Below are 71426 nucleotides of genomic sequence, written 5' to 3' on the forward strand. Positions count from 1 at the left end.
TACAACACACACACGTATTCCTCTTTTTGAAAGCCATAATAATAATTGTGTTGTGTGTGCTTTAAATTATAGATGACAGCAAAGATGCAACAGTCAACAAAATTGCGTAAGTAACTTTGAACAATAGAGGTTTCATTACCGCCGACATATTTGATATTTCTATGTGTCATATGGGAATGCAACTTCTTTTTGTAAAATCTCTTTCTCTCTCCCCCTCTTTCTCTCTGTCTTTCTCTAGGCTGTGGCTCTGTACTTTCTCCCCCTCTTTCTCTCTGTCTTTCTCTAGGCTGTGGCTCTGTACTTTCTCCCCCTCTTTCTCTCTGTCTTTCTCTAGGCTGTGGCTCTGTACCTGCACTCTTTCTGTCTCTGTCGGCGCTGTTCTACTCCCACATCTCTCCATCTTCTCCAACGAGGTCCTGCTCTCCTTCTCACACAGCTACTACATGCAGTGGCTTAACAGATCTCTTATACAAGGTAAACACACACAATACCCTACATGAACATACTCACACAGACAGTTACACTGACACACACGTTGTCAGACCCAGTTATCTCAATGAGAAAAAACCTGTATGAATAAAAGTATTTAAAAAAAAATTGCATGCTGACATTTTGTACGTGGTTTGAAGTCCTGTGCTGTTGAAAGATCTTCTCAGTGTGCATGCTTCACATATATTCTTTTTATTCCTATTGAATTTGTTCAGAGAAAAATGACAGTCCACCCCAGGTTACAAGTGATGATGATAAGACAGATATGATATGAGCTCCTCAGACACTCAACTTCTAAAACGGACTGTTAGTGAAGTTGAATCAGAAGACGATAGCATGTAGACAGAAGAGGAGGCTTCCACTAATTGCTGGAATGGAGTGAATGGAATGATAACAAATATATAAAAACAATGTGTTTGATTAATTAGGGCCGATTTTAAGTCTTCATAACAATCGGTATGCGGCCTTTTTGGACGCCGATTATGTCCGATTACATTGCAATCCACGAGGAAACTGCATGGCAGGCTGACCACCTGTTACGTGAGTGCAGCAAGGAGCAAAGATAAGTTGAAAGCTAGCATGAAACTTATCTTATAATAAACCATCAATCTTCACATAATCACTAGTTAACCTAATAATATCATCAACCATGTGTAGTTAACTAGCTTGTGCTGCATTGCATATAATCAATGCAGTGCCTGTTAATTTATCATGGAATCACAGCCTACTTCAACTTCACGAAACGGGTGATGATTTAACAAAAGCGCATTGCTGAAAAAAAGCACAATCTTTGCACAAATGTACATAACCATAAACATCAATGCCTTTCTTAAAATCAATACACAGAAGTATATATTTTTTTACCTGCATAATTTGTTCACATAAATTAATGTTAGCAGGCAATATTAACTAGGGAAATTGTGTCACTTCTCTTGCAAGCAGAGTCAGGGTGAACTGTGAAATAATTTGCCAGAATTTTAAATAATGACATGACATTGAAAGTTGTGCAATGTATCAGCAATCTTTAGACTTAGGGTTGCCACCCGTTCGATAAAATACAGAACGGTTCCGTATTTCACTGAAAGAATAAACGTTTTGTTTTTTAAATGATAGTTTCCGTATTTGTCCATATTAATGACCAAATGCTCATATTTCTGTGTTTATTATATTATAATTAAGTCTATGATTTGATAGAGCAGTCTGACTGAGCGGTGGTAGGCAGCAGCAGGCTCGTAAACATTCATTCAAACAGCACTTTACTGCGTTTGCCAGAAGCTCTTAGCAATGCTTGAATCACAGCGCTGTTTATGACTTCAAGCCTATCAACTCCCGAGATTAGGCTGGCAGTACTAAAGTGCCTATAAGAACATCCAATAGTCAAAGGTATATGAAATACAAATGGTAGAGAGAGAAATAGTCGACGTGTCATAGTTCCTATAATAACTACAACCTAAAACTTCTTAACTGGGAATATTGAAGAACTGGGAATATTGAACCCACCAGCTTTCATATATTCTCATGTTCTGAGCAAGGAACTTAAACGTTAGCTTTTTTACATGGCACATATTGCACTTTTACTTTATTCTCCAACACTGTGTATTTGGATTATTTAAACCAAATTGAACATGTTTCATTATTTATTTGAGACTAAATAGATTTTATTTATGTATTATATTAAGTTAAAATAAGTGTTCATTGTTGTCACGATCGTCATAATGATTGGACCAAGGTGCAGTGTGCAGAGTTCCACATATTTTAATAAATCAGAACTCACCAAACAAGCACAAACAAACCATAACGTTCTGGGTTGCTAACAGGCAGCTACACAAACACATAGTCCAGATCCCACAAATCACAATGGGGAAATGGCTACCTAAATATGATCCCCAATCAGAGACAATGATAAACAGCTGCCTCTGATTGGGAACCATATCAGGCCACCATAGCTTTACAATTCCCCTAGATGACCCACCCTAGTCACACCTAACCAACATAGAGAATAACAGGCTCTCTATGGTCAGGGCGTGACAATTGTTCATTCAGTATTGTTGTAATTGTCATTGTTACAAATATATACACTGCTCAAAAAAATAAAGGGAACACTAAAATAACACATCCTAGATCTGAATGAATTAAATATTCTTATTAAATACTTTCTTCTTTACATAGTTGAATGTGCTGACAACAAAATCACACAAAAATTATCAATGGAAATCAAATTTATCAACCCATGGAGGTCTGGATTTGGAGTCACACTCAAAGTTAAAGTGGAAAACCACACTACAGGCTGATCCAACTTTGATGTAATGTCCTTAAAACAAGTCAAAATTAGGCTCAGTAGTGTGTGTGGCATCCACGTGCCTGTGTGACCTCCCTACAATGCCTGGGCATGCTCCTGATGAGGTGGCGGATAGTCTCCTGAGGGATCTGCTCCCAGACCTGGACTAAAGCATCCGCCAACTCCTGGACAGTCTGTGGTGCAACGTGGCGTTGATGGATGGAGCGAGACATGATGTCCCAGATGTGCTCAATTGGATTCAGGTCTGGGGAATGGGCAGGCCAGTCCATAGCATCAATGCCTTCCTCTTGCAGCAACTGATGACACACTCCAGCCACATGAGGTCTAGCATTGTCTTGCATTAGGAGGAACCCAGGGCCAACCGCACCAGCATATGGTCTCACAAGGGGTCTGGCAGTCAGGCTACCTCTGGCGAGCACATGGAGGGCTGTGCGGCCCCCCAAAGAAATGCCACCCCACACCATGACTGACCCACTGCCAAACCGGTCATGCTGGAGGATGTTGCAGGCAGCAGAACGTTTTCCATGGTGTCTCCAGACTCTGTCACGTCTGTCACATGTGCTCAGTGTGAACCTGCTTTCATCTGTGAAGAACAGAGGGCGCCAGTGGCGAATTTGCCAATCTTGGTGTTCTCTGGCAAATGCCAAATGTCTTGCACGGTGTTGGGCTGTAAGCACAACCCCCACCTGTGGACGTCAGGCCCCCATACCACTCTCATGGAGTCTGTTTCTGACCGTTTTAGCAGACACATGCACATTTGTGGCCTGCTGGAGGTAATTTTTCAGGGCTCTGGCAGTGCTCCTCCTGCTCCTTCTTGCACAAAGGCGGAGGTAGCGGTCCTGCTGCTGGGTTGTTGCCGTCCTACGGCCTCCTCCACGTCTCCTGATGTACTGGCCTGTCTCCTGGTAGCGGCTCCATGCTCTGGACACTACGCTGACAGACACAGCAAACCTTCTTGCCACAGCTCGCATTGATGTGCCATCCTGGATGAGCTGCACTACCTGAGCCACTTGTGTGGGTTGTAGACTCTGTCTCACGCTACCACTAGAGTGAAAGCACTGCCAGCATTCAAAAGTGACCAAAACATCAGCCAGGAAGCATAGGAACTGAGAAGAGGTCTGTGGTCACCCCCTGCAGAACCACTCCTTTATTGGGGGTGTCTTGCTAATTGCCTATAATTTCCATCTGTTGTCTATTCCATTTGCACAACAGCATGTGAAATGTATTGTCAATGAGTGTTGCTTCCTAAGTGGACAGTTTGATTTCACAGAAGTGTGATTGACTTGGAGTTACATTGTGTTGTTTAAGTGTTCCCTTTATTTTTTGAGCAGTGTATATAAAAATCGGCATAATCGGTATCAGCATATTTTGGTCGTCCAATAATCTGCATCGGCGTTGAAAAATCATAATCGGTCGACCTCTACTCGATACCATTCAATTTATTCCGTTCCATCTATTACTATGGGGCCAGACGGTAGCCTAGCGGTTAGGAGCGTTTGGCCAGTAACCAAACGGTAACTGGTTTGTATCCAAGTGCCGGCAAGGTGGAAAAGAATCTGCTGTTCTGCACTTGAGCAAGGCAGTTAACAACTGCTCCCCGAGCGCAATGATGAGGTCGTCAAGGCAGCCACCCGCAGCCACCCAACCAGTTAAATGCGGAAGACATATTTCACTTGAATGCATTCAGTTGTGCAACTGACTAGGTATCCCCTTTCCCTTCGAGCCTGTGCTCCCCAATTAAGGTGCCACCGGCCTCCTGTGGTAGAGAGAGATAAAGCCTCTCACTGTCTATAACACTGTCTGTCCCCATCTCTCAATGCAGGACTGTGGAATCTAGTCTTCCTCTTCTCCAACCTCTCCTTATTCTTCCTGCTGCCCTTTGCCTAATTCTTCACTGAGTCTGAGGGCTTCACTGGATCCAAAAATGTACCTGCTTCAGTGACAGAGAAGACTGGTTAGAAGATGTGCTTGAGCCAAATCCCCTGAGTATTGTTGCCATGGTATGATGATTGGGATGAGTTGGCTAAAGCACATACATATCTGGGACAAGGTTAGTGATAAAGGCATCATGTACAGTAAATGTATATAAGATGTGGTATACTGTTTCTATACTCTCTGTACACAGGGTGTGATGGCTCGTCTGTATGAGACAGCACTAGTCCTCTTCCTCCTGACCCTGCTGATACTGGGAATGGTGTCGGTGGCATCAGCCATACATGATGATAATATGGCCAAGTCTTTATGGTAAAACAACCCCTCTTCTCCTACTCCCCTCTCATTCTCTCCCTCTGTTATGTGACTTTCATAACCTGTTTTATGTGATTTTTGTCTTTCATATTCCACCTCTTCACATATTTTGCCTGTTGGCGTTGTTAACTAAAAATCTGCAATGAAAGTTTAATTCCTAAATGACTCTAAAACGTGTTACATGTTCTGTCTGTCATATCTGTGGGAGTATTACCTGCCTTATCTGTACTCCTGCATTTCCTTGTTTGGAGTCCTGCTGCTGTTGTTAGTACAGTACATGTTTACCCATGAATATCCCAGGCCATTGGCATTGTGTATATGTGAGGTTTCTCTCTGGTTTCTCTCTGGAAGCGATTACATGTGGCAGGCATTGATAAGGGGAGACGGGTGGAGATCTTAGAAACTAACAATGTCACTGAGGGAGAGAGGGTAATGTATGTCAGCGTATGTTATTGTTAGCCATCAGAGATCCTCTGGGAGGAGAAGAGACAGTCTGGTATCAATAACCATGATAGCCTTGAGTTGGGGTGGAGTGAGCACTTTGGGGTAGACACCAGTCTCAATGTCAACAGTGAAGAAGTGACTCCGGGATGCTGGCCTCTAGGTTCCTCTGTCCAGTGTCTGTGTTCTTTTGTCCATCTGAATCTTTTATTTTTATTGGCCAGTCTGAGATTTGGCTTTTTCTTTGCAACTCTGCCTCGAAGGCCAGCATCCCGGAGTCGCCTCTTCACTGTTGACATTGAGACTGGAGCTTTTGCGGGTACTATTTAATGAAGCTGCCAGTTGATGACTTGTGAGGCATCTGTTTCTCAAACTAGAAACTCTAATGTAATTGTCCTCTTGCCCAGTTATGCACCGGGGCCTCCCACTCCTCTTTCTATTCTGGTTAGAGCCAGTTCTGTGAAGGGAGTGGTACACAGCGTTGTATGAGATCTTCAGTTTCTTGGCAATGTCTCGCATGGAATAGCCTTTATTTCTCAGAACAAGAATAGACTGACGAGTTTCAGAAGAAAGGTCTTTGTTTCTATCCATTTTGAGCCTGTAATCGAACCCACAAGTGCTGATGCACCAGATACTCAACTAGTCTAAAGAAGGCCAGTTTTATTGCTTCTTTAATCAGAGCAAGTTTTCAGCTTACACACGTTGTGATCGGCTGATTCACTAATATGGTCCTCTCTCTCTCTTCCAAGGGCTGCATATATTGCTATTGACTGTGTCCCGCTCCACCATCTCACTCAGGCTCCCATTGGCTAATGGACTCACAAAGATTCAGTGACACTTGAACAAGCTAATGACATGGGCTTACCAAAGTGAGCTTGCCAAAGAGCAGTGTCTCCAAATATTTATCTGTAGTAAATTGTCTTTGAAAGAGAGAAGGGGATTGACCGGTTTGCTGATGGATGACTGGTGATCCTGTTACTACTAAATCCCGAGGGGATTCTTCCTTATGGGCGTGTTGTCGGGTTAACAGTCTGGGGAATTGAAAGACAGGTTAAGCAAGCACTCACGCACCTGCGTCGCCCCTTGTCCTAGTAACCTCCTTTTCGTTCCTGTTTCCACTCGTCTGGCTGTTCTTCAGTGGGCTCACTCTGCCAAGTTAGCTGGTCATGAGAAGAGGAGGAACCTCTGGACTTGGACGTCAGGGTCACCAATACTTAGTGGATTGGGAGGGTTACGGTCCTGAGGAGAGAGTTGGGTTCCGTCAGACATGATTATACTTCAGAGTATAGGTACAGGACAGGTATTGCACCAAGGGGACCAATGCCAGTCTCCTCTTCTGTCAGGTCTATAATGGAGTATGTGAGAAATAAATTGAAAAAAAGAAAAGAAGGGGAGGAAGACAATGGTGAAGGAAACAAGATGTGATCTGTGTGTTTGAGAAAGACTGTTTGTATGCGTGTGTGGATCTGTCTGCCAGTGTACATCCATTTTCTTGCGCAGCGTGTTGTGTACATGCATGGAGATTTCTCTCCAATATTTTTTTCCACGTTCCTTTTATTTTGTAAATTACATTTTTCAATTATGAGTTTGTGTCCATAGATTTATGTTGACCTCAAGTGAATGTTCATATGTTATTGTCTCACAGGGGTAAAAACACTCGTCAACCTCTCCTGAATCATACAAATGGCCAAATGTGTTGTCATATCAATGCCAGAACAGTCAGCATGTTCAATTATCTGTATGTCCTGTTAAACTGTATTCTTTACGATGATGTATGATTGTTAGCTAGCTATAAAAGTGAACTCTGGTTAAAAGTATATGAAGATTGTTTAAAACTGTGAATATCTAAACTGAAGAGAGTTTTGTAAGGACTCCTCTACTGGAACAATACATGTTCTTTTCAGTCTGTTTCTTACACCGTTGCTGCTTGTTTTGATTTGAGCATAGCATACCCACTGATAAAATATATTGATTTGGCAACCCTGTTTCACTCCAATCTGTAAGTTTGCCTGAAGTTTTTAGAGCCTCAAAAGTAGGCTAGTCTTTATATACAAATCCCTTCTCCCACACCATCTGTTGTGTCTAGTACCAAATGGTATGGTAAAGATAAGTCTGTCATCATTTTAAATCGTTTCTATCTTCTTCAATTGTGTAATTAAGGGGCTTCTGGGGCTACACAAAGATGGCATAAGTGTACTCAACCTAACTTGCTCAACTTTTTAAGCAGCTATTTAACAGATTTGGATTTTGTTGTGGAGTGATCACTTTCCACATAACAAGGATCACTGTACACATTCATGGTTGACAGGGCCTGGGCCATAAAATAAGCATAGGCCTATTTAAAACTGATAAAAATGTTCTCTGTGTGGTCCTCTGTAGCTGAGGCTCTGAGCTGTCCGATCAGGTCCATTGTCTACGTGCTTGCTCTGTAGCTCAATTTGTACTACTGGCGCTTACAACGCCAGGATACTGGGTTAGATTCCAGTGCTTGACTTGAGCGGAAGCTCACCGGAGCTGAGTAGCGGCACCTCAAATGTTCTCCTGCTTAAGCTCCTGTTCCTGTTATAGAATATTAGCTCAAACGTATTGTGGAGCTCCTGCACCTAAATATATACAGTACCAACACCCAAAATGAGTACCGGCGCCTATTTCAGTCCAAGTCAAGTATTGGGGACCATCCATACTTAGAATGTATTGTAGCGACCCGCACAGACAGCTGTGTGTTATGTGTTAGGCTAGGAGGTGGTTGTGTTGTACTGACCAGTACCCGGTGTTCGCGGGGTCCGACATGTCAATCAACCTGCTATCTGCCAATCACGGGAATGCCTGGAATGTTCTGATGCCGGGCATCCTGGTGGTTGGCGGAGTGGCGTGGAGGGGGGTTGGGCAGGGGGGTGGAGCATTGGAAGTTAAGACCAGGTTCAGCCTTTGTTCTCTCTCTCTTACGTCTGGGCTTCACAAGAGAAGGTCACGATTGGCTTGTGGGTTATCTGTCATCTATTTGGCGTGTGCTACGGCCCAAACAGTAGCCTGTGTAAAGTTGGTTTAATAAACCGTCAATTCGCAAACTCAAGCCTCTGTCTGGACAATTGTTCATTTATGATCTAGTCAGGTCATTACAGTATGCACGCGTGAATGTAAATCGTTTTTGGTAAAAGCGTCTGCAAAATGGCACATATTATTATTTATAAAAAAATATATGTTTCTGTAAAAGGATGTATATGTTAATATTGTACGGTCATTGAGCATTTAATAATAAAAACTGCTGAACGTGTTTTGCTATTTGAATGTGTATTTCTCTCACACGCGTTTGCATAAACCTAAATCAGGGTGAGAGTGACCTCTGCTGTACAAAATAGGGCACCCTTATGTCAAGCTCTGACGTGAGGGTATCAAGCGCTTGAAGCGAGATGGTGGATGGTGGTTGGAAGAGCGCGCTTGTTTGAAATGGAAAAGCGTTGCGGTAGCTTTTTATAAAGAACATCAAGAAGAAGCAGCTGCTTTATAAATGGGGATGCACTGTTGAGCGCAACATCCCGAGGGGTTCGTGCTGATTGTACGGAGATTGTGACAGCCGGTTAAATGGCTTCCCTTGCGAAGGCAAGAACAAGATGTATGTCAGGAGAAGTGCAGTATTATCATAAGTAAACTTGGAATATGGAGGAAAAAAAGAGAGGCAGATTATTTCGAAAAGAGAGGGAGGAAGAGGGTGAGTTTGAGTCGTTAAAAATGGCAGAACAAGGGAGATGGTTTGTTAAAACAAGGGAGATGGTTTGTTGCCTTGGTAGAAAGTGTAAGCAGAGTGAGCTGAAATAGGGGGAGAAGTGGAAGTTAATGAGGGCGAAGTATCCGAGGTGGCAGATGTGGTGTAGTTCTCGAAGCCTGAGGCTTGCACCGAGGGTCAGGATAAAGACCTATATAATAGGCGGTGTCAGAGGAAAGCCCATAAATTGTCAGAGACTCCAGCCACCCAAGTCATAGACTGTTTTCTCTGCTACCGCACGGCAAGCTGTACCGGAGCTGTACTTATAACAGCTTCTACCCCCAAGCTATAAGACTGCTGAACAATTAATAAAATGACCACCAGACTATTTACATTGACCCCCCCCCCCCCATTTGTTATGTACACTGCTGCTACTCGCTGTTTATTGTCTATGCATAGTCACTTCACCCCTACCTACATGTACAAATTACCACTGACTCAGTACCGGTTCCCACTGTATATAGCCTCTTTATTGTTTTTTATTGTTACATTTACATTTAAGTCATTTAGCAGACGCTCTTATCCAGAGCGACTTACAAATTGGTGCATTCACCTTATGACATCCAGTGGAACAGTCACTTTACAATAGTGCATCTAAATCTTAAAGGGGGGTGAGAGGGATTACTTATCCTATCCTAGGTATTCCTTAAAGAGGTGGGGTTTCAGGTGTCTCCGGAAGGTGGTGATTGACTCCGCTGTCCTGGCGTCGTGAGGGAGTTTGTTCCACCATTGGGGGGCCAGAGCAGCGAACAGTTTTGACTGGGCTGAGCGGGAGCTGTGCTTCCTCAGTGGTAGGGAGGCGAGCAGGCCAGAGGTGGATGAACGCAGTGCCCTTGTTTGGGTGTAGGGCCTGATCAGAGCCTGGAGGTACTGAGGTGCCGTTCCCCTCACAGCTCCGTAGGCAAGCACCATGCTCTTGTAGCGGATGCGAGCTTCAACTGGAAGCCAGTGGAGAGAGCGGAGGAGCGGGGTGACGTGAGAGAACTTGGGAAGGTTGAACACCAGACGGGCTGCGGCGTTCTGGATGAGTTGTAGGGGTTTAATAGCACAGGCAGGGAGCCCAGCCAACAGCGAGTTGCAGTAATCCAGACGGGAGATGACAAGTGCCTGGATTAGGACCTGCGCCGCTTCCTGTGTGAGGCAGGGTCGTACTCTGCGGATGTTGAAGAGCATGAACCTACAGGAACGGGCCACCGCCTTGATGTTAGTTGAGAACGACAGGGTGTTGTCCAGGATCACGCCAAGGTTCTTAGCGCTCTGGGAGGAGGACACAATGGAGTTGTCAACCGTGATGGCGAGATCATGGAACGGGCAGTCCTTCCCCGGGAGGAAGAGCAGCTCCGTCTTGCCGAGGTTCAGCTTGAGGTGGTGATCCGTCATCCACACTGATATGTCTGCCAGACATGCAGAGATGCGATTCGCCACCTGGTCATCAGAAGGGGGAAAGGAGAAGATTAGTTGTGTGTCGTCTGCATAGCAATGATAGGAGAGACCATGTGAGGTTATGACAGAGCCAAGTGACTTGGTGTATAGCGAGAATAGGAGAGGGCCTAGAACAGAGCCCTGGGGGACACCAGTGGTGAGAGCGCGTGGTGAGGAGACAGATTCTCGCCACGCCACCTGGTAGGAGCGACCTGTCAGGTAGGACGCAATCCAAGCGTGGGCCGCGCCGGAGATGCCCAACTCGGAGAGGGTGGAGAGGAGGATCTGATGGTTCACAGTATCGAAGGCAGCCGATAGATCTAGAAGGATGAGAGCAGAGGAGAGAGAGTTTGCTTTAGCAGTGCGGTGCGCCTCCGTGATACAGAGGAGAGCAGTCTCAGTTGAATGACTAGTCTTGAAACCTGACTGATTTGGATCAAGAAGGTCATTCAGAGAGAGATAGCGGGAGAGCTGGCCAAGGACGGCACGTTCAAGAGTTTTGGAGAGAAAAGAAAGAAGGGATACTGGTCTGTAGTTGTTGACATCGGAGGGATCGAGTGTAGGTTTTTTCAGAAGGGGTGCAACTCTCGCTCTCTTGAAGACGGAAGGGACGTAGCCAGCGGTCAGGGATGAGTTGATGAGCGAGGTGAGGTAAGGGAGAAGGTCTCCGGAAATGGTCTGGAGAAGAGAGGAGGGGATAGGGTCAAGCGGGCAGGTTGTTGGGCGGCCGGCCGTCACAAGATGCAAGATTTCATCTGGAGAGAGGGGAGAAAGAGGTCAGAGCACAGGGTAGGGCAGTGTGAGCAGAACCAGCGGTGTCGTTTGACTTAGCAAACGAGGATCGGATGTCGTCGACCTTCTTTTCAAAATGGTTGACGAAGTCATCTGCAGAGAGGGAGGAGGGGGGATTCAGGAGGGAGGAGAAGGTGGCAAAGAGCTTCCTAGGGTTAGAGGCAGATGCTTGGAATTTAGAGTGGTAGAAAGTGGCTTTAGCAGCAGAGACAGAGGAGGAAAATGTAGAGAGGAGGGAGTGAAAGGATGCCAGGTCCGCAGGGAGGCGAGTTTTCCTCCATTTCCACTCGGCTGCCCGGAGCCCTGTTCTGTGAGCTCGCAATGAGTCATCGAGCCACGGAGCGGGAGGGAGGACCGAGCCGGCCTGGAGGATAGGGGACATAGAGAGTCAAAGGATGCAGAGAGGGAGGAGAGGAGGGTTGAGGAGGCAGAATCAGGAGATAGGTTGGAGAAGGTTTGAGCAGAGGGAAGAGATGATAGGATGGAAGAGGAGAGAGTAGCGGGGGAGAGAGAGCGAAGGTTGGGACGGCGCGATACCATCCGAGTAGGGGCAGTGTGGGAGGTGTTGGATGAGAGCGAGAGGGAAAAGGATACAAGGTAGTGGTCGGAGACTTGGAGGGGAGTTGCAATGAGGTTAGTGGAAGAACAGCATCTAGTAAAGATGAGGTCGCGCGTATTGCCTGCCTTGTGAGTAGGGGGAAGGTGAGAGGGTGAGGTCAAAAGAGGAGAGGAGTGGAAAGAAGGAGGCAGAGAGGAATGAGTCAAAGGTAGACGTGGGGAGGTTAAAGTCGCCCAGAACTGTGAGAGGTGAGCCGTCCTCAGGAAAGGAGCTTATCAAGGCATCAAGCTCATTGATGAACTCTCCGAGGGAACCCGGAGGGCGATAAATGATAAGGATGTTAAGCTTGAAAGGGCTGGTAACTGTGACAGCATGGAATTCAAAGGAGGCGATAGACAGATGGGTAAGGGGAGAAAGAGAGAATGACCACTTGGGAGAGATGAGGATCCCGGTGCCACCACCCCGCTGACCAGAAGCTCTCGGGGTGTGCGAGAACACGTGGGCGGACGAAGAGAGAGCAGTAGGAGTAGCAGTGTTGTCTGTGGTGATCCATGTTTCCGTCAGTGCCAAGAAGTCGAGGGACTGGAGGGAGGCATAGGCTGAGATGAACTCTGCCTTGTTGGCCGCAGATCGGCAGTTCCAGAGGCTACCGGAGACCTGGAACTCCGCGTGGGTCGTGCGCACTGGAACCACCAGATTAGGGTGGCCGCGGCCACACGGTGTGGAGCGTTTGTATGGTCTGTGCAGAGAGGAGAGAACAGGGATAGAGAGACACATAGTTGACAGGCTACAGATGAGGCTACGCTAATGCAAAGGAGATTGGAATGACAAGTGGACTACACGTCTCAAATGTTCAGAAAGTTAAGCTTACGTAGCAAGAATCTTATTGACTAAAATGATTAAAATGATACAGTCCTGCTGAAATAGGCTAGCTGGCAGTGGGTGCGTTGTTGACACAACACTAATTAAGTCGTTCCTTGTGTTACTTTTTATTATTTTTTTACTTTAGATGATTTGGTAAATATTTGGTAAATATTTTTGGTAAATATTTTCTTAACTCTTCTTGAACTGCACTGTTGTAAGCACTTCACGGTAAGGTCTACACTTGTTGTATTCATCGTATGTGATAAATAAAGTTTGATTTGATTTTCAGATGAGTCAAGGGAGAGGGATCCTGGGAGGAGTGGTGTGAGTAGTATATCTGTACCAGTAAAGAGGGAAATGCCAACAAGTGATATGTTTCAGTAAGATTGGATTTTTTACATTTATAGCAATGGTTATCAACTGTACTGCAGGGATGGAATGTATGTTGCAGAAAATTGAGGTTGTGCGAATTTGGGTGTACGAGACTTTACATCAGAAGAGTTACAGGGTGTCTTAAGTGGTGGGCTCCCTTCCTTTCAACTTGTTGGCCTGAGGTAGGAAATAGATGTAAATAGTGGAGTAGGGTAGTGTTATTTATATATTTTTGTGTTCGTGTTTTGTTAGATGGTAACGTATTTGTTTATTTATTCTAAGTATTAGGGAGTTGTACTCCAGTCTAGTAGGTGGCGATAATGCAACATTTACTGGATGCCAACCGCCGTTAAACCTCATCGAAGAACAAGCTCTGGCGTATGTAGTTTTACGACGGTGTGCTTTACCACTTTCCGACAGTGTTACTCGGGAAGCGCAAGTCTTGTGAATAATCCGTTTTGGTTTCCTGTTTTAAGTTCTGAAAACGAATATTTAGATATTTCAAACTAATTATCGCTATACATAACTATATCGATAACCGATATAGTGCAAGTACCAGTCGAAATACGTGTTCTATTAGCTTCAGTTCAGTTCTGAAGTTACAACTCGAAGCCCAGCGGCTTTGAAAAGTTTGTTGTTGTCACGTGACGTGATACGAATGCGGTGATAAAGTTTTTGTTTGTTATTAAAACGACCATAGATACAAAAACAACATTCTATATTACGTTACTATTTCAAAACAATGCCTCAACCAAAATACAGGAAGATTGCTGTGATTGGGTACAGATCTGTTGGTGAGTGAAATAAGAAGCTAAGTTACTTAGCCATCCTTTGTTTTTGTTTTCATAGTTAACGTTGCTGCTAGATGGTTAGCTAGCAATAGCGTAGTTATGATAAAAACAAACAAAGGCTAGCTAGCTTCTAGTACCAAAACAGAATCAAGCACATAAGATAATGTCATAGCTCTGTAATTGTGTAGTGTGTTAATGTATAAACCTTGTAGTTGATAACCTTCTGCTTACTCTAGTCACCATGCCAAAGTTGTGCGCTAACAATTTAAGCCAAGTTCCACGATGTGTTAACGCGGCCAACAAACGTTACTAACGTTAGCTCATAGACCTAGCTAGCTAGATGCTTTCATTGTGAAACCGCTGCAGTCATAACTAACACAGCCAATCACAATGTATAACTGTTGGTCAGAGTCGGGTAACAAATGGTATTATTATTATATTATTATTATATTACTATTATATATAAATGGTCATTTTGTTTTCCTATGATTTTGGAAATTGCTGCTCATCGGCCTCAACAATGCCATTTTTCTCTACCTCTACAGGAAAGTCTTCTCTCACAATACAGTTCGTGGAAGGACAGTTTGTAGATTCATATGACCCTACCATTGAAAACAGTAAGTATTTTTATTTCGTTTTTTCGTTGGATCAGTTTTGTTATTCTAAGTTATTGCAGCCACTATCATTGAGGGTCAAATAATATGCATGGGTGAAAAGCAGAACATATGCTCCTTTTTATGATCATGCTATATCCAGCAATTACCTTATGTGGCATAGCCTGGACTTGACAACTTCCTCTTCAACTCTTTCCAGCCTTCAACAAAATGGTGTCTGTCAACGGTCAAGATTTCAATCTTCAGTTGGTCGATACTGCCGGTCAGGTATGTATGCTTTACATTACTCATCTTCTTTCTTTACCTCTGTTTCTCTGCTCTCTGAAATAACACAAAATACATGTTCTGGTGATTAGTGACCATTTGTGCCGATGCAACATGTAAAATGGTTGGGATATGAAGGAAAACAACAGACAATATTATTTTCAGAAGCACTTGTCCGTCCTTGTGTTTTCTCTCTCTAACCGATTTCTCGCCTTATATCTACAGGACGAGTACTCTATTTTCCCTCAGTCTCATTCAATGGACATCCATGGTTATGTCTTGGTCTACGCAGTAACCTCCATGAAAAGGTGAGAAGTCACGGGTACATTTAATTTTCAGTTCATTTTTTGTCCTGGCCCTCTGATCTTGTGACTCTACTGTGTGTATAGATAGTTGTCTGTCCATCAATACACACTGGTAACCTGTCTCTTTTTGTCTTTCACTTTTTGCAGTTTTGAAGTTGTTCAGGTTCTTCATGACAAGCTGCTAGATATGGTTGGGAAAATACAGTAAGTTAACCAAAGTTATAAAAGGTTAGTGATGCTGCTTTTGATGATCTGTTTGGATTGTAAAAAATTGGTTTTCCAAGTACACTTTAAAATGTAGGTGTGTTCTTTTAGGGTGCCAACTGTTCTTGTTGGAAACAAAAAAGATCTCCACATGGAAAGGTAAACCTACTTGAGCTGAATGAAGGAGGAGCGCATTGGTGCTCCCACTCACATGCATGGCTGGTACATTATGTATAGAACCAAGCCACTAGCATCCCATTTTAAAAACTGGCATATGGTTTCACCTTGGTTTTCCATCTAAGGTCTTGGACCTTGTGGTCATATAGGTACATTAATGCTATCTGACCTATAAAAAGGTGTGATTTCATTACATCATGCTCAATGTGTCCCTCCTCCCCTCAGGGTGATCAAACCAGAGGAAGGGAAGAAGCTGGCCCACTCATGGGGAGCAGCATTCATGGAGTCTTCTGCTAAGGAAAACGAGGTAGACAAAGATATCTTCTCTGTAGACAGAGTTACTCATAAAAATGTGTCTCTTCAAAAGCATGAACTTATTTATTGATTTGTTTTTCTACTTTCAACTCTATGCATTGCAGACCGCTGTAGAGGTATTCAAGCGGATCATTCTGGAGATGGAGAGGGCGGATGGGAACGTTCCCTCCGAGGATAAAAAGTGTGCCGTGATGTAAGAGGGTCTCACCAGGACAGCAGTAAGCTCATTGGATGAAGCCAGGAGACACAACGTCACCAGCCTGCCAATCATGACTTCCCTAGCACCAAGGAGCCGCAGTCGCGATGTGGCCACTTTATAATTCAACAGTGTTTTACCCAACGGCACCCAATCACACTCGAGGCTAACTAAAAATAACTCTGACAGGTGTCACACAAGGGTGTCACTGTCAGTTTTACTGAAGTCTATCAAGTTTGGTTGGCATAAACCAAACCTCATGAAAATACCAAATGTAATGTAAGCCTAAACTTCACAACAAAAAACAGCTCCCTGATAATTGCAATCAAATAGCTAGCCATGTATCAACAGATGGAGTGGTGACTGGCTAGTGTCCCCAACTCTCACTGGCTAGCTTCACCTTGTACATAATAAGGGCTGACCTTGATGCCTAAAAAACATGCCTGACTTTTTTTTCTCGGGTCATTTTTTGGAAAGTCACTATCATTCACAACTGATTAATGTATTGGTTACAGTATCTTGGAATGAGTTCTCTTTCACATAAGATGTGTATTGCAGAAATACATTTCCTCTAGCATTGGTCTTGGCTAACATTTTTTCACTGTAAAACTTTCAGCAAGTCAACTTCAGGTTACACTTCACTCTTGAACTGTAAATATTTATTTTAGGAAACATGCCAATTTGTATTTTCTAGAATACAGTTTTATGTTCTTCTGGTTGGCAGATTGGTCCTCGCTCCTTTCCGCTATGATCTACCATCTGACTTTAATAATTAAGCTGTAATTATCCAGTGGATGAGGCACCCTTGAATGATGTTTAGAAAAGAATGGAATGGATCTGTTGTATAAAAATAAGTTGTGGCCTTTTGATCCCAGAGAACTAGGATCGTATACACAGGTTTGATAGTGTTGTTAGTTTTATTCTGAGATAATACAAGTGTGTTCATTCAGCAGCCTATTGAATGAAATGTCTGCATATAATTATACTATAATTAAGAAGATGGAGTTGCAGTTAAGGGCATTCACTGATAATTCCTTACCACTGTGGACTGTTAACCAGTTCATGGGGATCACAGGACCTGCTGGTTTAGTTTTCATTTTGGGGTTTTGATTCCAGAAGTGATGTAGGGCTCCATCAAGCCAAGCAAGGACGCCTTATGACACATGATCACGTATGAATTTATGTTGAGTCGGGGACTCCCAGTGGACAAAGTGCTCACCATAACCTGATTTTCGTGTCCACAAAAGATCAATTCGATGCCCAATGGTTTTTACTGACATTACTTACATTTATCCAGAAGGTCCAACCCCTAGTGTTGAATAATTGTTGTTTAGAATTTTTTCATAGAGTGCTTTTCTCTGAATTAGTAGATTGATTGATGATGCAGTCTAAGGCTGAGTTTACACAGGCAGCCCAATTCTACGCTTTTTTTTTCACTACTTGGTCCTCCGACCAATCAGATTTGTGCTGAAAAAGATCTGATGTGATTGGTCAAAATATCAGAATTGGGCTGCCTGTGTAAACTCAGCCTAAGAGAAGCTGGAGATGTTGTGTCTTGTGCCTTTACCCTTCAATCCCCCCCTTTACTACATCCCCCCCCCTTACTACCCCCCCCACACACACACACCTGTTTCCCTACTTGACTCAAGATCCTGTTTTTTTTCTCTCCCTTCTCTGTTGACTTGACCCAATGGGGAAAACAAGGTGCACAACACACACCTGAACACCAATACCCCCACATTGGTTAGTGTTAACTCAGAACTATTGCTGTAAACTGTTTTGTATATATAAATATTTTACTCCTTTAAAAGTCTATTTTTTTTTTTAATTGATTAGTTGTGTCATGGCTGCTCAATAACTGTCTGCAGCTAAGAATTTGAATTCCATCTCTGACACAGAGACATACAGCCACTATAATACCACACCACTTGGAGACAAATCTGTTAGTAAATTAGTAATTATTTATTTGACAAAACCAAATTATGATGCTTACAATTATGCAGATGTATTTTTAAATTGCCCCTGTACTAAGCCTAAGCCGTCATTGATGGTCTTTACTGACTTTTCACAAAAAAATATGAATTGATCATGAGGGGCCGCAGTGGCTTGTGGGTCTGCGTACCCACATCCATACCCACACATGCAGTCAACTGATTTATGGAATCAATCCATTTGTGCAGTTAAGGTAACTCTTAATTGCATTACCAGTAGCCAGGGCTGGCCCTAACCTTTTGGGGGTCCCCCCACCTCGGGGGGGGGGGAGCATTTTACTGGCCCTGTCTTGACAGCGGAGAGAAAAATGTAGGTTTTAAAGTACATTTCCTGCTATTCTAAACATTTTGGTATAGGGCAGAGAAAAAAAATGTGCAGTTTAACAGCACATTTCCTGCAATTCTATCAATTTTGCCATGGGGTGGAGAGACACTTTTGCAGTTTTAACACTAGCGGTGTGTGGGTCAAATCAGTGGGGAAGCCAAGCCAGGCAAATAATGCCATGTTACATCAGTCCGGTGAAGTCCATTCTGTGTTGTGATAGTTGCGTTTTTTGCTCTAACCTGTTAGTTGGTGGGCTCCCGAGTGGCGCAGCGGCCTAAGGCGTCACTACAGAACCTAGTTCGATTCCAGGCTATATCACAACCGGCCGTGATTGGGAGTTCCATAGGGCAGCGCACAATTGGCCCGGGGTAGGCCGTCATTGTAAAGGTTAAATAAAAAATAAAATAAGTTCTAATGAGAGAAGAAAAAGATGCAATTTAACAGCTAATTTCCTGCAATTCTATCTATAGGGTTTGGCCAGGGTAGGCCGTCATTGTAAATAATAATTTGTTCTTAACTGACTTGCCTAATTAAATAAAGGTTAAAAATATATCATTAACAGCCATAACAGCCTCCACTCTTCTGGGAAGGCTTTCCACTAGATGTTGGAACATTGCCGTGGGGACTTTCTTCCATTCATCCACATGAGCATTAGTGAGCTCGGCACTGATGTTGGGCGAGTAGGACTGGATCACAGTCGGCGTTCCAATTCTTCCCAAAGGTGTTTGATGGGGTTGAGGTCAGGGCTCTGTGCAGGCCTTCCACACCGATCTCGACAGACCATTTCTGTATGGACCTCACTTTGTGCACCGGGGCATTGTCATGCTGAAACATGAAAGGGCCTTCCCCAAACTGTTGCCACAAAGTTGGACACAGAATTGTCTAGAATGTCATTGTATGCTGTAGCGTTAAGATTTTCCTTCACTGGAACGAAGGGGTCTAGCCCAAACCATGAAAAACAGCCCCAGAACATTACTTCTCCTCCACCAATCTTTACAGTTGGTACTACGCATTCTGGCAGGTAGCATTCTTCTGGCATCCGCCATACTCAGATTCGTCCTGTCGGACCGTCAGACATGAAGCGTGATTCCATTCTTGATTATTATTATTATTTTTTTAACCCTTTTTCTCCCCAATTTCGTGATATCCAGTCTTGTCTCCCCTATGGACTCGGGAGAGGTGAAGGTCGAGAGCCATGCATCCTCCGAAACACGACCCTGTCAAGCAGCACTGCTTCTTGACACATTGCTCGCTGAACCCGGAAGCCAACGCCACCAATGTGTCAGAGGAAACACCGCCCAGCTGGCGACCGAAGTCAGCTTGCACCACTCGGGAGGCCAGCAAAGCCGTTCTACTGTCAATGTTTGCTGACATGGCTAATTGAGTGAGTAGCTAGGCTTCCATCCAATTGCCGACAGATTTTCATGTGAATATTCTCAAATCTGCATTAAGAAAATATGCACATTTCCCCACCAGTGGTGTTTCCAACAAACGATTTGTTGCAGATAAAAATCAGTGTGTGATGCCGTAGCGCACACAAAATGTACTTTTTCAATAAAATTTCCATGTACCAAATAAAAATGTTTTTCCATCGCATTTTCATCTCTACTGATTGTTTTGTCACATAAACTGTTGCATTAAATAGTAAATGTAACTACACTGGACTTGGCACAAGCTTTAGCCAACAGCTCCCAGAGATGATATTGTTATGGATAAGAATTTTTATAGAGAATATTTTTATTTGTCAAATGGCAGTCAAGCATCGATCATCATGTCACCAAAATAAGACCCTCAATTATTTATTGGAAAGGAGCATCAAGATCACTGGGCACTTACACCACCCTGTGAAGTTCATCATTACTGGATAAGAGTGTCTGCCAAATGACTTAAATGTAATGTAAATGTACTTATTTGAACTGTAGCCTAATAGAGTACAACAGTATGAGTCATAATACCCCTAAAACCTAGTGTTCAAACAAAGAAATGGTTCCACTCATTTTCAGACCCATTCATTTTTCATAGGGGATTTTAGAAATACTTAAAATAAAGGCTGTGTTTTGTGTAGGCTTATCCGAGCCTGTTGTTTTGATAATTGTGCAAATCTCTCTAGGAGGTGATTTTTAAAATCAATATATTCCCCAAAAATTAAATGCTAATTAGGCTATCATAAAGAACTACAAATGCCATGATGATTTGGATGAGACTGCTGAATAAAGGTAAAACTCTCTGGATTAACTATCTAATGTTAGCTAAATGAATAAATTGGCTACCTTTCTTTAAATGGACAATTCTGTGAACTGTGTTGTGCAAGTTTTAAATTGACACAATACCTGTTAGCAAAGGTGTCAGCTAGAGATGATGTGCAGGAGTTTGCAAGGATTAGTAGTCTTGAATTATGTCTACTTTGATACTAATTAGCGTTTTCGAATCTGAGATTAAATAGAGTTGAATTATTGATAAAAGTCACCTTGTCTGAGAGACATTTACATGGTTATCAAAAAGTCACGCCAGGGTAAGCCTACACAAAACACAGCCGTTATTTTAAGTGCTTCTAAAACTCCCTATGGGAAAAATGAATTATGAAAAAATGATTGGAACCATTTCCATTTTTGACCGCTAGTTTCTATGGCTATTATGACACCACTGTGGGGCTCTATTAACTGCATGATTTCTCTAGTCAAAGTGGGAGGACTACATACCACTCCACATTTACACAAAAAGATCCCACCATGTCCAACGAACAAATGATCTCTTGGCATTTAAAAAATTGTACCGAAAGTACTGTTTCCATGGATAGAAATGTGGTTATTATCAGTGACAGACGTAAAAGAGAAAAACTTCTGATGCACAAACAAATTAAGAAATTGCACCTATTGTGTATTTCTACTAACTCTCAACACATTGCCTACCCCAAATTAGACCATAGATATTACAATGTTTTTAGATCAGAGGTTTGATTCCACAGCACCCGGTCGTCACACCTACAAATTCATAAACCTCGCCCATTTCTACAATGTATCTTCTTAAAGTCAGATTTTAAACCTAACCTTAACCTCACTGCTAACCTTATACGAAGACCCAAAAACTCGTTTGTGTTTTCATGATTTTTTACGATATTAGCCAATGTTGACTTTGAGGCTGGGATCTCTCAAGCACCCCGACTCAAACTTTCTTCGCGGTCTTGTGTATTTGAAAGTCAAGTTGAGAGGGCAATCTTTTATTTTTTTAATTTAACTCGGCAAGTCAGTTAAGAACATATTCTTATTTTCAATGACGGCCTAGGAACAGTGCGTTAACTGCCTGTTCAGGGGCAGAACGACAGATTTGTGCCTTGTCAGCTCGGTTACGAGTCCAACGCTCTAACCACTAGGCTACTGTGCCGCCCCAAATCTCTCGCGCTTCCGGGGAGTGCTTGTCTCTCGTCGTTTAGCTCCAGTTTAACAAATAACGTAGATACCTCGGAAAGAAGTTCGTCGTGAGAAAGAGTGGTTACGTCGCTACCTTACAGGATCAAGCAAGGGCGAGCCAGTGCATGGAATATGGAGTGTGTAAGTAGCTCAGCTACACCGCCAGCAAGGCTAAACTAGCTATCTAGTAACGTTAGCCTACCCTAGCTAGCCAATCACAGTACTTGATGTTTGCTAGTTACATTCAAGATGATACATGAGTAGCTAGCTAGCAAGATCAACTTGGTTCTCTGTGGTTGTGTGTCATAACTACTGGTAGCCTGCGTAACTAGTTAGCTAACATCGTTAGTTTGCTGCATCTGTTGTGTTCACATTCCAGCCAGTAACCTTAGCTAGTTAACGTTGCAGTACTGACCTCTTACAATACCAAATTGGAGGCCATCATTAGCTGTTGACATTGTCAAGCCCTAGTTATCATTTCAGAGATGTTAAGATGCTTTGTCTTCTACATGGCGAACTAGGTGAGAACATTACCTCTCGTGAAAATCCACTCGAACTATATAGTTTTAATGAGTCCACTGTTGATACAGTCCCACAATGTTTTGCATGCCAGCAGTCATGTTTTCAAGATATTAGACTTTCAGGAAGCAAAGTGACACTTGATCGAAAATGCATCTTATGATGATTTGGCACATTGCTTATTGAATGTCCAATATCTTGAAAACTTGACTGCTGTCACACAACTGGGACTGTATCAACAGTGGACTAATTGAAAAATGACCTAAATACTAGTTGTTTTTTTTTGTGCAGATTTTTCCTTTAACGTTACATTGACTGCATGAACTGTCTAATATCTGAGCTATGATCCAGCTAAGCTTGTTGGCTACCTTTTCTGTCCAAAGGTTCTTATATCTAAATGTGACAAGGACAGTCAGACGATGACTCCCATTCCTCCGTAGTGGCTAAATAATGCCATTTGTGTTGGTGCAGTGCACCTGTGCCCTGCAAAGTGTTTGTTGCTGCTTAGGAGGAGTGATCAAACACTGAACCACTTTCAAACAGCATCTATGTTGGCTACTTTATATTCCTGATATAACTATGCGATGATTAGCCATGACTAACACATTGGTGGTAATGAATATAAAAGGCCTTGGATTCTTGAAGAGAACATCAACTATTTAATTTCCTTGGAATTCTGCCTTGCCTGGGGGAAATGAGTCAATGAACCTATACTCTCTTTCAGATTCCACTTGCTGATGATGATGTGGATTGTAAAAAGGAGCCACTTCTAGGAGGTAAATGGCCTCCTTTTACTGTTAATGCATAGTGTAATAAACAGCAATGAAAGGATAAATAGCTATGCATGATGAGGTAATCTTAATCCTATGCATGATGAGGTAATCTTAATCCTATGTATGGTGAGAAATTGTTCATGTGCTTTTTTTGTGTGCTTATTTTGCATTATTTTGCTTGTGTTAGAAGGAATCCTGAAAGTGTGACATTGTGATAAATTCTGGAGTCTGTTGAGGCAGCTCTTTTTAAATACAAAAATATTACAATTGTAAATGCATATAAGGAATGGACAGTAAATTGAACCCTGTCCCTTTCCTCCTCATTCTCCTCAGACCCAGATTATAATGTCTACACCCGGTTTATGAAGTCTCATCGGTGCTATGACTTGGTCCCTACCAGCTCCAAGTTGGTGGTGTTCGATACTTCACTGCAGGCAAGACCACGTCTTTCTTTTAACTCCTTCCTGTCAATTAAATCTGGACCAAAGATGCTGCGTTGTGTTTGTGTGTGTATAACTGTGTTCAGATCTCCATAGGTAAAGAAGGCGTTTTTCGCTCTGGTGTCCAATGGGGTGAGAGCAGCGCCACTCTGGGACAGTAAGAAGCAGTGTTTTGTAGGTAAGAATAGAGTAAAAAACACATTTTGCTGGCTGGGCTTTTGGCAGATTTCGAAATGCACAATAAGTAGAGTCCCGTTGGATTCTGGTGACCCTGTTCTCCTGCTGATCTCTCACTGCAGGTATGCTGACCATCACAGACTTTATCAACATCCTCCATCGCTACTACAAGTCTCCTTTGGTAAGGCCTGCCCTCGACGTCCACTGTTTCTGCTTGTTTATAGCATACCCTATCTCAATTTCACATTTTGAATCATAGTGGTGGTAGAGGGTGAAAAGGCACGACACCTGATTTGCAGCACACATCCTTCTGTCTATTGAACAGTTGACCTTCATGCCTCTCACCTCCCTCGTTATGTTAGTCAGCACTTTCTCCTGTTCTAATGTTTCAGGTGCAGATATATGAGCTGGAGGAGCACAAGATAGAGACATGGAGAGGTAAAGAGCATTCATTAACTGTAATAATAAGTGACTGATAGTCTTCTGGAGCGCCAGTGAATTAACTAGTGCCTATTCTGTTCTCCTTCACCATAGAAGTCTACCTTCAAGACTCCTTCAAGCCCCTCGTCAGCATATCCCCTAACGCAAGGTAGGTCTACTGCCATGGCGAGATGTTGAGGGTTGTCACTGGACAGTTGGTTCAAGCATCTTGAGATCAATTCGGTGATTTACTGGCACTGTTTGATACTGACACAAATGTGTATCAATTTCTGCTTCCTCTTTCAGTCTGTATGATGCTGTATCGTCTCTGCTGAAGAATAAGATCCACAGACTGCCTGTGGTCGACCCTCTGACAGGGAACACCCTATACATCCTCACGCACAAGAGGATCCTGAAGTTCCTCAAGCTCTTTGTGAGTCTTTCTTGTGATCCTCTCTTTCTTACACTCTTCCCCGTTCATCTCTTTTACCACATTTTATCATCTGCTGTTCCTTGACATCTCAATGTCTCATTCTCGGCAGTAGATAAGGTAGGACAAGAGCACTGTTACAACTGTAGGCCTGTTAATGAAGTCTACACCAAACTGTTTATTCATGCTTTTGAGGTAATATACCGTGTTTAATTTCTATGTATTTTTCAAGCCACTTGCATTAGTGGAACATTGTGTGTTATTTTCTTCCCAGATATCGGAGATGGCAAAACCTGCCTTCTTAGGCCAGACTCTAGAGGAGCTTGGCATCGGAACATTCCATAAGATTGCTGTGGTGCGTTCTGACACACCCCTCTACACAGCACTGGGAATCTTTGTGGACCAGAGAGTGTCTGCCTTGCCTGTCGTCGATGACAACGGTAAGTGAGGGAGGCGAGGGGACAGTTGGTTAAATATGTCTGACCCAGAAAATCTCTCCTGTTGTAAATGGTAGGTAGTTCTCATGTACCCATGTTTCTCTCTCACACACAGGACGAGTGGTGGACATTTACTCCAAATTTGATGTCATTGTAAGTACTGGACAGCTGTGCTACCAATGGGTGGTATTTAAACAGAATAGTCACTGGTTATCAGAACATATTGTTTGTGAGAGACCGACAATGAGACGAAACAGAAAGACCGTAACCAAAATTGTCTGTATCCTTGTGCTGTAAGAGTATTTTATAAAGGCAAAGTATTCAGTGCAGACCAAGGTACATCTCTCCTGTTCTAGATCAATGGGTCTCTTACCCAGTGGGCAGGCAGTATATAGAGCCTGTGGGCTGTTATTGACCAGCGGACTGGCTGGGGATTATTAGCCTTTAGCCCGGGGAAACAAGAGAAAGTGGGCTCACTCTGCACTAGACTCCACTAACCCCTAGATGACAGTATGTGTCTGTCTGTGTGTTTTCATCTCTGCTATCCAAATACAGTACTGAACATAAGCAGCATTGAGAAGTAATAATGTCCCCCACACAGAACCTAGCAGCAGAGAAGATGTACAACAACCTGGATGTGACTGTGACCAAAGCTTTACAGCACCGCTCTCAGTATTTTGAGGGAGTGCTCACCTGCAACACACACGACACACTGGAGTCCATCATCAACAGACTGGTGGAGGCAGAGGTGAGAGAGCTGGAGACACCTGTGTATACACTATTATTGTTTGGGTCGACAATTTAAACCATTTCCTGGGCGTTTATCAAGGTCAATAGAAGTAGTACATACAATCATAATGTAATACACACAGGTGCTGAGATCTAGCCTTGGCTTTTAGTTTGTAACTTATGGTTTTGTTTTTCTGTCTCCATCTTCTCTCTCAGGTGCACAGGCTGGTGGTGGTTGATGAGCAGGAGGTGGTGAAGGGCATCGTCTCGCTCTCAGACATCCTCCAGGCACTGGTTCTCACTAATGAAGAAGCAGACTAAGGTAAACACAAACCTTCTCTATTCACTGACCTTGATAAATCAAATGAAAACAATGTGAATGTAATTTAGCTTCATCTCAGTTCCTGAGAGGCAATGTCTTACCTGTAAATTGTTTTGTGATTTTTAAAGGATTTAAATAATTGTCAAGTTGAACTAAAGATTCATCTGATGTTTTGTATTTCAGGAACTGCTTGAGGGAGTGATAAAGGAAATATTCCTCCAGAAGATGAGGAAGGACAGAGAAAATGAGGATCCTGGAAGAGGAGAAAGAGGAGTGACGCGAGAGAGAGGGAAAGATGGGTCTTCTACATCCCCTCATGTACAAATGTACGGCTACAGCACAGGAGGACATCTCTTTCTCTCTGCATACAGATGTGAAGTCCCATTGACTTTTTCAATCCAGCAATATAGACACGTGCAGTAACAAGGGACATACAGGAACACTGTAAATCAAGCCAAAACCCAAGCAACCAAAAAGACCCAAACAAGAAGCAGGACCAGAAGTAGCCAATGGAGTGGAGCTGTATGTCCGTTCTGGGCAGCCCAACACAACCTAGTGTCTCTCTGTAAATGCAGGTGGTGGACCTATACAGTACAGGAATGATGTGTAGTTATATGAAGGGGATCAATTTGCCACTTCTCAGACAAATCCATTCCCCGCCTATTCTCTCCCATTTGGTCTGTAGATCCACTGGAGAGAAGAGTCAGTAACTTCCCACCCTGGCCCTAAACTGAGCAGCATTCCTTTACCCATCATCCTTATAGGTCTGGTATCTCTAAAGCACAACTAGCCAGCCAATCATGGATCGCAGGTTACAGAATGTCACAGTGGAACTTGAAGATATACAAATCTACAACGGCAACTCCGCTGCCTTGGTTACAGTAGGTGTGGATTGTCGGAGATGGAACTGCTGTAGAAGATGTCATTTTTTAGTTTTACTCATTTATATACTGATGCACAACCAATTAATATTTATGTAAATATAACAATGTTTTATTTAGGTTATTTCCGTTTCTAAAGTGCTCTTAATTTCTTTTTTGGGGGGGGGGGGGGGTTTAGTCAGTGTGTCCTTGTTTGTCTTGACATGCATTCAGTTTGACTCTGAAGACTGGAGAACCATAACATAAGGCTGCTGTTAGGGCTTGCCTAGCCTTGTTCTTCAAAGTCATTCTAGAGCTACATGAGAAATGATTCAACATGTAGTGTGAGTGTGTGGATTAATCATGATGGATTCGTTCACTTTTGCTTGTGAGCCTTTTCTAGTCCTCCTTATTGGATGTTAAGTGCTGCTGAGCTATCCATCATGATTTTATTGGGGGTATATCAGTGAAGCATTAGATGTTATCTTTTTGCTGTCTATTCCATTTTATTGAATCCTTGTTATAGGATTCAATTTGAGCCTTTCATTACTGCCACCATTTTCTTTCTCCTTTTTCCATTCCGAGGGCAAACCAATCTCGACCTATGAAAAGGACTTCCTTGGGCCATTGAGTCAGTACATTTAACATTTTACGTCTCGAAATTGACTTCTGTTATGAATAAGATGCGTACAAGTATGTAAATGCCGTCTTTTTTCTACTACTCATGTGAAGTTCTAATTTAATGCATGAACAATAAATACGATTTCTCTTGGTTTTGACATGTATGCACTTTTGACTGTTTTGTCTTGGTGAAGCAGTAGGGTTGATGTGTAACTGAGTGGGTGTAGGTCAGTCGGAGGTTGTGGGAAGAGCAGGATGTGAGGTAACACTATGGCCTAGATTTAATCAGATCAAGAATTAACCGGCGATAGATGTGTTGGCGGTGTAACACCGTTGGTGAGTTCAAATGTTCAAGTCGCTGAGCAGCTGCTTGTGTGATCATTGTCAAAAAGTCACACCCTTTTCACTCATGCTAATTACCAAACAAGAAAGTGTAGGCTATATAGAAATGTCTGCTTTAGGTATAATGCCGGGAGTCTCTTGTGGATTTGACGGCTCTAAAGCAGTTGCACCGCCAACCTCAAACTACTGCTATGCGGGTGTAGGCTAGTGCAGATCTGATACAATCTAGCCCTAAGTCTGGGTAATGAGACTGCTGACCACACGAATCAGGAACTGTGGACGAAGCATTATTACAGGGAATAGAGACATTAAACTAGAACTTTCCTTTTGATTTGAATGAGGGGTCGGAAGACATTAAGTTTGTATCTGAAAAACATTGGAAGATGCATACACAAATGCAGTATTATAAACTGTTTTTGTATTGATGTACATACTGGTGTGAGCAAAATAAAGACAAACCATGTAGGAAAACAGTTGTATTTATTACTATAGGCTATATAATATTACCGATATACATGATTGGATACTAGTCCTGAAAAGGTCTTCACTTGGTTTTAAAAGCTTATTTTGATTTCTTTGTCCAGATGTCTGGACAGAGACCTGGGCTTTCTCATCATTCGTCACTTCATTAACTGGGTGGCTCGAGCACTGAATGCAGATTGGCCGACAGCCGTGGTATATCAGACCGTATGACAAAATATTTATTTTTACTGCTCTGTTGGTAACCAGTTTATAATTGCAATAAGGCACCTCGGAGGTTTGTGATATGTGGCCAATATATCAGGGCTAAAGGCTGTATCCAGGAACTCTGCGTTGCGTCGTGCATAAGAACAGCACTTAGCCGTGGTATATTGGCCATATACCACACCTCCTCGTCTACCACTCACAGCCAAAAACATAAGCAACCACATTTTCAGGAATAATATGCACATGTACGCACGCCAAGTCCTCTTGGTCATCACCCAAGAACTATAAACAAATAATATACAGTACAGGCGAGCGTAACATGGTCATAAACTAACACATTAAATCAAATAAATGCATCCAGGCCATATATATTTCCTGTGGAACAGCATTGATAAGTATCAGTAGTATTAATTTTACCACAAAAAAGTTTAACAACAATCTTATTGTGCTACAGCCACGCTGACAAAGCACTCTTTACAGAGGGTCTGGGGACTCTTCACTGTTACTTAGCTTTATGAAAATGTGAAGAAATCTGTGAGAGGTATTTACCAATCACCAAATCTGAATAACTGATTAAAATGCTTAATATATTATAAACACCCTCTGTTGTCACTGGTGTGATCTGCAGTAAAACAGTGATGGGTGTTGAGAACAGTTTGTTTGAGGTGCTGTGGAGTGAGTAGAGCACACATTGGCCCTGCAGAGCCTTTTCTAGGAACTAGCAATAAACTGGCAGGATTAGGAACACAAGGAAGGAGACTTCACGTCAGCAGTACCTTTTGAGTTTGTGCTCAACGAAAAATAAAATAAAGCGACAAATTTAACAGTACATATTATTTTCCTGAAAACAGAATACATGGTGAAACAAGATTTGACAGATAAATCATCATCCATCATACAAACTATTTACAATTTGCATATCAAAGAGGTAATGTAGGTGGGGTATAATTTATGAATATGGAGTGTAATAGACAAAACAATCAAATACTGTTCTATAGTAATGGGAGACATCAAATTGGAGGGACTCAGTATGTGCTTTCAATGACTCAGTATACAGTAGTGTTGCTTTGTAGATATTCCATTGGTTTATCAGTGGTTGATTGACAGCACATATAAGCCTTTCAAATTGTCTCCCATCCCAGACCAGTAACCAGTGTAACTGTTGGTAAACATTCCAAAACATTATTAAAATATCAATGGAAACTCAAATAAAAAAAAGGGTCATATATAGTCACACCTAAAAAAGTTATTGTATGTACAGTGATAATACTCGGTCAGGGAGAATATAACATGAGGGGAAACATACATGGAGGTATTGTGAGAAAAAAATTAAATAAATCATAACAGCAATTGATGTGAGTGTTTACAAAATGGCTACAATACAGTCCATCGTCATGAAATACCATAGAGCCAGGTGTTTGTATGGACCATTCCTGCCTCTAAGTGGGTAATAGGAGTTCCATTACAACAATGGTTGGAGTAATGGGAAACTTAGATTTAAAGAAACTATGGAAGCTGATCTCTGTGACTCACAGTCCACTGCTACCATAAATGATAGATAACATGACTCGATAAATGAGTAAGACTTGGTCCTCATTGATTTAAAAAACTATTTCTTAGTTTATATGTACAACAGAGAGATCCGTCTACAACTTGATCATTTCCACAAATGAGTGCCTTTTGCTTCCCTTTGATATTGTAAATAGAAATTGTGCACAAATATTGCATTTTAAAAGACTGTTATATTCAATGAAGTACCCTTTAATATAGACCACAGGGAGAATTCAATCAATCAGATTTTCTGTTAAAGTGCCAGCATTTTGAATTGTCCCTCCATGCACCCTCTGACTTCCAGGAAGAGTTTTACCCACTTAAAACCTCTTAAGGATCGTACCCTTTTTTTCCTTCCAATTTCCACCTAAAATGACCCAAATCGAACTGCCTGTAGCTCAGGACCTGAAGCAATGATGTGCATATACTTGATACCATTTGAAAGGAAACACTTTGAAGTTTGTGGAAATGTGAAACTATTGTAGGAGAATAACACATTAGATATGGTAAAAGATAATATGAACAGAAAAACAAGCCATTTCTATTTTTTCCTCACACCATCTTTGAAATGCAAGAGAAAGGCCATAATATAATATTGCAGTTGAGGTGCAATTTAGTAGTGTATGTGCAAAGTTTGAGATTGACCCATTGAAGCATAGCAATACTGGACAATATTTTGTATCAAGTTTGCCCAAATGGGCCAAACTGGTCAATTGATACATTTTAAAGTAGATAACTATAGAGAACATACAAAAATATGGTAATACAACATTTAAGTTGACACACTCCCAGGAATGTCATACATGATGGAGCATTAGGTTATACACAAACTTTCACACATCTAGATGGTAGGGCGGGTGTGGAGCAGAGACGGTAAGGGTTCAAACTGTAGAACCCAGTTCCTACATTTTATCTCTGGGACGCTCAGGGTGACAAATCAGAGCAAGATTACTGAATGTAAGTACATTAATTACCTTCAGAGGTGAATGTATCAAAACAGTTGCTGTGATAAAAGTTTGTTGTGCACTCTCCTCAAACAATAGCATAGTATTATTTTACTCTAATAGCTACTGTAAATTGGACAGTGCAGTTAGATTAAAAATAATTTAAACTTTCTGCCTATATAAGACATGTCTATGTCTTGGAAAGTTCACTGTTACTTACAATGTCATGCTAATCACATTAGCGCATATTATCTCAACCATCCCGGTATAGGGACACAGATCCTGTAGAGGTTTTTAACATCAACATTGCTCCAAGTTTTCCCCATAATTGCAAAGCCCTATTTAATGTTCTGCTCTGATAGTAATTTCTGAAGATATATTTTAAAATGTGATTATTAATTTTAAGGAAGAATACCCTGTTATGTGAACTGAACTCTAGTTTTAATATGGTGGAACTCTGAACATCTAATAGTCAAATCATAGTGTAAAAGTGAGCAGGTTCTACTCTTTCTGGCCATTTTCTGGTGTTTTGTGGTGGAAAACTGAGTGGGTCAAGTATATCACATCAACCATGTTACTCATAGACAGGCTAGAATCTTTTAAAATATTTGTTGTTGTAAAGCTTGCATTCAATTTCCCCTCCCTGTTGCACACAATAAGCTTCTATTTCCTGTCACAAGAGGATTCATGGCTGATTAAAGAAGAAATCGTCAACACTGTTAATCAACCTATATACACACTTTACTTAATTAGGCACATACTATAGTCTTTTTAAATTTGATTTAACCTCGAGATGGGAAAACATGTTTTTTTATTAAGTTGAACATGTGCTCTTTATGACAGAATGTAAAAATGAGGTGAAATCAAATGTTTTTTCCCCACCAAGTTAGATATCTCAAAAGGCACTGAATTGGTGGAATGACCCCTACACAGAATTCATAGAAAGACTGTACCTTCACCTTATATACTCCCTGACAAAGAAAACACTGGAAGCAGTCAGACCTCTCCCAACATCGAGTCAACATGGCATGAATACAGTATAACGATAAACAGAACAAAAATAAATTAATGTATAGGGTAACACCATGAGTATCCTTTGATAAGTCTTGGGGAAAGTTACTAAGAAAAAAAAGGGTTTAAAATTAAATTACACATTCTGTTAATAAATACACAGTTGTATGCAGTATATATCCTGCCATTGAGATTAACATGGGCATCGTCAGGGGCAGTAGTAGTCGTAGCAGTAATTGTTGGCAGCCATTTTAGTAGGAACAGAACGGGGAACAGAAAGGTGGGGTAGGTTGGGGACAGGGAAGGACAGGAGTTGTCAGTAGTTTTGGCTGAATAGGTGAGGTAGGGCTGGTCACAACTCAAACAGTGGTGGCTTTAAAAAGACTGGCAGGAAAGTTTTTATATCATGTTCTTTTTACATTTTGCTTTTGTCATTTCATTATTTTCTTTTGTTGACTTGTGCGTTCATTGGAAAAGACACTGTCCCCCGCTCTTTCTCTCTCAGTATACTTTAGTGCGGGACAGAGTCCCTAGCGCTCTCCTCAGGTCTTTGGGACAGAACCCTCTCAGACTTTGATGTCCTCCTGGACACTCAGCTGGGACAGGGTCTTCTTGATGCGCAGGGCGGTGAGGCGGGCGGCTCCGTTGGCGTACCAACACTCCCTCATGATCTTCCCCATTACACGCAGGGCCTGGGGGGAAGGGGAGGGAGGCAAAGGAGAGAAAGTAGACCGTTATCTAAAGCTCTGTGATAATGTAGTATGTTATCTAGAGCTCTGGGATAATGTAGAGTGTCATCTTAAAGCTCTGGGATAATGTAGTGTCATCTTAAAGCTCTGGGATAATGTAGTGTTATCTAAAGCTCTGGGATAATGTAGTATGTTATCTAGAGCTCTGGGATAATGTAGTATGTTATCTAGAGCTCTGGGATAATGTAGAGTTGAGCGAACATGAAGAAAATTAGATAAAGTAATACATGCAAATATGGTGCAGATATGCACAGGGCTAAACAAGCTTATCAAAACCACCAATGCATCCCCAGAGAACAAACCCGGCAAAAGAACATACTTAATTTACGTTATGTGTGTATACAATGTAATACTTATAAGAAACCAGTGACACTTTCATATTAGTGAGCAACTGCTGTGCTATCATAATAGGACTGTTTGATTGACCTTAAGAGCATGCATATCTATCTACATGTGTCTGTCACTACCTCGTAGCTCTGCCACCAGTTGGGCACGTTGGGCCGTAGTTTCTGGTCACAAACCACCTTCCTCATCTCCTCTATGGAGGGGTCAGAGGGCACCAGATCATAGTAGGGCAGCTGGTACTCCTCATGGATACCTAAGGGCAGAGGTCAAAGGTCAGGTAAGGCCCAGTTTCTAATTGATGATGAAATCAACTTTCAAACTACATTAAGATAGAGATACTGTATGCGTCGCAAATGACACCCTTTTCCCTATATCATGCACTACTATAGGGGGTCATATGGGCAATAAATAGGGCAGGGTTCCCAACTGGCGTGCTGAATTCGGCGCACAGGCGATTTGATTTGGTCCCAGGTTTTTGTATTTTTTATTGTTGGACATAAAAGACTGAAAACACCAGAAAATCAGCTTCAAGTTATTTTAATATTGGAAATCGGTTCCAAAGCATTCCTATGCATAATAGAGAGATATACACCGAGTGGACAAAACATTAAGAACAGCCGCCCATGTTGACCCCACACTTGTGTCAAGTTGTCTGGATGTCCTTCGGGTGGTGGACCATTCTTGATACACACAGGAAACTGATGAGCATGAAAAACTCAGTGTTGCAGCTCTTGACACAAACCGGTACGCCTGTCAACTACTACCATATCCCGTTCAAAGGCACTCAAATCTTTTGTCTTGCACATTCACCCTCTGAATGGCACACATACACAATCCATGCCTCAATTGTCTTAAGTTTAAAAAAATATCATTATTTTACAGTCTCCTCCCCTTCATCTACACGGATTGATGTGGATTTAACAAGTTAAATCAATAAGGGATCATAGCTTTCACGTGGATTCACCTGGTCAGTCTATATCATGTTTTGTACATTCAGTGTATGTGATTATATACAAATATAAGGAAGGTTTGCAAAGATTGTTTTAATCAAATATTATATATCTCTTTGGGCTTCTTGGGTCAATTTGTAGTCTACAAATGATTCGTAATTATGTTCTGGCCCCCTGGTCATCCCCTCAAGAAGAAAAAACATCCAGAGGCTGAATCTAGTTGATGATCCCTGATATAGCCAATAGGGTGCCAGTTGGAACCCAGCCAGAGTGTGCTGAGGGGGAGCCTGTCTGACCTCCAGCGTTGCAGCGGCGTGTGATCTCCCAGTACACCAGGCCCAGAGCGTAGATGTCTGCACACTTAAACGAATCAAAATGCCTCATGTTGATGCTCTCATCCAGAACCTCAGGGGCCATGTACCTGACACAGAGAAAAATAGGTCTTTGTAAGCTGGTCTACATCCCTGATAGGTGGTGGTATGTGTTGTGGTATGTGGGAGAGAGAGAGAGAGAGGGGGGGGGGTCAGTAGGTGAAGTTGGGAAACAAGTACTTCTTAAGGTTGATGGCATGTGTATGTTTGTACCTCTTGGTGCCCACTCTCTGGTTGGGAGCGATGTCTATGGTGTCGGTGGTGGACTCGTGGCGCACTGCCAGCCCAAGGTCAGCGATGGCACATGTACTGTTCTTCTTCACCAGGATGTTCTTAGACTTGAGGTCCCGGTGGGCAATACCAGGCTTACCTAGAGGAAGGCAGAGAGAGTTAGACTACCTGACAATCACTGCATTCCTGGCAATCAATGGAACTTATGTAACATGTTCGTGTGAAACAGGTGTTTTATGATATCCAATTCATTTAAATCAAACATTGATCATGGTTATCTGCAGTATACCACTGGCTTCCAATGACAGTCAACAACATTTAAAAAAAGTGTTGAATGATGTTAATAACTGAACTATCAATAGATGCTTTACTTTAGAGGGGCTGCTATGCAAATCAAACAAGGCAGATCAATAACCCTGGAGTTTCCTATCAGCTAGTAAGCATGGCCTACATTCACTGTTTGCACAGGCCAGGAAAAGGTAGAGTAGGGAACATATCGAAGAGCCCAGAAGAATTGACACATACAGCAACATGCAATCCAGTTTGCACATGGGCACAAGTACAACACACTCACCCTGCGTGCCCAGGATCTCCATGTGCAGGTGTGCCAGGCCGCTGGCAGCCGACAGTGACAGTTTGATCATGCCCTCGATGGTCACAGAGTAGCGGTTCAGGTAGTCAAACAGAGAGCCGTACTCGTGGTAGTCTGACACCAGCCACAGCTGGGTCCATGTGCCATTATCTATGAGAGACAGAGAGACTAAGTTTAGAGACCAATTGGTAGACCCGACACCACCCAATACGAAAAACTGACCTGAACACCAGATAGCTACAAGAAGTGCTCTTCGAAGGGGAATATTTTTTATGTGATGTCACACGATGACGGCCAATGTTTACCTTTGTTGTCCGCGGCGATGAATCCCAGGATGTTCTCATGGCGCAGCATGACGGTCTGGTAGATCTCAGCCTCCCGGAACCAGGAGCGCTCCTCTCTGGATGAGAAGATCTTCACCGCCACGTCTCCTCCTCTCCAGCGGCCCCGCCATACCTCTCCGAAACGCCCCTTCCCTATGATCTCCTGCAGCACGATCGTCCTGGCTACCGTCCGCTGGACAAACAGAGGGAGGCCTGCACAGAGACAGAGGACGGAGAGGACAGAGACATACGGGACACAGAGACAAGGCAAAAAAAAGAGGAATATTCAGTCAAACAATGAATCACATTGCCTAATATCAACCACATTTCCCCCTATGGATCTTCTTTATCTATGGAAGACATCATTAAAGGTACAGTCACATTTATTGAGATAGATCAGACCCCTAGAGAGCCCCAGCGGAGCTGTACTGACCAGATCCTGATCCAGAGGTGGACATGTCATAGATGAGGTCCTGCAGGGTCTTGTCCTTGGCCATGTAGAGGTGGTCACAGGAGGGGTCCTCCACCTCCAGCCTCTGCCTGTGGCTGTAGGCCCTCTGGTGGTACTGGAACAGGAACACAGCCATGATTAGCAGCACACACAGCAGGCAGACGGGCCCTGCGACCACTGCCACCAGCTCCACTGGACCCCATGTACCATCAGGGCCAAAGCCGCCCCCCAGGCCCGGCCGCAAAGTCACTGAGAAAGAGGGAAGAGAGACAATGAGAATAAATACATAATTCACATGTAATCTACACTGAACAAAAATATTAAAAACGCAACACATTACAATTTCAAAGATTTTACTGAGTTACAGTTAATTTAAGGAAATAATTTTAAATATATTAATTAGGCCCTAATCTATTAATTTCACATGACTGGGAATACAGATAAGCATCTGTGACCAACAGATGCATAAAAAAAAAAGCTAGCAGTGTGGATCAGAAAACCAATCAGTATTTGTTGTGACCACCATTTACCTCACACAGCGCGATACATCTCCTTCGTATAGAGTTTATCAGGCTGTTGATTGTGGCCTGTGAAATGTTGTCACACTCCGCTTCAATGGCAGTGCGAAGTTGCTGGAACACGATGTCGTACACATCGATCCAGAGCATCCCAAACAATGGATGACATGTCTGGTGATTATGCAGGCCATGGAAGAACTGGGACATGTTCAGCTTCCAGGAATTGTGTGCAGATCCTTGTGACATGGGTGATGGCTGTGCATTATCATGCTGAAACATGAGGTGATGATGGCAGATGAATGGCAGGACAATGGCCCTCATGATCTCGTCACGGCATCTCTGTGCATTCAAATTGTCATCAATAAAATGCAATTGTGTTAGTTGTCCGCATCTTGTGCCTGCCCATACCATAACCCCTCCTCCACCATGGGGCACTCTGTTCACAACGTTGACGTCGGCAAAGTGCTCGCCCACACGACGCCATACAAGACCATGTTGACAACGCAGATGAGCTTCCCGGAGACGGTTTCTGACAGTCTGTGTAGAAATTCTTTGGTTGTGCAAACTCACAGTTTTACAAACTGTCCAGGTGGCTGATCTCAGACCATTCCACAGGTGAAGAAGCCGGATGTGGAGGTCCTGTGCTGGTGTGGTTACACGTGGTCTGCGGTTGTGAGGCCGGTTGGATATACTGCCAAATTCTCTAAAACTACATTGTAGGCAGCTTATTCTCTGGCAACAGCTCTGGTGAACATTCCTGTAGTCAGCATGCCAATTGCCCACTCACTCAAAACTTGGGACATCTGTGGCATTGTGTTGTGTAACAAAACTGCACATTGTACTGGGGAAATGTTATTGTCCCCAGCACAAGTTGCACCTGTGTAATGATCATGCTGTTTAGTCAGCTTATTGATATGCCACACCTGTCAGGTGGATGAATTAGATTGGCAAAGGAGAAATGCTCACCAACGGGGATGTAAACAAATTTGTGCACAACATTTTAGAGAAATAAGCCGTTTGTGCATATGGAACATTTTTGGGATCTTTTATTTCATTTCAGCTCATGAAACATGGGACCAACACTTTACATGTTGCATTTATATTTTTGTTCAGTATATATTTAATGAGTAAACATAACAACCCAAATGCAACTCTGAACTGTTTGAGACCCATGTCTTCTATGGCAGCAGATAGCCTGTGGAATGTGTGGAGCTCACCAGAGGGAACTTTGAGGTTGAGGCTGTTGCAGTAGTTAGTGTAGCAGCAGTGTGTGTTGAGGAGGCCCTCAGCACTCAGGCAGTAGAAGGGCTGGCCCGGGGGTACCAGCTTGTCCCGGGTGATGCAGATACGAATGTGCTGCTCTTGGCCGTCGATGAAGGACGTGGAGGCCATGCAGGCCCCATCAGTCTCACACTGGGAGCCAGTCTTCTGACACTGGGCCGTGGTGCAGTTACACCACAAAGCTGCAAACAGAGAGACAGGGAGTATTTCAAAATGTTGTAATTGCTTATGAAGTTGTGTCTGGCGTTGACACGTAAGTGACATTTTTTCACTTCTCCACTGTATGAGAATGAAGTTCATATCCAGCAGAGGGCTCTCAAAGACAGCAGCAGTGCCACCAAGCATAGGACTATAGACAAACAGATTAACGGTGTGTTTATTACATTTTTCCTCCAAATGAAAAAACACCACGACAGCGTAACATCCCTACCCTACAGAGATGGTTCATCCAAAAAAACAGTATATGAACTTATCAACTGTAAATCAAACTGTATGACATCTTCAAAAGACGCGTTCGGAGGCGGGCCACGAAACAATTGTGGCCATTTTAAATGTCTCATCCATTTATATTATTGGATGGAGGGTCCTCCCGAGTGACGTAGCGGTCTAAGGCACTGCATTTCAGTGCTTGAGGCGTCACTACAGACCCGTGTTCGATCCCAGTCTCGGTCACAACTGGCCGTGACCGGGTGTCCCATAGGGCAGTGCACAGTTGGCCCAGCGTCGTTTGGGTTAGGGGACGGTTTGGCCGGCAGGGGACTTTACCTGGCTCATCGCGCTCTTGCGGCAGACTGGGTTCCTGCAGGCGGACTTCGGTCATCAGTTGAACAGTGCTTCCTCCGACACATTGGTGCAGCTGGCGGGCGGGTGTTAAGGAGCGTGGCTTGGCGCCTCTCCCAAGCCCATTTGGGCAGGCCGCGTAAGAGTTCTATTTTTTTTCTCCTTTTTTTTTTCCGGGTCCTCTAATAGCGTAAAAAAAAGAAAGTATACACACACACACACCTAATATTGAGCTGCACCCACTTTTGCCCTCAGAACAGCCTCAATTCGTCAAGCCATGGTGTCTCCAATGCTTCCCCTTCGCCCTTTAACCCTCAATGACACACATACACAATCCATGTCTCAATTGTTTCAAGGCTTTAAAAATCATTATTTAACCTGTCTCCTCCCCTTCATCTATACTGATTTAAAGTGGATTTAACAAGTGACATCAATAAGGGGTCATACCTTTCACTTGGTCAGTTTAGGTTATGGATAAGGCAGGTGTTCATAATGTTTTGTACACTCAGTGTATCTTGATTAGAGAAGTATTCAACCCAGTGCATACCTGGATAGTACATGATTTGCACATTATTATTTTTGTTAATTCTTCCAAGATCTGTCAAGTTGGTTGTTGATCATTGCTAGACAGCAATTTTCAAGTCTTGGCAAAGATTTTCATGCCGATTTTAGTGAAATCTGTAACTAGGACCCTTAGGAACATTAAATGTAGTCTTGGTAAGCAACTCCAGTGTATATTTGGCCTTGTTATTTAGGCTTTTGTTCTGCTGAAAGGTGAATTTGTCTCCTGTTGGAAAGCAGACAGAACCAGGTTTTCCTCTAGGACTTTGCCTGTGCTTTGCTCTATCAGGCTACATTTCTTTTAATCCTAAATAACTCCCCAGTCAATGTCGATGACGAGCATACCCATAACATGATGCAGCCACCATGCTTGAAAATACTGTATGAAGAGTGGTACTTGGTGACGTGTTGTGTATTCCCCAAACATAATCCTTTGTATTCAGGGCAAAAAGTGAATTCCTTTGCCACATTTTTTTTGCAGTATTACTTTAGTGCCTAATTGTAAACAGGATGCATGTTTTGGAATAATTTCACCATGCACAATGGGATATTCAGGACCTGAGAATCACCTGCAGCATGAGCGACATCATTGATATATACAGAGAAGAGAGTCGGCCCGAGAATAGAAGCCTGTGGCACTCCCATAGACTGCCAGAGGTCCGGACAACATGCCCTCCGATTTGACACACTGAACTCTGAGAAGTAGTTCGTGAACCAGGCGAGGCAGTCATTTGAGAAGCCAAGGCTATTGAGTCTGCCAATAAGAATATGGTGATTGACAGAGTCGAAAGCCTTGGCCAGGTCGATGAAGACGGCTGCTCTTTTATCAATGGCGGTTATGATTTCGTTTAGGACCTTGAGTGTGGTTGAGGTGTACCCATGACCTGCTCGGAAACCAGATTGCATAGTGCAGAAGGTACGGTGGGATTCGAAATGGTCGGTGATCTGTTTATTAACTTGGCTTTCGAAGATTTTAGAAAGGCAGGGCAGGATGGATATAGGTTTATAACAGTTCGAGTCTAGAGTGTCTCCCCCTTTGAAGAGGAGGATGACCACGGCAGCTTTCCAATTTTTGGGAATTTCAGACGATACAAGAGAGGTTGAATAGGCTAGTAATACAGGTTGCAACAATTGCGGCAGATAATTTTAGGAAGAGAGGGTCCACATAGTCTAGCCCAGCCGATTTGTAGGGATCCAGATTTTGCAGTTTTTTCAGAACATCAGCAGTCTTGATTTGGGTGAAGGAGAATGTTTTTGTGCTGGTCAAGGGCAGTCAAGTCTGGGGTGAAACAAGGGCTATATCTGTTCTTAGTTGTACATTTTTTGAACGGGGCATGCTTATTTAAAGATGGAGGAAAGCGCTATTGAAGAGAAACCCGGCATCCTCTACTGACGGGATGAGGTCAATATCCTTCCAGGATACCCGGACCAGGTCAATTAGAAAGGCCTGCTCGCTGTGGTCCTTCTGTAGCTCAGTTGGTAGAGCATGGCGCTTGTAACGCCAGGGTAGTGGGTTCGATCCCCGGGACCACCCATACGTAGAATGTATGCACACATGACTGTAAGTCGCTTTGGATAAAAGTGTCTGCTAAATGGCATATATTATTATTATTATATTATTATTATTACAAGTGTTTTAGGGAGCGTTTGACAGTGATGAGGGGTGGTTGTTTGACTGCGGACCCAGGAAGGCAATGATCACTGAGATCCTGATTGAAGACAGCAGAGGTGTATTTATAGGGTAGGTTGGTCAGGATGATATCTAAGAGGGTGCCCATGGTTACAGATTTAGAGTTGTACCTGGTAGGTTCCTTAATGATTGTGTTAGATTGAGGGCATCTAGCTTAGATTGTAGGACGGCCTGGGTGTTAAGTACGTCCCAGTTTAGGTGAAGAAAAACTATATATACACAAGGGACGGGAGGAGACAATCAAAAATATATCCCCACTGCAACACCATCTTGGATATGATGACAGCTTTGCACACTCTTAGCATTTTGTCAACCAGCTTCACCTGGAATGCTTTCCAATAGTCTTGAAGGACTTTCCACATATGCTGAGCACTTGTTGGCTGCTTTTCCTTCACTCTGCAGTACAACTCATCCCAAACCATCTCAATAGGGTTGAGGTCAGGTGATTGTGGAGGCCTGGTCATCTGATGCAGCACTCAGTCACTCACCTTCTTGGTCAAATAGCCCTTACACAGCCTGGAGGTGTGTTGGGTCAGTGTCCTGTTGAAAAACAAATTACAGTCTCACTAAGCGCAAACAAGATGGGATGGCGTATCGCTGCAGAATGCAAAATGACTGTAGTCCTAAGAGTAGGCTGCTATGGTTCTTTTGCTCCTGCATGCGTTGGAGCATGTGCAAAGGGGAGTTCCTTCTAGTAGATCACACCTGCAGAATTGTGTGGTCTGGTAGACCATACTCCTCCTCAATGCCTTCGAGTCTCTGCTTGGCTGGGGTGGCGTGTCCGAAGTAGGTGACAACCTACAACCCTCTGACTCCAGGCCATCATGCACAACAAGTTGTAGTGTGTGTGCACTTCAACTGAGGTCTGGCATGTCCATTAGCCGCATCCCTTTACCATGTTTGCACCACTGTCGTGTAGCACCAGTAGCACAGGCTCACTATCAATAGCCCACACCTGTAACATCTAAAGGAAGAGGTTGCCGATGTATTCTCCTGTGTGGGATCTGGTCATGGCTTTGACATTAAGGACTACCTGGACTCTGTTTCAGTCCTTGAAGTGAACAGTTAAACTCAGAGCTTCTGTGGACTCCAACCAGCAATCTGTTTTGAATGCCATACTGTCGCCATCATTTTCAAATGGACAGAACTTGTTTTAATCTTCTCCACTACCTTGCTATGTACTTGAATCAGCTTTTCTGTGTGAAAATATTTTTGACCTTAGAGTGCATCTGGGTTCTGCTTCAGTCAGCAGCCCCCGAAATCAAACACCTTCAACCACATTGAATGATTGGACCTCTATGGCCATCATCTTCTTCACCTTTTTGTCATGTTTTTTTGCCCTAGGATCTGAAGGCCCCCCCTATTTTCTGTGTTTTGTCAAATATTTGTAGCAGGGTGAGCTGCAGTGTTGCTGGGGAAGAAGTCATTCTCTGTGCATTTGTCCCTGTGCCTCTTCGTAGGCATCGTTGTGTCTCAGTTTCAGGTGAGCCCACAAATTGCTTGTGTTCTTGGCGGTGTCATGTTTCGAAGGACGCATGGCTCTAGACCTTCGCATCTCCAGAGACCGTACGGGAGCTGCAGCAATGGGACAAGACCGTAACTACCAATTGTAAATCATGAAATTGGGGAGAAAAAGGGGTAAAAAAGTACAACTGTTTTTCATTATTATTACCTTGTAGTTTTTACAAAATGAGGGCATTGCGATTTGCTTATGTGTATTCCAAAATTGGATAAATAATACATGTACACAGTATTAATGAAACATGATTTATGAAAGTGGATAATTAAATACAGTAGGCAAAATACTAAATATAGATAGATTGCTAGATATAATATAATACATCTAATTGATTAGGCAAGATTTGCATTTGTGCCCTAAAAAGGTTAGGAGATTCCAGCAAAACATTTACTTAGGCTCTGAAGAATGAGCTGCCTCATGCTAGCCAGCTGGACATCAACATACATGTACTTAGCTAGGTTTTCATCAATTGCAGGGTTGCAGCCACTGATTTATGGTAGTTGTCACTTGAAAGGAAAAAAAATCTAAATCACAAAATTTGCTGCTGGCACAACGCTGCCTCTCGCCGTCAAGCATTGCCTGAGTGAACCGCATCAAGTACCTCTACACAACTAGCTAACTGGCTAGCACTCGTCATGGATATGGGGATGCCAAAACGTGAATTTGGACCAGTCTCTGGCCTGAGAAATTACAACCCATACATTAAAATGCAGCAATGAAGCGCTACTTTGTAACCTTCTGTGTTTTTTCAGTGTCTGAAAACATTTTTCGCAATGAGCACATAGAAACAAACCAGATTTTGCAGGTTGAGGTTTCTTAGCACAGCAATTGCTTTACACCCTACTATGACACTGCACGCAACAGTATACGGTCAGTACACATTTTTAGCACTTTATTGAGCTGGCAAGCTTATATTTACTTAGTTCAGAGTAGGTCACTCTCCTCTCCGACTGGTGTAGTTACATTGGGTGTCCAGTCTTGCTGTAGCGCGCCACGGCAAGATAGGCGTATAGCCATGTAAAGAGTGCCAGCTCCCTCTTCAAGACATACTAATGAAATTGAACAATAAAAAAAGTCTAATTCTATAAAGAACAGCTTTTTTGAGCGTTTTCTTCACATTTTATATTGGTCCTTTCAGTGGATTAACCTAAACACTGAAAGTATATCCTAAAAGGATAATATCAGCAGATAATAAATCGGTTGGGCTCCATTTTATTTGATAAGATTATATTTTGTACAATAAAAAACAGATGCATACAAACATACATCCACAACATCACCCCTGCCCAGACCGACCTGCTCACATCTCCAGTCTCAGCATCATTCTCAGCCACATGGTCTCAAACTGCACCATGTTGTTTCTCTCCGTTGCCCACGCATGTTCAACATTTAGACAATATAGAAACTTTTAGATAAAGCACCAGACAACTTTCTAACTCCGCCCATGACTTTTGGACTTTATAACATTCCCAGAAGGCAAGGATTACAGGGTCATTGTTAATTTTACATTTAAGACATGACTCTGCCGTTGTGCTGTAGTAATAAATTATATAAATGAGTTTATACTGGATTAAGCATACATTTTCATTAAGCATACATTTTCATTAACTGTAATTCCATTAGTTATGGTCGGGCTCTATTTTGAATTTTACAAATTCTTGCACTTGCAGACATCAACAGAAAGCTCAAAGACACCTTGGTCATATGATACTCTGAACCTACAGGCTCTATAAAAATGGTAAACACATGGGGGAAGTGAAGTTCAAAAGACAAAGGTCTATTTGTTTAATGCTGACAGCTTGCTTTTAAATAGTGGTTAGTGGTGCTCTACTGACAGTGTTACTTTAGTCAAAAATGGACTTTGCCCATACAATTTCATAATCCTTCATCTTGTGACATCATACTGGTCCTTTGTCTGACAATTACATGGAATTTGACCAACCCAGACTGAGATCATTGGGGGTAGGGGAGTGAACCCAGGATGTAGTAGTGGGGGTGGGGCAGTACTTAAAGGGGGAGCTCCTACATTTCGGGGAGATTGCTGTCAATTGTGGAGGTTTGGGATTAGCCCCAACCTAGAGGAGATGGTAGGGGGAATTAAGGGCAGAGAAGGGGGAGGCGTTTGAGGGGTGGCACAGTAGCATTCAATGTTTTTTAAAATCCCCAGCAGCAATTACTGTTATTTGGGGGGGTAGGCTTTGGTGGGTTTATGGGAAGAAGGGGATGGGGTTGTAGTAGTAGTTTGTACAGAGGACGGGGTTGTTGCTGTCATTAAACTCAGTCTAGACAGTGACTGCCTAAGTAACATTTTGAATAATTGAAATGTATTGGGGCACCGAGGCTAACACGATGTGAAAGGATCCATGAACAAGTGGAGTTCATAGGAGCATGTCAAATTGGATGACAAATGAAAGCTAAGATCCTATAATTTCTCAAAATCAAAAGACATATTTTGGAAAGTATTCAGACCCCTTGACTTTGTTATGTTACAGCCCTATTCGAAAATATATTAAATTGTTTCCCCCCCTAAATCTCAAGTATTCAGACTAGAGGTCGACTGATTAATCGGAATGGCCAATTAATTAGGGCCGATTTCAAGATTTCATAACAATCGGAAATCTGTATTTTTGGGCACCGATTTTGCTGATTATTATTATTATTTTACACCTTTAATCTTTATTTAACTAGGCAAATCAGTTAAGAACACATTCTTATTTTCAATGACGGCCTAGGATTGACGCAGAACAACAGATTTTTAGCTTGTCAGCTCGGGGGATCCAATCTTGCAACCTTACAGTTAACGAGTCCAACGCTCTAACCACCTGCCTCACGAGGAGCCTGCCTGTTACGCGAATGCAGTAAGCCAAGTTAAGTTGCTAGCTAGCATTACATTTATAAAAACAATCAATCGACTGTCGTTGCTCCAATGTGTACTTAACCATAAACATCAATGCCTTTAAAAAAAAATCAATACACAAGTATATATTTTTAAACCTGCATATTTAGCTAAAATAAATCCAGGTTAGCAGGCAATATTAACTAGGTGAAATTGTGTCACTTTTCTTGCGTTCATGGCACGCAGTCAGGGTATATGCAACAGTTTGGGCCGCCTGGCTCTTTGCGAACTAATTTGCCAGAATTTTAACGTAATTATGACATAACATTGAAGGTTGTGCAATGTAACAAGAATATTTAGACTCATGGATGCCACCCGTTAGATAAAATACGGACCGGAATAAACGTTTTGTTTTCGAGGTGATAGTTTGACCTAAGGCTCGTATTTCTGTGTGTTTATTATAGTTAAGTCTATGATTTGATAGAGCAGTCTGAGGGGTTGTAGGCAGCAGCAGGCTCGTAATAGTCAAGGGTATATGGTTTAGAGAGAAATAGTCAAAGCGTTATAATTCCTGTAATAACTTGCGCCTGAACTTGAAAGGGCTTCCTTCGTTATTTTACCGTTCATGTCTTCCATAGAGAATGTCTTGATCTACTTCAGATAAGGTCTGTGTTTCGTGCTTAAACCGCCTCGGCGTTTTGATACCCGTGTAAATCTCACTAGGATAAGTTAACGTTTGTCAAAATGTTCATAAATCCACTCTACAATTAAAAAAAAATCTTCGCTTATATTTAGCCAATATTGATCAGAGTTACCTTGTCCTATGGATATCTACACAGTTATAAAATTGGCAAGGTGGTGAAAGCCTACACGAAACAGAGACCTTATTTTAAGTGAATCTAAAAATACCCTATGGAATAAATGAATGAAGGAACCGCTTTTCAGATTTTGGCTTATGAACTGAAATAAAATATCGTATTATCTCTCCCAAATTTTGTTTACATACCTGTTAGTGAGCATCCACCTGACAGGTGTGGCAAATCAAGACGCTGATTAAACAGCATGACCATTACACAGGTGCACCTTGTGCTGGAGACAATAAAAGGCCACTATGTGCAGTTTTGTCACACAACAAAATAGGTAAAAAGGTAGTCCTTGTGCATTGAGGGGCTGCAGTTGCTCCCGGGTCTGCGGACCCACATCCACAGTGAGAAAAACATTTGTGCCTCCCACAATGTTTTAGAGTTAATTTTGTAATCCTACACATTTTGCCATAGGGTGGAGAGGAACGTTTGCTGCCCCCCCCCCCCCCCCCCCAGGAATTCGACAATGATAACAAGTTTAGATAGTTTGGGAGTTAGCAGGCTGCTAAACTAACTCCCAACATTTTTGACATGGGCTAATTGAGAAAAACTGCTGATGCACGACCCCATTTAAAAAAATTGCACCTTGTGTATTCTATTCTAAACTTGCAACAATAAGTTGAGACCCCAAAAAGCTGAATAAGCTTAATGTTGATAGAAGCCTAATTGAAAGTGTAACCAGAACCCTGAAAATATAATGCTTCAAAAACATGAATAGCTAAAGTAGTGAGAAATGAAAGGGGATTATGACTTGCTGTAGGTAGTGTAGTTAAGTGCTGATACTCTAGACAAGGAGGGAGGAAAGAGCACCAGGCCAGGCGCAGCACCTGATGAAGACACCCAGACGCCACCACGCAGAAAACACACTCTACTCACCCTATCCTCCCCGACTATCCCACTCAAATCGATACAGAGGAAGTGTGTGTGTGTGCACGCACGCTTGTGCACATGCTCCTGTTATTGTATCTGTGCTCTCAGTCTTCTGATTCTAGTTGGCTTTCTAAACATAGGTTCAGTGATCTCAGATAAGCAGGCAGTGTGTTCCTCGCAAGGTTACTTCGTCCGTGTCGAGGCATGTTAACATTCATGTGATGGAATGGCCATTTGCCATGTTCGGTCAGTGTTTTGTTGAAGAATGATTGGGAAGCAAGAGGGAAAACTCCAAGCCTGAGAAACTCCAGCATCAGAAAACATGATAATTTGATTGGTGAGAAGAACATGTAGGTTATGCTGGAACAAAATGTTTCCATGTCAACATACTTTGATCGATCAAGGCCAGAGCGAGGTCTGTTCAAAAGAGTTCCCATTTATTTTAAACATATAGTAAAACCAGATACATAATAGGCAGGCAGCCCAAACTTGTGAGTACTTGATTTGATTTCCCCCCCCTGGTTATAGTGCCCATGGGAGACTGGCCTCTGAGTATCTGAGCCTTGACACAGGAGTCCTTGGAGACAGGATGCAGCGTGTCAATTTGAGACTGAGAAAAAAAAACATTGAAAATCAATGAGCAACTACAGAAGAGTAGATAATGCAATTGATATAAATGAGATCATAGGGGAAAACAGACCTCTTAACTTACTAAATGACTCATTTGGTAAAAGATATGCATTTGTAAAATGCTTTCAGCATTAGTCCCTCTCAATGTAATTACATGCCTGTTTTGTAGATCCCATGAACTGCGCTAAATCTTACTGCACAGTCCAGCTCATCCTCAGTCTAAAATACTTCTCCATTTCCACGTATCACAAACCCAGGGAACGAGAGCTGGTCACTCTCCCTGTAACCTCTTCTTTAAACATCTCAATCATACCGTTTCACAAACAATTCCCCGTTTTTGTCTTTAAGCTTGTTTACTCTGATGCTCTTTATCAACAAGGATGTACATGCAGAGTTGTAAAGGCCAGGGATTTTTCATATTTTCAAAAGAGCCCTGAAGTGAAGGAACCTTCTCACCCCTCAACCTTGATACAAGGTACAGCTGTGGTTTAGTTTCCCCTAGGCTCGAGTGGTTAAGCAAAGTCATTTGGGGACTTTTATTCGGTGTGGTATAGATATTATAGATATAATGGAATAGATATTAACACACATATGCCTGTTTGGGTCTGTCAGTTGCAGCTACTAGGCTGTGAGAGTATAGGGACTATTCACATCTATGTCGGGGGGGGGCGATCCAAATCATCTTGAGTAACATAATTGAGTTTCACAAAAAGTTTTTAATACTTCAGAATGATTTGAACATGAAGTGTGAAAATGCTAATATACAGTTGAAGCCGGAAGTTTACATAAGCCTAAGCCAAATACATTTCAACTCAGTTTTCACAATTCTTGACATTTAATCCTAATAAAAATTACCTTTCTTAGGATCACCACAATATTTTAAGAATGTGAAATGTCAAAATACTAGTAGAGAGAATTATTTATTTCAGCTTTTATTTATTTCATCACATCCCCAATGGGTCAGAAGTTTACATACACTCAAATAGTACTTGGTAGCATTGCCTTTAAATTGTTTAACTTGGTTCAAACATTTTGGGTAGCCTTCCACAAGCTTCCCACAATAAGTTGGGTGAATTTTGGCCCATTCCTCCTGACAGAGCTGCTGCAACCCAGTCAGGTTTGTTGGCCTCCTTGCTTGCACACACTTTCAGTTCTGTCCACACATTTTCTATGGGATTGAGGTCAGGGCTTGGTGATGGCCACTCCAATACCTTAACTTTGTTGTCCTTAAGCCATTCTGCCACAACTTTGGAAGTAAGCTTGGGGTCATTGTCCATTTGGAATACCCATTTGCAACCAAGCTTTAACTTCCTGACTGATGTCTTGAGATGTTCTTTCAATATATCCACATTATTTTCCTGAATACATGATATAATCTTTTTTGTGAAGTGCACCAATCCCTCCTGCTGCAAAGCACCCTCACAACATGATGCTGCCACCCCGTGCTTCACGGTTGGGATGGTGTTCTTTGGCTTGCAAGCCTCCCCCTTTTTCTTCCAAACATAACAATGGTTATTATGGCCAAACAGTTATATTTTTGTTTAATCAGACCAGAGGACATCTCTCCAAAAAGTATGATCTTTGTCCCCAGGTACAGATGCAAACCATAGTCTGGCTTTTTTATGGCAGTTTTGGAACAGTGGCTTCCTTCTTGCTGAGCGGCCTTCCAGGTTATGTCAATATAAGACTTGTTTTACTGTGGATATAGATACTTTGTACCCGTTTCCTCCAGAATCTTCACAAGGTCCTTAGCTGTTGTTCTGGGATTGATTTGCACTTTTCACACCAAAGTATGTTCATCTCTAGGAGACAGAACGCGTTTCCTTCCTGAGCGGTATGGTCCCATGGTGTTTATACTTGCGTACTATTGTTTGTACAGATGAACGTGGTACCTTCAGGCGTTTGGAAATTGTTCCCAAAGAAGAACCAGAGGTGTTGAGGTCTATAATTTTGGCTGATTTCTTTTGATTTTCCCATGATGTCAAGCAAAGAGGCACTGAGTGAAGGTAGGCCTTGAAATACATCCACAGGTACACCTCCAATTGAATCAAATTATGTCAATTAGCCTTTAATGACTCCAACCTAAGTGTATGTAAACTTTCGACTTCAACTGTAGGTACCATATAGGTGCATTGTATTTGTGCCAAAAATAAGTTAGCATTTGAAACACTGGTCAGGTAAACAAAACCAAAGCATGGGTTGCTGTCATACCTTATCCATAGATTTCTTACAGGGTAAGGAAACCAATATTTGATTTTGTAATTTGGGTGAACCAATTTACAGTCAGAACCTGGTAATATCAAGATGTAGAATGGGACATAAACCTAACAACTTCAATCACTAATCTGATGAGGGAAACCTCCCCCCCCCAGTATATCCTTCGCGTTGGACTCATTTAAAGAAAAATCTTAATCCAGTTCGAGGTGAGTAAATCGCTGTTCTGATGTCCAGCTTTTTGGTCATAAGAGAAGGTAGCAGCAACATTGTGTACAAAATGAGTTACAACTTTTTTAGCTAACAAAATAGCAAAGTTGGTTAGGAGCCAGTAAAATGGCAGCCACCCCCCCCCCCCCCCACTGAGAATGCATTACATAAGATGAAGAAACGATACTCTGAGACACCACTCCATACTAATTGTTAAACATAGAAAACTAGCACCGGAGGGGGGATGGCTGCCATTTTACTGGCTCCTAACCAACTTTGCTATTTTGTGAGTTAAAAGGCCACACTCAATGAGCTGTATAAGGCCATAAGCAAACAAGAAAATGCTCATCCAGAAGCATTTGGCCGGGGATTTTAATGCAGGCAAATTTAAATCTGTTTTACCTCATTTCTACCAGCATGTCACATGTGCAACCAGAGGAAAAAACCTCTAGACCACCTTTACGCCACACACAGAATGCATACAAAGCTCTCCCTCATCCTCCATTTGGTAAATCTAACCATTATTTTATTCTCCTGATTCCTGCTTACAAGCAAAAACTAAAGCATGAAGTACCATTGACTCGCTCAATACAGAAGTGGTCAGATGACACGGATGCTAAGCTACAGGACTGTTTTGCTAGCACATACCTGAATATGTTCCTGGATTCATCCAATGGCATTGAGGATATACCACCTAAGTCACCGGCTTCATCAATAAGTGCATCAACGACGTCCTCCCATTTCCCAACCAGAAGCCATGGATTACAGCGAACATCCGCACCGAATCTAAAGGCTAGAGCTGCCGCTTTCAAGGAGCGGGACACTAATCCGGACGCTTATAAGAAATCCCGCTATGCCCTCAGACGAACCATCAAACAGACAAAGCATCAATACAGGACTAAGAGGAAATCCTACTACACCGGCTCGGATGTGGCAGGATTGAAAACTATTATGGACTACAAATGGAAACCCAGCCATGAGCTGCCCAGTGACGGGAGCCTACCAGACAAGCTAAATGCCTTTTATGCTCACTTTGAGGCAAGAAACACTGCATGAGAGCACCAGCTGTTCCAGACGACTATGTGATCACGCTCTCCATAGCCGATGTGAGCAAGACCTTTAAACTAGGGATGCACCGATATGACATTTTTGGTCGATACGATAGTTATCTCACACACACATACAGCGGTCTAAGGCACTGCATCTCAGTGCAAGAGGCGTCACTACAGTCCCTGGTTTGAATCCAGGTTGTATCACTTCCGGCAGTGATTGAGAGTCCCATAGGGCGGTGCACAACTGGCCCAGCATCGTCTGGGTTTGGCCGGAGTAGGCAGTCATTGTAAATAAGAATTTGTTCTTAACTGACTTTCCTGGTTAAATAAAGGTTACACACACACACAAGTTATTATGTATGTCCCTATTACCAGTAAAACATCAAAACCCATTTTTCACTTACTTGCTGTTTCATTGTTCATTTGTTCAGTCCTTTCATCATACATGTCAAGCAGTGAAGTTTCAGCTGTCTGTCTGTCCGTGGCCCCTCTTCCTCGGTGCGCACTGTCACTGTGTCTGTTTCTATCTTGTCCAGCTGCGTATGTAACATTTCACGTAAACCCTGTTTCTTGTCTGCATCGAAGTAGCGGCCCTTGTACCTAGCATTGAGCATGGTGGCGACACAGTAGAGGGTTAGAGAGAATGCCACCAAATCGCTAGTTCACAGCCTCGAGTACTTTTGTAAGTTAACCCCACGGTCTGTGTCAGCAGTTTTGTTGAGCACACATTTCAATGCCATGGCAGAGGGTATCACGTCTTCTGCAGACGCAGTTGTTCAAATAAGGAGTGTTCATGTTTCCAAGTTTCAAACATGTTCTCAAATGCAATTGAAAATGGCAGCAGTGGTATGAGAACCAGCACATTCTTGGGCATGCAATTACAGCTTTCCTCAGTACAAAATCCTTGTCGAACCACTGTGCTGTCACACTCAGCATGCTCATGGGGTTGACGTCGCTGGCCCAAATGTCAGTCGTGAAGCTAATAGCAGCGACACCCATAGCAAGAAGCTCATGGATGTGATTCAACAATACTGTAACTCTAGTAGGGAAATGTGAAAAATAGCACCGATTTGGTAGTGTGTACCGGTGCTCAAACAGTCGACGAAAGCCAACCTCATCCACGACAGAGAACGGTTGATGGCGTCAAAGAACATGGCTGACTTTTTACTTTCTCTCAACCAATTGTGCAATTTTGTTAGTTTTTTTGTGTAAATTATTATGTACATAATGTTGCTGCTACCGACTCTTATGACCCAAAATAACTTCTGGACATGAGAACAGCGATTACTCACCGCGGACTGGAAGAAACATTTTCCTTTAACTTCTTGGTGACAGGGTAGCGTGGATGAATTGAGTAGCGTGGATGAATAAGGTGCCCAGAGTAAACTACCTGCTACTCTGTCCCAGATGCAAATATATGCATATTATTAGTAGTATTGGATAGGAAACACTGAAGTTTCTAAAACTGTTTGAATGATGTGTGTGAGTATAACAGACCTCATATGGCAGGCAAAAACCTGAGAAAAATCCAACCAGGAAGTGGGACATATGAGGTTTGTCATTTTTCAACTCTTTGTCATTCCAATATACAGTGTAAATGGGGTCATATTGCACTTCCTAAGGCTTCCACTAGATGTCAACAGTCTTTGGAACAGAGTACACCACCTCAGTCATCGGCTTCATCAGTAAATGCATCGACAACGTCTTCCCCACAGTGACTGTACGTACATATCCCGACCAGAAGCCATGGATTACAGGCAAAATCCACATCGAGCTAAAGGCTGGAGCTGCTGCTGTCAAAGAGCAGAACACTTAACCAGATGCTTATAAGAAATCCCCCTATGCCCTCAGGCGAACCAACAAGCAAAGCGTCAATACAGGATTAAGACTGAATCCTACTACACAGACTAGCGTCAGAGCCGGATGTGGCAGGGCCTGAAAACTACTACGGATTACAAAAGGGAAATTCAGACGCAAGCTGCCCATTGACGCGAGCCTACCAGACAAGCTAAATGCCTTTTATGCTCGCTTCGAGGCAAGCAACACTGAAACATGCACGAGAGCACCAGCTGTTCTGGATGACTGAGGGATAATGCTCTCGGTAGCCGATGTGAACAAAAGTTTTAAACAGGTCAACATTCACAAAGCCGCTGGGCCAGACTGATTACCAGGATGTGTACTCAAAGCATGCGCAAACCTACTGGCAAGTGTCTTCACTTGACATTTTCAACTTCTCCCTGACCTAGTCTGTATACCTACATGTTTCAAACAGACCACAATAGTCCCTGTGCCCAAGGAAGTGAAGGTAACCTGCCTAAATGATTACGCCCCGTGGCACTCACGTCGGTAGCCATGAAGTGCTTTGAAAGGCTGGTCATGGCTCACATCAACAGCATCCTCCTGGACACCCTAGACCCACACAAATTCGCATACCGCCCCAAAAGATCCACAGATGACGCAATCTCAATCGCACTCCACACTGCCCTTTCTCACCTGGACAAAAGAAATGCCTTTGTGAGAATGCTGTTCATTGACTACAGCTCAGCGTGCAACACCATAGTGCCCATGAAGCTCATCACTAAGCTAAGCTAAGGACTCTGGGATAAAAAAAACCTCCCTCTGCAACTGAATCCTGGACTTCCTGATGGGCCGCCCCCAGGTGGTAAGAGTAGGCAACCACACGTGTGCCACGCTGATCCCGAACACGGAGGTCCCTCAGGGGTGTATACTTAGTCCCCTCCTGTAGTCCCTGTTCACCCACGACTGTGTGGCCAAGCACGACTCCAACACCTTCATTAAGTTCTGACGACACAACAGTGGTAGGCCTGATCACCGACAAAACAGCCTATAGGGAGGTGGTCAGAGAACTGGCAGTGTGGTGCCAGGACAACAACCTCTCCCTCAATGTGAGTCAGAGAAAGGAGACGATCGTGGACTACAGGAAAACGCAGGCTGAACAGGCCCACATTAACATTGACATGGCTGTATTGGAGTGGGTCGAGAGTTTCAAGTTCTTTGGTGTCCACATCACCAAACTACCATGGTCCAAACATACCAAGACAGTCGTGAAGAGGGCACAACAAAACCTTTTCCCCCTCAGGAGACTGAAAAGATTTGGCATGGTGGTAGGCATAGGCAACAACACATCTGCCACGCTGATCCTAAACACTGAGGCCCCTCAGGGGTGCATGATTAGTGGCCAAGCACGATTCCAACACCATTAAGTTTGCTGACAACAGAACAGTGGTAGGCCTGATCACCAACAACGATGAGTCTATAGGGAGGTAGTCCGAGACCTGGCAGTGTGGTGCCAGGACAACAACCTCTATCTCAACGTGACAAGACAAAAGGAGCTGATTGTGGACTATAGGAAAAGGAGGGCCGAACAGGTCCCCACTAACATCGACAGAGCTGTAGTGGAGCGGGTTCCTTGGTGTCCACATCAACAAAATATCATGGTCCAAACACACCAAGAAAATTGTGAAAAGGGCACGACAACACATTTTCCCCCCCAGGAGACTGAAAAGATTTGGCATGGGTCCTCAGATCCTCAAAAAGAAGATAGTGCGTACAGCCAGTAAATCACTGGGGCCATGTTTCCTGACATCCAGGACCATATACTAGGCAGTGTCAGAGGAATTACTCAAAATAATTATCAACGACTCCAGTCACCAAAGTCATGGACTGCACGGAAAGCGGTACCAGAGCACCAAGTCTAGGACCAAAAGGCTCATTAACAGCTTCTACTCCCAAGTCATAAGATTGCTGAACAACTAATCAAATGGCCACCGGATTATTTACATTGAATCTCCCCCTTTTGTTTTTTTACACTGCTGCTACTCGCTGTTTATTATCCATGCATAGTCATTTTACCTCAATTTACCTGTACCCCTGCACATTGACTAGGCACCGATACCCCCTGTGATTGATTCGATTTTTAAACTTTATTTGCTACTGTATACTCATTGTTGGTTTGGGGTTGAAATGGGATGTGCGGGGGTTCGCGAGTGGCTTTTTACTATTTCTTTGGAATCCTCATGTCTTACTTACAAACCAGGTTGTGACAAAACCATGTGTAGAGTTAAATGCAATGGAAACCAATTAAACTTGAATCGTTTTTATTATTGCGGGAACTTATGTGCTCTACGTCGTCACACACAGCCTTTAATCCACAACAAGTCAAATTGATAGAAGCCCATCTTTCCGATTTAAAAAAAATATTTGCATGAAAATCTGTCACTAATATAGGTTTATATATTTGGGGGTCCAAATCTGAGGTTTTGTACTGTATTTATTGAATATTATATGAATCATACTTTAAAAAAATGGCCAATGATGGAGCAATCAATTAGCTTAATTTCTCAGAGATTAAATTATATTTCAACAAAATAATGCTGCAGGAATACTAATATTATCTGCTTCTAACTAGAGAAAGTATTTCTTAACAATCTAAGATGGTGGGTTTCGAAATCCTATTTTTTGTGCTTTTTGAGGTGGAACAACCCTTGGGCCATAGGGATGTTAAAAGCAGGTGTTTGGTGTGTTACTGAAGTCAAACACAGTACAGGTATTGTTTGGAGACAGGGCTGTGTGAAGGGAGTGGGGGAGCGGGAAAGAGGAAGGGTAGAGAGAAGGAGGAAAGAGGCAAACTGAACATTGTCTTGTACATTGCTGTGATGTTTATGTCACCGGGTTATGATGTTGTGGTATTGCAATTGTCTGTCATAATTAAAACTACCAAATGTAGTGTTGTGCCATTCAGGTCACTTTATGTCATAATCATGTTAATTACCAGATTTTCAGTCACAGTTATGCAAACTATTTATTGTTTTTTCAGTATAATGTCATAATGAGTTAAGTTCAAACTCAACACACACCTTTTTTTTCGTCAACGCAAATCTTCCTAAACTCAACAGATAGAAGGCGGATGTGGGTACGGCAGACCCGCGAGCAGCTGCGGCCCCTCATGAGTTAAGATTTTTTTGTGGTCCCCACCCCATTCAACGTTGCCTAAAGTGACAAATCTGGAGAACAGCAATCAAATAGGCCTACAGAAACAGGACTTAAAGGTTGAAACAGGCTCAAACTTTCACAATGAGTCAGTTGCAAAGAAAAGCTGTGATTTTTTATTCAGGCTTTTAACACCATTCAGTCGGGCAGATCAGATAACAAGCTGGAAAAAAAAAATCACCATTATCCAACTTTTTGGGCTTAAAAAAAACAAAATATGGATACAACAGAGCCCCTTGCTGTGCCCAGATTAAATGTAAAAGGACTGTATACATGCAATCTGTGTTTGATAAGACAACGCTAAAGACAAGCACCCAACCACAGTAGAGCCAAACCATATCATCCATGTTATTCAAACATGAGTGCACAATTATGGGGTTTATCAGGAGGGACAGACTGTTTATAGACCTTGAAAAGCACTAAAGGCCAGGGAGAGGAGGAACTGAGGCTGAGGGGGGGTGTGTTCTGTTTGCTCATTGTTGAACAGTTTGTTGAGTGAGTGAAAAAGGCAGCTTCTTGCTGCATTACAGTTGTATCAGTCCTCCATTGATCTGCTCCATCAGATGAGGTTCATGTTCACTGGGGCTGCATGTTCATGCAGAGGGTGGGGGTGTAGCAGCAGTGGACCTGCCCCTGGGTAGCCTACAAGATGGAGGTCGCCTCTTTCTGCCTAACTTCATCCCTGCCCTCATTTCTGACACAAAAGCACCCAGACTTCAACTGAATGAGGTGCATGAACCCACTCTCACATTCTGCTACTGGCCCTGACAACCTCTAAGGTTCAACTGTCAGATTCACATAACATCGCTCTCCATCTCTGACACACACACTGCCCTGACTACTGTGAGGTACGTCCCTCAACTTCTGTTTAACATCTAATTTCCTCCTTTATAAATTAAATAGTGTATCCAATAATGATAGCTACAGTGTAAGCCATAGTGTATTCAGGCTGATGGGTAGAACACCACACAATGGCTCATTTTGCAATGTACAGCAGCTCTTGAAAGCTAAATAGGTCAGCCTCAGTCCCGCATTGTGTTGTAGTTTCAGCAAAAGATTGAGAGCTTCACTTTAAAAACCACTCGTTATCGTGTGTGCAGAGCATAGTCTACACACTATCAGAAACTGTTAAAAAGCAGATAAGCAAATATGTTCTCACTGAAAATGATGAAAAAACAAACTCACATTTAGGAATAAGGATATCATACCTGTATGAATCTGACCCTGAAGCTGATAATATGATATGTAATATTATGTGGTCGTTTATTATAAATAAAACCAAGATTTCCATATTAGCTTTTGAGAATACAGCAACTGCCTTCATTTAACTTTGATCAGATGACTCAAACTGCTGCTATTTGATTATTGTGTTGGGTGTCAATGAATGGTGGAAGATCCTTGGTAGATAGCTAACCTTGACTGTTCTTACCAAATCCCAAAAAAATGCGCTCGCTGAGATGTTAACTTACTAACGTGATCGTAGCTGACAATTAGCTACTAGCTGGCCAGAGACTTAGCTGGCGTTGTGATATTCTCAAGTAGCTAGCTAGTTATGATGCATCCTTAAACAACGCAGTGAAGAAGGGTATGTAGCTGCTTCTCTTAATTTATTTCTGCTCTATTTAAACAATGAACTACCAGTAAAAAATACAATAAAAATCAGGTCTAATTTGCGAACTCTGCTTGCTTGATACCAAATAACGTTACGTGCGCCATGTTGTTGTGCCAAGCGATGTCAGCCCCAGTCGCACAAACCAAGTAAATAAATAACCACAGGCGTAAAAAAAAAAGCGTTATACTCACCATCATAACTTCTGAATAAGCCCAGGACGAGAAGCGTTAACAATATTTGTTTCTTAGCCATGATCGTTATATTCCCATTGCATTGCATTAATATGTTGGGTGGTGTGGTATTGACAGCAGTGCGAGACACAACCAACGATTTAAATATACATCATTGGACACACAGCTCCAGCCAGCCAGCAGACAGACGCCTTAAAGGGGTGTGGAGAATTTAAAGGAGAGGAATGGCTAACTAGCTGTTATTTTGAAGTAGGGCGATAAAATAAACTAGATAAGATTAGAAAGCACAATGTAACGTCTGGTCAAGGCTTAAAATATAAACTTTAAATTCAAATAATGTAATATGATCATGTGATTTTATACCCAGGGTGTTTAAATATTGAATAGGCCTTTAACATCGTACCACCCACATAGAACATGATCTCTATAATATTTTTTAAATGTAACTTGGCAAGTCAGCTAAGAACACATTCTTATTTACAAAACTGCCTTGTTCAGGGGTAGAATTTTTACCTTTTCAGCTCAGGGATTAAATCAGGCAACCTTTCAGTTACTGGACCAGTGCTCTAACAACTAGTAAACCACCCCAGTAAAGCTGCCCCAATAACCCATACCACTGCCCCCACTTTATCAGACTATGCTACTGAACTTCTGAAAAATAAACAGTGTGTATGCATTGAAATTGACACCATACATCTAAAAAAGAGGACACAGAAATCAACTCCATCTTTTTGAGAGAGCCGTGTCCAACCCTCCTAGACACCGAAATGTGCCTTTAGGCTGGACACAGTACAGCAATCCCTCCATTGTCATTGTACTGTGTTACATTGTAGAGGCATCAGAGTTACCTAATACTGTCTTTCCGTTCAGCTCCACCTTGGATTGATTCATTTGTCCACAGTAGAAGAGGGTGTGGTCCTGCTCATGTATGTCACATATAGAGGGAGCTAGTTTGATCCAGTTTATTGTATCTCTCCCTCTCTTCTATCTCTCGCTCTCTCTCACACACACACACACACACACACACACACACACACACACACACACACACACACACACACACACACACACACACACACACACACACACACACACACACACACACACACACACACACACACACACACACACACACACACACACACACACACACACACACACACACACACACACACACACACACATTGTGCTGAACACATTCAAGAATAGTTTTGTACATCATAGTAAGTATCCAGTATTATTTAATGCAGTCATAAGGAACAGCCCACAGGGCACAGATGTTAATTCAACATCTATTCCATGTTGATTCAATGTAATTTAATTGAAATTACGTCAAAACAACATTGATTCAAACAGTGTGTACCAGTGGGAGTGTAGTGTTCAAAGCAATGCAGCTCTGTCTTGCAACAGTACATGTATACTCCCAACATTTCTCCTGGAACCGATAATACGAGATGTGTGCATACAACACGAGTTGATTTAATTACTCATGATTACCATCTAGATACCGAATCCAGTGAAGCACTCATGATCTCTCTCTCTCTCTTTCGTAAAAATAAATAAATAGAAGCTCTTTTTTCCTCTGTAACTCTCCATTTGTCCAGCATTCAAATAACTAAAAGAGCAGACATTTACCCGAAATAAACTTTGTAATATCTTTGGTTACATAAATTAAAGTCATGCATATTATACGAACTATAGCCTAATTCCATTTGTAAGTATTTGCATAAAGGTTGAACTCCTTTGAATTAGCTCCAGACCATAATCTAGTGTCCTCTACCTTTATAGGGGGATTGGTCTGTACATTATGGCAACGCCTAATCCCCCTAAATCTAAAACATACTCTGCCCTTGGCCCCCAGTCAACCCCCACCACGCCCTAGGTTGCCAGACTGACCAGACAGGCGGAGGCTTTGAAGGGGTATTATCTCTCTGAAGTTCACTGACTCCCACACATACAGATATTTACAACCATACCCCGACAGGCCTACACATAGTTTACACAGAGAGAAGTGTAGAGAGGAAACACTGCCTTCAACCATATACTGACATACTGTAAGACACATTATCTGATGGATAGGAGTGTGGGACACAAATGCATTATTTTGGGGGGGTCAAAATGTGGATTAAGGTGAAGTATAATCCAAAGAACCAATGTCTTTTTTTTTGCATTAGTATTCTTTTGTTGTATAATTTTTGTAAGTGTGACCAATAAGTCATGTCAAATACATTTCCATTTTGATAAGTTTAGCTAGAGCTCATGAATTTTGCCTATTACACTCTGATATTAAAAGTAGCATTTTTAAATCGATGCCGTCTTGTAGTTTCATTCACTTATTGTACTTTGATCATTTTACCTTGATTGTAGTATTTCCAGTCAGACTGCGTCGACAGTCTTGAGTAAAGCCGTGAGGAATGAAAAAAGAGAAACAAGGTCGCCCTCTGGTGGCAGATTTGAGGTAAAGTGTAGCCCAAGTGAAGTCTGTCAAGTTCTTTTTACACCTGAAAATAGCAGGTGCCAACATTGCACTGTTGCATGCTTGTATCTGGCTCATACATCATTCAAATGTTAAACATTTAAATAAATTAAAATGTACCTCGGATGGCATGGCCCATTATACCTTTGACTTCATGTCAGAGGATTACTATTTTAAAATTAGACTCAGCGATATGATGTAGATTGAGAAAGTAAACAGCATAGTGGGTCAATTTCCGCATCAACTAAGAGCGTTGAAGACTTGATTTACAAAACTCAGTCCTGACTCCTACATCTTAAAATAGCCTCAGCCCTCCATTTTAGGTCCACGGTAAACAGCACAGAATCAAATTACATCATAAACAGGCATCTTTCACAATGGTTTATTTACACAATAAAGTCACCAACACATACATACATACATACATACATACATACATACATACATACATACATACATACATACATACATACATACATACATACATACATACATACATACATACATACATACATACATACATACATACATACATACATACATACATACATACATACATACATACATACATACATACATACATTTATATATACACATGATGAGAGAGGCCTGTAATTTCCATCATAGGTACACTTCAACTATGACAGACAAAATGAGAAAGAAAAAAAATCCAGAAAATCACATTGTAGGATTTTTAATGAATGTATTTGCAAATTATGGTGGAAAATAAGTATTTGGTCACCTACAAACAATCAAGATTTCTGTCTCTCATGGACCTGTAACTTCTTCTTTAAGAGGCTCCTCTGTCCTCCACTCGTTACCTGTATTAATGGCATCTGTTTGAACTTGTTGTCAGTATAAAAGACACCTGTCCACAACCTCAAACAGTCACACTCCAAACTCCACTATGGCCAAGACCAAAGAGCTGTCAAAGGACACTCAATACTTTGTTATATACCCTTTGTTGGCAATGACAGAGGTCAAACGTTTTCTGTAAGTCTTCACAAGGTTTTCACACACTGTTGCTGGTATTTTGGCCCATTCCTCCATGCAGATTTCCTCTAGAGCAGTGAAGTTTTGGGGCTGTTGCTGGGCAACACAGACTTTCAACTCCCTCCAAATATTTTCTATGGGGTTGAGATCTGGAGACTGGCTCGGCCACTCCAGGTCCTTGAAATGCTTCTTACGAAGCCACTCCTTCGTTGCCCGGTGTGTTTGGGATCATTGTTATGCTGAAAGACCCAGCCACGTTTCATCTTCAATGCCCTTGCTGATGGAAGTGGGTTTTCACTCAAAATCTCACGATACATGGCCCCATTCATTCTTTCCTTTACACGGATCAGTCGTCCTGGCCCCTTTGCAGAAAAACAGCCCCAAAGCATGATGTTTCCACCCCCATGCTTCACAGTAGGTATGGTGTTCTTTGGATGCAACTCAGCATTCTTTGTCACCAAACACGACGAGTTGAGTTTTTACCGAAAAGTTGTATTTTAGTTTCATCTGACCATATGACATCCTCCCAATCTTCTTCTGGATCATCCAAATGCTCTCTAGCAAACTTCAGACGGGCCTGGACATGTACTGGCTTAAGCAGGGGGACACGTCTGGCACTACAGGATTTGAGTCCCTGGCGGCATAGTGTGTTACTGATGGTAGGCTTTGGTCCCAGCTCTCTGCAGGTCATTCACTAGGTTCTTGTGATCACGGGGTGAGATCTTGCGTGGAGCCCCAGATCGAGGGAGATTATCAGTGGTCTTGTATGTCTTCCATTTCCTAATAATTGCTCCCTCAATTGATTTCTTCAAACCAAGCTGCTTACCTATTGCAGATTCAGTCTTCCCAGCCTGGTGCAGGTCTACAATTTTGTTTCTGGTGTCCTTTGACAACTCTTTGGTCTTGGCCATAGTGGAGTTTAGAGTGTGACTGTTTGAGGTTGTGGACAGGTGTCTGTTATACTGATAACAAGTTCAAACAGGTGCTATTAATACAGGTAACGAGTGGAGGACAGAGGAGCCTCTTAAAGAAGAAGTTACAGGTCTGTGAGAGCCAGAAATTTTGCTTGTTTGTAGGTGACTTATTTTCCACCATAATTTGCAAATAAATTCATTAAAAATCCTACAATGTGATTTCCTGGATTTTTTTCCTCATTTTGTCTGTCATAGTTGACCTATGATGAAAATTACAGGCCTCTCTCATCTTTTTAAGTGGGAGAACTTGCACAATTGGTGGCTGACTAAATACTTTTTTGCCCCACTGTACATACATACATTTATACACATACATACGTGTGTGTGTGTGTGTGTGTGTGTGGTGTGTGTGTGTGTGTATATATATATATGTGTATATATATATGTGTGTTCGTGACTTTATTGTATAAATATACCATTGTGAAAGATGCATTCGGAAAGTATTCAGACCCCTTAACTTTTACCACATTTTGTTACGTATTTAAAAAAAATCCTCATCGATCTACATACAGTACCCCATAATGCCAAAGCAATTGGTGGGACTTTCTAAAGACAGGTGTGTGCCTTTTCAATCAATTTACCACAGGTGGACTCAAATTAAGTTGAAGAAACATCTCAAGGATGAACAAGGCAGTTAACCCACTGTTCCTAGGCCGTCATGAAAATAAGATTTATGTTCTTAACTGACTTGCCTAGTTAAATAAAGGTAAAAAACAACAACAAAGGAAACAGGATGCACCTGAGCTTAATATGGAGTCTCATAGCAAAGGGTCTGAATACTTATGTAAATAAGGTATTTCTGTTTTTTATATATTAATAAATGTGCAAACATTTCTAAAAGCATGTTTTCGCTTTGTCATTATGGGTTATTGTGTGTAGATTGCTGAGGATAATTTAAAAAACAAAAAAAACATTTTAGAATAAGGCTGTAACATAACAAAATGTCAAAAAGTCAATAGGTCTGAATGCTTTCCTGTATATTCCAGAATTATTATTCGAAATACTTTCCTGTATATTCCAGAAGTATTTTCAGATGAACTGTTTTATACAAATAATTATCAGACTCAAGTTGCAAATGCTGGTAAACACTTGAATACATTCAGTTATAAAAATTTCACAAATATAGTGCACTGGGCCTTTACTGGTCCTGTAAAAAAAAAAAAACACTTTACAAAGCAGTATGAATACGATGGCCTTTAAAGAATCCATTTTACTGCATTGGCCATAAAACCGAGTCCAAACCTTTGAGTAATTTGAACAGTACTTCATAATTCAGATGTTTGGAGTATAACTCCAGGAAAAATATATAGGAAGTTATTGGAAATGTGTGGCATCGAAATAAATTGGCAGCTTTAGACATCTCACTACTTCTCTCTCTTCTTTTTCCTTTCCTTTTCCTTCTTGGCCTTCTCTTTTTCTTTCTCTGCTTTCTTCTTCTCCTTCTTCTCTTGCTTCTCTGCTTTGTACTTTCATACGGGCAGCTCCAGGTGACCCTTGTGCCTCTTCTTCTTTTTTTCCTTCCTAGGCATGGGCTCTCCAGACTTCACTATCTGGATCTTGGGGATGCAGCCGGAAGGGAACACACTATTCCTGTGGGCCATGTTCCTGGGCATGAAGGTGCGCACCCCGGTGGAGGCTATAGAGATAATACTGCCCCTGCGCTCTGTGTCCACACAGCAAGACGTGGCGATGGTCTCGGCCAAGTGGATGTGTGGAATGATGGAGGAGACGGAGACGGAGCCGTTGCTGTGGCACACAGAGCTCTCCTCCAGCTTCTTCTCTGAGTGCTTCTTCCTCAGCTCAGGCACGGCCAAGCGCCTCTTTCCCACCTCGGGGGGGCTGGTGGGGCATAGCGGCCGGCAGGCGGTGGCCACCAAAGGGCTATGGATGCTGGTGGTGATACGCACCATATGGTCCAAGACCCCGTTGTCCTGGGGGTCTTGGAGAAAATTGAAGCTGAAGGTGGACTTGATGCGCTGGGTGATCATCTGGCCGGTGCTCTTGTTGGCTGTGGCTTTGGCCACCAGCACTTTCAGTTCTGGCCACTCGGGGACGTAGCTCTCAGTAAACTGCTCGGCTCTAGGCCGCAGGTTGAGGCGGCGGAGGCGGCTCAAGGTCTCGTAGCGGCCCGTCTTTAGTGCCCAGTCCCGCGCACACTTCTGCTTCCTGGTGTCTATTGCATTTAGGTCTGCACCTGGAAGAGAAATAGCAGTGAAGGGAAAAAATAAAATAGCTTTCAGGTCATAATATTTCTCCATTGAAACACTTTCATTCACATTCCATTGCATATAGATCTATATTATAGCACCATAATGATAATCATGTGCTACATGAATAAGAAAACATAGATGCTTCTTGGTTTATGATGGATAGAGGGGAGAATTAATTATCTTTAATGTGATGGGGGAAAGGCTTCAGTTAGCTGAGCATGTTTTCCTCAACTCTTTTAGCATATTGACAAATGAGTGACTGTGACTCCAGTGGATACTACTGATCTTGTGAAAAGAGGACAACATATCTGGAGTAAAAAACTTCGCTAATCTCCCGGCAGCCAAGACAAAGATTACACCAGAGTGTGCCCCCTAATTGATCCCTTAAACCTGGCATCCGTCACTAACACATGCTCCCAACCAGAGAAAGTTGACTGCAAACATTGGCAGACACACCACAGGTACATCCATCCCAAACACATTACTACACACGTCCTATAACCTTAGCCCTTCAATTTGTGGGTTCATGCTCAACCCCAAATAGAACAGAGATTTTATAATTGCCAATTGCCTGAGTCAGCAACATTGCTGCCTGGGAAAAAGCATAGGCTAATCCCAGAAATGTGTGTGTATAACTATCTCTTCCTCCTCTCTCACTCTCTGGGCCTTACTTCTGTTTAGAAGTATACCCTTTGGAGTCTCTGAAGTAATTTAATTAATTTAATGTCAGCGGACACACTGTTGTGTGTCTGATAATACATGTGAGCTATGTGAACTGTGAACTGTGAACTGCACAAACATACAATGAAGGCTTATACCCAGTATACGCAGGTAAATTAGGGTCAGAATTATGTTTTTATACTTGTAACATCAATTTCTCAGGTTATCTAAACATTCATAAGATGTTTTCTCATGACTACAGTATGGTGTGTATGGTAGCGTTGAAGTGGAGGAGGCCTCTCACTCACCGGCCATGACGAGGGAAGACACCACATCGTCTCGGCCCTGCATGGCAGCTTTAATGAGTGCGGTGAAGCCACGGCAGTCCCGGATCTCTGTGTCTGCCCCGGGGTAGTAGTTTAGGATGTAGGTCACTGTAATGGTGTGACCTGGAGAAGGATACAGGGTGAGAATGGGTTCAGGGTATCATGAGGCGCCATCGAAAATACTTAAGGCCTGTCACAAATGTCACCATTATTTCCTATGTAGTGCACTACTTTTGAAGTAGTAAGTACCACAGATAGAACAATGAGCCAGATATTTCACTGGATGTTTTAATGTGAAAAATCTGGAGGGCGTTTCCATCTCACTACCAAATAAGGTGAGGAGAGGAAGCCCAGTGGCCGGCAGTGGGAGAAGATGGAGTGGTTTTGGCCAACATTCTGCTAATTTTCTCATCGATTAAACATTTGATCTCTATTCAATTTTCTCTTTCCAAAACTATAATCTGTAATCTGTACCGCCCCCAGAAACCTTCTTCTTTTACTCGCTATTCCAGACATCCTAGACGACCAATTCTCATAGCTTTCAGCCGTACCCTTAGCCTACTCCTCCTCTGTTCCTCTGGTGATATAGAGGTGAATCCACCTATATTCCCCAGGCGCTCTCTTTTGATGACTTTTGTAACTGTAATAGCCTTGGTTTCATGCATGTTAACATTAGAAGCCTCCTCCCTAAGTTTGTTTTATTCACTGCTTTAGCACACTCTGCCAACCCGGATATCCTAGCCGTGTCTGAATCCTGGTTTAGGAGGACCACCAAAAACTCTAAAATCCCCATCCCTAACGACAACATTTTCAGACAAGATAGGATGACCAAAGGGGGCGGTGTTGCAATCTACTGCAGAGATAGCCTGCAGAGTTCTGTCCTACTATCCAGGTCTGTACCTAAACAATTTGAACTTCTACTTTCAAAAATCCACCTCTCTAAAAACAAGTCTCTCACTGTTGCCGCCTGCTATAGACCACCCTCTGCCCCCAGCTGTGCTCTGGACACCATATGTGAACTGATTGCCCCCCATCTATTTTCAGAGCTTGTGCTGCTAGGTGACCTAAACTGGGACATGCTTAACACCCCAGCCATCCTACAATCTAAGCTTGATGCCCTCAATCTCACACAAATTATCAATGAACCTACCAGGTACTACCCCAAAGCCGTAAACACGGGCACCCTCATAGATATCATCCTAACCAACTTGCCCTCTAAATACACCTCTGCTGTTTTCAACCAAGATCTCAGCGATCACTGCCTCATTGCCTGCATCCGTAATGGGTAAGCGGTCAAACAACCTCCACTCATCACTGTCAAACGCTCCCTGAAACACTTCAGCGAGCAGGCCTTCTAATCAACCTGGCCCGGGTATCCTGGAAAGATATTGACCTCATCCCATCAGTAGAGGATGCCTGGTTATTTTTTTAAATGTCTTCCTCACCATTTTAAATAAGCATGCCCCATTCAAGAAATTTAGAACCAGGAACAGATATAGCCCTTGGTTCTCTCCAGACCAGACTGCCCTTAACCAACACAAAAACATCCTGTGGCGTTCTACATTAGCATCGAACAGACCTCGTGATATGCAACTTTTAAAGGAAGTTAGAAACCAATATACACAGGCAGTTAGAAAAGTCAAGGCTAGCTTTTTCAAGCAGAAATTTGCTTCCTGCAACACAAACTCAAAAAAGTTATGGGGCACTGTAAAGTCCATGGAGAATAAGAACACCTCCTCCCAGCAGCCCACTGCACTGAGGATAGGAAACTCTGTCATCACCGATAAAACCACCATAATTGAGAATTTCAACAAGCATTTTGCGACGGCTGGCCATGCTTTCCACTTGGCTACCCATACCCCGGTCAACAGCACTGCACCCCCCACAGCAACTCGCCCAAGCCTTCCCCATTTCTCCTTTTCTCAAATCCAGTCTGCTGGTGTTCTGAAAGAGCTGCAAAATCTGGACCCCTACAAATCAGCAGAGCTAGACAATCGGGACCCTTTCTTTCTAAAACAATCGGCCGAAATTGTTGCGACCACTATTACCAGCCTGTTCAACCTCTCTTTTGTGTCGTCTGAGATTCCCAAAGATGTTTTTTTTTTAAATATATTTTTTTAATTTCACCTTTATTTAACCAGGTAGGCTAGTTGAGAACAAGTTCTCATTTACAACTGCGACCTGGCCAAGATAAAGCATAGCAGTGTGAACATACAACACAGAGTTACACATGGAGTAAATAATTAACAAGTCAATAACACAGTAGAAAAAAGAGAGTCTATATACATTGTGTGCAAAAGGCATGAGAAGGTAGGCGAATAATTACAATTTTGCAGTGATAAATGATCAGATGGTCATGTACAGGTAGAGATAATGGTGTGCAAAAGAGCAGAAAAGTAAATAAATATAAACAGTATGGGGATGAGGTAGATAAAATTGGGTGGGCTATTTACCGATAGACTATGTACAGCTGCAGCGATCGGTTAGCAGCTCAGATAGCAGATGTTTGAAGTTGGTGAGGGAGATAAAAGTCTCAAACTTCAGCGATTTTTGCAGTTCGTTCCAGTGACAGGCACTTTGATAAACTGCATCCAGTTTGCTGAGTAGAGTATTGGAAAATATTTTGTAGATGACGTCGCCGAAGTTGAGGATCGGTAGGATAGTCAGTTTTACAAGGGTAAGTTTGGCGGCGTGAGTGAAGGGGGCTTTGTTGCGGAATAGAAAGACGACGACTAGATTTGATTGGAGATGTTTGACATGAGTCTGGAAGGAGAGTTTACAGTCTAGCCAGACACCTAGGTACTTATCGATGTCCACATATTCTAGGTCGGAACCATCCAGGGTGGTGATGCTAGTCGGGTGTGCGGGTGCAGGCAGCGATCGGTTGAAAAGCATGCATTTGGTTTTACTAGCGTTTAAGAGCAGTTGGAGGCCACGGAAGGAGTGTTGTATGGCATTGAAGCTCGTTTGGAGCAGCTGCGGTCACCCCCCTCTTCAAAGGGGGGGACACTCTGGACCCAAACTGCTACAGACCTATATCTATCCTACCCTGCCTTCTAAGGTCTTCGAAAGCCAAGTCAACAAACAGATTACCGACTATTTCAAATCCCACCGCACATTCTCCGCTATGCAATCTGGTTTCAGAGCTGGTCAAGGTCCTAAACGATATCTTAACCGCCATTGATAAGAAACAATACTGTGCAGCCGTGTTCATTGACCTGGCCAAGGCTTTCGACTCTGTCAATCACCACATCGGCAGACTCAAAAGCCTTGGTTTCTCAAATTATTTTTATTTTATTTAACTAGGCAGGTCAGTTAAGAACAAATTCTTATTTTCAATGACGGCCTAGGAACAGTGGGTTAACTGCCTGTTCAGGGGCAGAATGACAGATTTGTACCTTGTCAGCTCGGGGGTTTGAACTTGCAACCTTCCGGTTACTAGTCCAACTCTCTAACCACTAGGCTACCCTCACCTGGTTCACCAACTACTTCTCTGATAGAGTTCAGTGTGTCAAATCAGAGGGCCTGTTGTCCGGGCCTCTGACAATCTCTATGGGGGTGCCACAGGGTTCAATTATTGGGCCGACTCTCTTCTCTTTATATATCAATGATGTCGCTCTTGCTGCTGGTGAGTCTCTGATCCACCTCTATGCAGACGACGCCATTCTGTATACTTCTGGCCCTTCTTTGGACACTGTTAACAACCCTCCAAACGAGCTTCAATGCCATTAAAACTCTCCTTCCGTGGCCTCCAACTGCTCTTAAATACAAGTAAATGTCATTTACAAAATAGCCTCCAATACCCTACTCAATAAATTGGATGCAGTCTATCACAGTGCCATCCATTTAGTCACCAAAGCCCCATATACTACCCACAACTGCGACCTGTACGCTCTCGTTGTCTGGCCCTCGCTTCACTCTCGTCGCCAAACCCACTGGCTCCAGGTCATCTACAAGACCCTGCTAGGTAAAGTCCCCCCTTATCTCAGCTCGCTGGTCACCATAGCAGCACCCACCTGTAGCACGCGCTCCAGCAGGTATATCTCTCTGGTCACGCCCAAAACCAATTCTTCCTTTGGCCGCCTCTCCTTCCAGTTCTCTGCTGCCAATGACTGGAACGAACTACAAAAATCTCTGAAACTGGAAACACTTATCTCCCTCACTAGCTTTAAGCACCAGCTGTTAGAGCAGCACACAGATTACTGCACCTGTACATAGCCCATCTATAATTTAGCCCAAACAACTACCTCTTCCCCTACTGCATTTATTTATTTATTTTGCTCCTTTGCACCCCATTATTTTTATTTCTACTTTGCACATTCCTCCACTGCAAATCTACCATTCCAGTGTTTTACTTGCTATATTGTATTTACTTTGCCACCATGGCCTTTTTTTGCCTTTACCTCCCTTATCTCACCTCATTTGCTCACATCGTATATAGACTTGTTTCTACTGTATTATTGACTGTATGTTTGTTTTACTCCATGTGTAACTCTGTGTTGTTGTATGTGTCGAACTGCTTTGCTTTATCTTGGCCAAGTCACATTTGTAAATGAGAACTTTGTTCTCAACTTGCATACCTGGTTAAATAAAGGTGGACTGTGTTTTGTAGACTTTACCCTTTGTCAAAGTTGTTTTTTAAATGTAGTTGTTTAAAAGGAGTGCAAGGGCAAAATGAGTTATTGCACACGCATACTTCACAGGGTATACGTTCCCCAAGGGAAATATTCAAATAAATACTAGAACGCGCCAATAGGATCTCACTATCTTGTGCTTGGCTCTGCCCACCACCTTGCTTGTTCTGCCCATTATGATTCATTTTCTCCCATTGGAAACGACAGGCTCTGGTATACCCTGGATTAGTTATAAAAATCTTTGGTTGTACTCTATAAAGGTAATAGGTTCCATTTGGGATGCAACCATGTGCTAATGACGTTTCACTGTGTAGTATTTAGTAATAGGTCTGGTGAGAGTGGCTCACCTGCTTGTGCAGCGATCATCAGTGCTGTGTTGCCATCGTTGTCCTGGTGATTTATGTCCAGGTAGGGACAGTGGTAAAGAGATTGCACAATGTCCAAAAAACCCTTATAGCACGCCACCATCAGTCCAGTCTGTTGGGTAAAAAAAATGTGGATTAAACTGATGAAGAAAAAAATCTGACTGCGTCAGAGTGAAGGCTGCAATTAAGTCCAACAACAATTATACATGACCTGATTCTGTGTCTTCATACAGGAGCATGATGCTCCTGGTATTAGAACTAGTAACACTCAGGACTCGCTGGATCATACACCACCAAAGCTAGCAAGAGAGACCCATACCCAGCCGTTGTGGTCTACCGCCATGACCTCCTCTTTTGTAACCCCTCTCTCCAGAACCTTTCGGAGCGTCAGGGGGTCATTCCGAGTGCACACATCATACAGCGTGTTGGCAGTACCCTGTGAATCACCTTCCTGCTCGTAGTCTGGAAGCACTGAGTCATCTGAGAGGACACTGCCAGAGTCTAACACACTCCCTGACAAAGACACCTCTGAGGCGTCCTTGTCAGGGCCTTTGCCCAGGAGGTGTTCCTCAGACACAGAGTTCTTCACGGCAGCCATCTTGGGAGAGATGGAACTGGACCCTCAGCCTACATCACAACTGGAGCTTTGAGAAACAGAACAAGAGGGGTCAAATGTCAGAGACTAAAACGCAGTCTGGCATGGGCACACACCTGGGAAATAAACCAGGGGTCAGACCCGTCTGTTGATTGTGTTAACATTGGAGTTGAGGCAAAACCACAGAGCCATTCAATGGGCCATTAGAATGATCTATAGATCAACAACACATTTCTCTGATATG

The 71426-nt window shown here is 42.7% G+C and overlaps 4 protein-coding genes and 1 long non-coding RNA gene across 6 annotated transcripts in view; 3 read left to right on the forward strand and 2 right to left on the reverse strand.

Annotated features, from left to right (window-relative positions):
* The window catches only part of LOC124019799, a 6459-nt gene extending 3 nt beyond the window's left edge, over window positions 1-6456 (forward strand). Inside the window, exons 1-4 of the long non-coding RNA XR_006835850.1 lie at window positions 1-106; window positions 239-474; window positions 4611-5032; window positions 6226-6456. The exon at window positions 1-106 is cut by the window's left edge and continues 3 nt beyond it. This is a non-coding gene — a long non-coding RNA (uncharacterized LOC124019799). The remainder of the gene's footprint in view (window positions 107-238; window positions 475-4610; window positions 5033-6225) is intronic.
* Window positions 6457-13662: 7206 nt separating this feature from the next.
* Window positions 13663-17924, forward strand: LOC124019803 (GTP-binding protein Rheb-like). The gene is made up of 8 exons (XM_046335239.1): window positions 13663-14042; window positions 14585-14656; window positions 14853-14920; window positions 15143-15225; window positions 15370-15426; window positions 15538-15585; window positions 15829-15910; window positions 16023-17924. Exons 1-8 carry the CDS (start codon window positions 13991-13993, stop codon window positions 16113-16115), a joined length of 555 nt encoding a protein of 184 aa, XP_046191195.1. The 5' UTR covers window positions 13663-13990; the 3' UTR covers window positions 16116-17924.
* A 3525-nt stretch (window positions 17925-21449) lies between these two features.
* On the forward strand, window positions 21450-27723 carry LOC124031282 (5'-AMP-activated protein kinase subunit gamma-1-like). Its single transcript, XM_046342351.1, has 13 exons — window positions 21450-21978; window positions 23081-23132; window positions 23463-23563; window positions 23666-23747; window positions 23869-23927; window positions 24139-24184; window positions 24281-24335; window positions 24473-24599; window positions 24871-25036; window positions 25149-25186; window positions 25635-25781; window positions 25979-26084; window positions 26268-27723. The coding sequence occupies exons 1-12, from the start codon at window positions 21970-21972 to the stop codon at window positions 26081-26083; spliced, it is 987 nt and encodes a 328-aa protein (XP_046198307.1). The 5' UTR covers window positions 21450-21969; the 3' UTR covers window position 26084; window positions 26268-27723.
* A 647-nt stretch (window positions 27724-28370) lies between these two features.
* Window positions 28371-58125, reverse strand: LOC124031280 (activin receptor type-1B-like). Of its 2 annotated transcripts, none has more exons than XM_046342349.1 (9): window positions 57950-58125; window positions 37848-38093; window positions 36095-36361; window positions 35644-35874; window positions 35321-35488; window positions 34729-34885; window positions 34441-34565; window positions 33317-33447; window positions 28371-32792 (listed from the first exon to the last, which is right to left on the reverse strand). In XM_046342349.1, exons 1-9 carry the CDS (start codon window positions 58035-58037, stop codon window positions 32667-32669), a joined length of 1539 nt encoding a protein of 512 aa, XP_046198305.1. In that variant the 5' UTR covers window positions 58038-58125; the 3' UTR covers window positions 28371-32666. The 2 variants fall into 2 exon arrangements, with proteins under 2 accessions (XP_046198305.1, XP_046198306.1); XM_046342350.1 differs by lacking the exon at window positions 57950-58125 and adding an exon at window positions 43758-43870.
* Window positions 58126-63861: 5736 nt separating this feature from the next.
* LOC124016927 (photoreceptor ankyrin repeat protein-like) lies at window positions 63862-70693 on the reverse strand. The gene is made up of 3 exons (XM_046332268.1): window positions 70570-70693; window positions 65571-65711; window positions 63862-64586 (listed from the first exon to the last, which is right to left on the reverse strand). The coding sequence occupies exons 1-3, from the start codon at window positions 70688-70690 to the stop codon at window positions 63862-63864; spliced, it is 987 nt and encodes a 328-aa protein (XP_046188224.1). The 5' UTR covers window positions 70691-70693.
* Window positions 70694-71426: the final 733 nt, after the last annotated feature.

This window comes from Oncorhynchus gorbuscha, linkage group LG03 (assembly GCF_021184085.1).
Source record: "Oncorhynchus gorbuscha isolate QuinsamMale2020 ecotype Even-year linkage group LG03, OgorEven_v1.0, whole genome shotgun sequence".
In the NCBI taxonomy this organism is placed as follows: domain Eukaryota; kingdom Metazoa; phylum Chordata; class Actinopteri; order Salmoniformes; family Salmonidae; genus Oncorhynchus; species Oncorhynchus gorbuscha.

Coding starts and splice junctions, on each gene's coding strand:
- LOC124016927 (XM_046332268.1), bottom strand. CDS start 70,690: ATGGTGGCGTGCTATAAGGGTTTTTTGGACATTGTGCAATCTCTTTAC. Junction 65,712..70,569: donor GATGATCGCTGCACAAGCAG/GTGAGCCACTCT, acceptor ATCCTTCTCCAG/GTCACACCATTACAGTGACC. Junction 64,587..65,570: donor GTCTTCCCTCGTCATGGCCG/GTGAGTGAGAGG, acceptor TTTCTCTTCCAG/GTGCAGACCTAAATGCAATA.
- LOC124031280 (XM_046342349.1), bottom strand. CDS start 58,037: ATGCAATGCAATGGGAATATAACGATCATGGCTAAGAAACAAATATTG. Junction 36,362..37,847: donor CAACCTCAAAGTTCCCTCTG/GTGAGCTCCACA, acceptor CCTCTTTCTCAG/TGACTTTGCGGCCGGGCCTG. Junction 35,489..35,643: donor CATCGCCGCGGACAACAAAG/GTAAACATTGGC, acceptor TGTCTCTCATAG/ATAATGGCACATGGACCCAG.
- LOC124019803 (XM_046335239.1), top strand. CDS start 13,991: ATGCCTCAACCAAAATACAGGAAGATTGCTGTGATTGGGTACAGATCT. Junction 14,657..14,852: donor TGACCCTACCATTGAAAACA/GTAAGTATTTTT, acceptor AACTCTTTCCAG/CCTTCAACAAAATGGTGTCT. Junction 14,921..15,142: donor TGGTCGATACTGCCGGTCAG/GTATGTATGCTT, acceptor TTATATCTACAG/GACGAGTACTCTATTTTCCC.
- LOC124031282 (XM_046342351.1), top strand. Junction 23,928..24,138: donor GCTACTACAAGTCTCCTTTG/GTAAGGCCTGCC, acceptor CTAATGTTTCAG/GTGCAGATATATGAGCTGGA. Junction 24,600..24,870: donor TGAAGTTCCTCAAGCTCTTT/GTGAGTCTTTCT, acceptor TTTTCTTCCCAG/ATATCGGAGATGGCAAAACC.